The 63,785-nt window shown below is 47.1% G+C and overlaps 1 protein-coding gene across 1 annotated transcript; it reads left to right on the plus strand.

Annotated features, from left to right (window-relative positions):
* Positions 1 to 27,071: 27,071 nt before the first annotated feature.
* LOC109284402 (cytochrome P450 2K6-like) lies at positions 27,072 to 50,007 on the plus strand. The gene is made up of 9 exons (XM_059728764.1): positions 27,072 to 27,336; positions 28,663 to 28,825; positions 34,867 to 35,016; positions 38,403 to 38,563; positions 40,460 to 40,633; positions 43,900 to 44,041; positions 45,082 to 45,266; positions 46,212 to 46,353; positions 48,690 to 50,007. Exons 1-9 carry the CDS (start codon positions 27,151 to 27,153, stop codon positions 48,875 to 48,877), a joined length of 1,491 nt encoding a protein of 496 aa, XP_059584747.1. The 5' UTR covers positions 27,072 to 27,150; the 3' UTR covers positions 48,878 to 50,007.
* Positions 50,008 to 63,785: the final 13,778 nt, after the last annotated feature.

Below are 63,785 nucleotides of genomic sequence, written 5' to 3' on the forward strand. Positions count from 1 at the left end.
TGCTGAGCTGGGGGGCGGGGCAGGTCCCCCCCCATGAGCTTCCCAACAGACTGGAAAGTGTGCTAGAAGTACTCCATCCACTTCTGGGTTCACCACTGAGCACATAAAGCCCCTCCCCCCTCCACACTCCTGTGGGACACTCCATCCTCCACAGCATTGCAGTATTCATTGCAGTGCCAGTAGCTGCCTGGATCCCATGGTACTGGAGTTATGCTGCCTGCCTGGAGCCTGGATTCAAGACATCACAAAGAGGATTTCAGACCTGATTAGACCCTCTAACTACTATCCCATGGTCCTCATCCATGTAGGAATGAATGATGCAGCCTGGAGTAGTCCAGGCTGGGTCATGTATGACTACATGGCACTGGGAGCCAGGCTCAGAGGTTCAGAGGCACAGGTGATCTTCTTATCCATCCTACTGGTCAGTGGTCAAGGACAGCAGCACAGCAATTGTGTTAGAGAGGTCAACTCTCAGCTTTGGAGCTGGTGCCATCATGCGGGGTTTGGATTCCCTGACCACGACCTGCACTTTCAGGATAAGTCCTTGTTCAGATGAGATGGGCTACATCTCTCTCCAAGAGGTAAGAGTTTCTTCTCTTATAGGTTGGCTGATCTCCTACACCAGGCTTTAAAATAGATTAATCAAGGAATGGGGATTTTGATGACAGAAAGAAGCCAGGAACAATGAACCTCAAGCCAGGCACTGGAACAGTCCAGGTAAGTACCAAGGACACCACTAAGCATCAGAATGGGGAAGTAGCAAGGCCACCTATTGTGGGGCTTAGATGCCTCTATTCTAATGCTAGGAGCATGGGGAATAAGCAGGAGGAACTTGTACTCCTGCTTGCAAATAAAGAATTCAACGTGGTTGGGCTAACAGATACTTGCTGGGATCCTACCCATGACTGGGCAGTGGACATTGAGGGCTATAAGCTGTACAGACAGGACAAAGGGGGGAAGGGCGGGGGTGTTGCTTTCTCTGTTAAGAAGCAATATACATCTTCCGTAGTTAAACTGGGCGAGGAAGAAGGGCAAATTGAGGTACTATGGGTCAGGTTACCGGGGGGTTGGGGTGAAAGGGACTTGGTAGTGGGGGTCTACTACAGCCCTCCACACCAGGGGGATGAGTTAGACCTGGAATTCTTGAGATGGCTCTCAGAGGCAGTACCCTCAAAGGACGTAGTCATCATGGGTGACTTTAACTTCCCAGACATGTGTTGGGAGAAACCGGCAGTCAGATCTGCCCATTCACAAAAATTTCTGACCTCCTTACAAGACCTCACCTACTGCAGGAGGTACGCATTCCCACTAGGGAAATGACTTACTAGACTTGGTACTGGCCACAGGAGATGACTTGGTTGGGGATCTGCAGGTGCAAGGTAACCTAGGGGATAGTGACCATCTATTGATAGAGTTCACTATCTGGAGAAAGGTGGGGAAGATAACTAGTAAGGCAGAAGTGCTAGACTTCAGGAAGGCCAACTTCAACAAGCTCAGGATATAGTTCGGGAGGGACTGAGTGGTAAAGGCCTTGGAGACATGGGAGTCCAGGACGGGTGGGCATTTCTCAAGGGACTAATCCTGCAGGCACAGAAAAGGACCATCCCAGTACACATAAAAGGGGGCAAAAAAGCAAAGAAACTCTCTTGGTGGAGCAGGGAAATCCATGAGAGCCTGGAGGGAAAAAAAAGAGGCCTACAGGCTGTGGAAGCAGGGGGCTGCCACCAAGGAGGGGTATAGCTGCTTGGCTCAAGCTTGCAGGGAAACAATGAGGACAGCCAAAGCAGAAATGGAGCTTAGGCTGGCAGCAAAAGTTAAGGATAACAAAAAGTCATTCTTTTTAAGTACATAGGAAGTAAGAAGAAGGTGCAGGGTGATTTAGGGCCCCTTCAGGATGAACTAGGGCAACTAGTAACAGATAAGACGGCCAAAGCGGAGCTTCTAAATGATTTCTTTGCATGTGTGTTCCTGGACGCAAATACAAATATGCATCCCATTGGGACTTTAGGTAAGCCCAGTATAGATAGCAACCAACCAACTGTTTGTACTGACCTAGTAAAGAGGCACCTGGAGGGGTTGAATGTATTTAAGTCAACAGGCTCTGATGATCTTCATCCTAGGGTACTTAGGGAATTACCTGGAGTCATAGTGGAACCACTGACATAACTGTTTGAGCTCTTGTGGCGCTCAGGACAGGTCCCAGAGGATTAGAAAAGGGCCAGTGTGGTCCCTATCAGAGAGCCTCACCTCTATCCTTGGCAAGACCTTTGAGCAAATTGTTAAGGATCACATCTGTGGGGGACCAGCAAGTAAAATAATGCTAAGGGCAATCAGCATGGGTTCATAGCAGGCAGATCCTGCCTGACTAACCTGGTTTCATTTTACGACGAGGTCACAAAATGCTTGGATGAAGGAATAGAGGTAGATGTTATTTACTTAGATTTAAAAAAGGCCTATGACACAGTGTCACACCCAGTTCTTATAAATAAACTAAACAGTTGCAATGTAGATTATTACACAGTTCGGTGGGTAGAAAATTGCCTTATGGGATGCACCCAGAGAGTAGTGGTGGATAGGTCGGTTTCTACCTGGAGAAATATAGGCAGCAGAGTCCCCTAAGGCTCTGTCCCAGTACTATTCAATTTCTTCATTAGTGAATTGGAAGAGGAAATAAAAAGCAACCTGTCCAAGTTTGCAGATGACACCAAACTATGGGAGAGGCACACAAACTAGATGGCAAGGAGCGAATCCAGGCTGATTTGGACAGGCTGGGGAAATGGGCCAAACATAATAGGATACAGTTGAACAAGGATAAGTGTCATGTGTTGTACCTGGGGAGGAAGAATCATCAACACTCCTATAGCCTGGGAGGTACCACTCTTAGTAGCACAACTGTGGAGAGGGATCTCGCACTAGTAGTCGACTCCAAAATGAACATGAGTCAACAGTGTGATGAGCAGGGATCCTAGTTTTCTCTGATAAAAAATCACAAATTCTCTGATAACCCCCCCCCCCAAATCTGTTAATAAAATTAACCCCCCCCCCCCGCAGACTCCCCTAGCCCTGCTGGTGCTCCTCTCTGCCCACAAAGAACCCAACCCTGCTGGTTCCCCTCACTACCCCCACAATAGCCCCTCCTGCCCTACTTGTGCCTCTTGCCCCAACCCATAGTCCTTGCCCCCTGGCTACCAGGGCTATAGGGCCTGGGACTCAAGTCTGCAGCTCCCTGCCCCCAACAGCAGGCTGCTGCAGCCGAAGCAGCATGAAGCTGACTTCCCCACTGCTGCTGCCTGCTTGGGTGGGGCCAGGGACAGCTCTTGGCTCCCTCCAGCCCTGCTGCTGCCCTCCCCAGCCATAAGCCACAATCCCCACCCTTGCCAGAGGGGGCCCCAGCCCCCTGCAAAGCCCCACTTACCTCTGGCTCCAGAAGCAAAGAGTGAAGCTGAACTTAGTGGAGCCATGGCTGACAGAATCTCAGACCCAGCCCTTCCCCTTCCCCATCCAGGCAGGGCTGATGATTTCCCTGCCCTGTTTGCAAACAGCTTTTGCAGGCTTGAGCTCAACCAGCTTGCAGAGCTCTTTGCAAAATCAGAGATTGCACGGGTTTCTCTGCTAGAAAGAGAAATCCATGTTTTCTCTGATAAAAAGAGGAAATGTGTGGTTTTCTCTGTTTTCCCCTGGGAAACAGAAAACCAAGATCTCTGCTGATGAGGTAATAAGTAAAGCTAACCACACCCTTTCTTGCATAAGTATGTGCATCACGTACGGGTCTAGGGAAGTGATACTTCCCCTCTATGCAGCATTGGTCAGGCCACAGCTGGAGTACTGCATCCAGTTTTGGGCATGGCACTTCAGAAGGGATGTGGATGGCCTGGAGAGGGTTCCGAGGAGGGACAGTCATCTGGTTAAAGGCATACAGAATAACCCTATGTGGACCGATTGGAAGATCTGAACCTCTTCAGCCTCTGCAAGAGGAGACTGAGAGGTGATCTTGTGGCCACCCACAAACTCATCACGGGGGCCAGCAAGAAATAGGCGATACAATGTTTACCAGGGTGCCTCTTGGTGTAACTAGAAATAATGGCCGCAAACTGGAAGAGAGCAAATTCAGACGGGATGTCAGGAGAAAATTCTTTACAGTGAGGATTGCCAAAATATGGAACAAGCTTCCAAGGGAGGTGGTGCTGTCCCCTTCCTTGGAGGTATTTAAAAGGAGATTGGGTAGACACCTGGCTGGGGTGATTTGACCCCAGCACTCATTCCTGCCCAGGACAGGAGGTCACTGCAGTTCAGGGAGCAAGGGTGGGGGGTAGCAGAGGGGAGGCATAGAAGGGAAAGAAGCCAAAGTAATCCACTGCATAATACTCTGTTTCCATTACGTTTGTGTGTGCTCCTTATGAATCTCTTGGGTGTAATAAAGGAACATTTTCCCCTGTCTGTATGTCTGTCTCCTTTCTTGGGAAGGGGTGAAAATACCTTCCTCTGGGAGGGATGGGAGGGTGGAGGGGAAGAAAACCCATACATGCCCTGGCTAGCCTTAGTCCCTGAGTGGTAATGAGACTTCAGTGCAATGGTGGGTGGGGCTGAAGGGGTCACGGATGACCAGGAATAAACTGTTAACAAGTGCCTCTCAGCTTCTCCTGCACCTGGGAGAACAAAGAGAGGGAGCCTGGCCTGAGACGGTGTCAATTGCCCTCTGTGAAACGTGAAACCTTCCTTGTGCAATCCTAGTCAGCACAAAGGAAAAAAAAAACACCTTGAAGGTGCTGCATTCAGTAACGGGGAGGGGAAGAGTAGGGGGTGAATGTGCTGTTGTCACCCTGGCCAGGGAAAGGCTGGAGCAGGCAGTGGGGAGGCGGGGGGTGAGGATGTGGATCTGACTGTAAGCTGAGACTGTGAAATCATGACTGGTGGCAGCACATGGGAATGTGGCAGCTATGGGGGCTACCTGCAACCTCTGCATAGTGCCTTGACACATGGGTGACCTGTGGGTAGCCCTTGGGACTCTGTGCGCAATCTTCCTTGTCATACCTGTCAGTACATGCCTCTCTTTTTACCTTTTGCTGCTCTTCTGCAAAGAAATTTGCCAGGATATCTGCACTGAATGATACATTTTGCACTGAAATGAGGGCAGGGGGAGGAAACTATGCAGATTTCAGGTGCCCTGGTGCCATGGATCTGTCTGTGAGGTGACCTTCCTTGGACATTCCCAGCCAGCTCAAGGGAAAAAACAACACATCTCTGGTTCTGAGTGTTTTCAGACAAGGGCAGTGTGACAGCTGAAAATTATGTCTGTGTAATAAAGGTGCTTGCTGAAGGCTCTATGAAGATTATATCAAGTGTTTTTCTGTATTTGTTTAGATATTAAGCTATATGTTGTTGATTTTCCTAATTAAAGTCTAACATGTAGTGAGGCCTTGTATAAAGTAAGGCCTAGTAAATTTAGCAAAGCCTAGAAGTAGTAAGGCCCTGTGGCGTAGGTTAAAATTACCTTATCAAAGGAATGCAAGGCTTGTATTGCTAATTGGTCAGTCTAAGGACAGTTGAAGTAAAAGGAATCTGAGTGGTTGTACGTCATCAGAACCATTCAGAAGCTTTAACTTGGCTGAAATATCTAGAAACCATTCAGAAGGAAGATACAGCTCTGTGAAAAAGATTAGTTAGCTGTTGCCTGGGTCAGTGGACATGTGGACCTCGAGGAGCCCAAGGTCTGCATTCCAGGGTCCTTCCCGATACCCCTTTGGACAGTGCTGTTCAGGGACGCCTGACTTCGCTGAACCTTGTGGAAAGAGAAGCTTGCTGTGTATCAGCCATCAGAGGGGACTGCTGGTAAGTTGCCAACGCGAATTGCTTTTGTCTGTCATTGTTTGTCTTGTTACTACGCGTAGTCGTGTTTTTGTTAAGTCAATAAATCTTTTTTATCTTTCTACCCCCGACCATACTCTCAATCCCGAACCCTTCACAGGTGGCTGGGACAGGGCAGTAGCAGGGGCAGATCATGGGGTGAAGGTGCTGTTGTCACCCTGGCCAAAGCAAGGCAGGAGCAGGCAGTAGCAGCACGGGGGGTATTGCGAGGAAGTGGGCCTGACTGTGAGCTGAGACTGTGCAATCATGACTGGCCACCCTCCCTGGCTTGCCTGTCAGTACTTGGCCCATTTCTTACTTACACATGGTCTTGGCACTCTTTTATGAAACAATTGTCAGGATGCTGCCAACATGTCTATACCAATGGATTTTCTCGCATCAAAACAAGGTGGGGGAGGAGAAAGAACTTCTCCTGACTTGCTGTACAGCAGCCCTATAAATTGTGGGAGCAGTGGTTGGGGTAATGGTACTCTGCATTGATCCGACATGTCTGAGGCTGAGGAGGGAAGACAGCAGAGCAGAGACAGGAGAAGACAGCCAGGCAGGGCATGTAGGACTAGAGTAACATGGTCCTCTGAATATTTTGGATGTTTCCAAGCAGAGTTGCCCAGTGGGGGCACAAGAATGCAGCATTTGAGTGCAGGCTTAAATCCAATATGAGAGCTGCTTTCCAACGTGGATTTGCAAGAGGGCATCGCAACATCCTCCACAATCTGTATGTCTATCCATTGGTAACTGACATCCCAACATGTGAAATGACACCTGAGATTAGGAAGGGCTCAGCAGGCAGTGGGGGGAGGTAAATGCACATAAGTGACATGATACGTGGGGGGCAGCACTGTTTACTTAAACTGACCACTAACTAGACAGGTGGGGGGTGGGGATTTGATACTTGTGCAGGGAAATGAAGGGCAATGCAAAGCATGAAGGCTCTGATTCCCAGTGAATACTGTTTAGGCATTCAGGGCAGGCCCTTCTTGGTGGTTTTTCCAGAAACTTTCCTATGTACTGGCCTAATCCCCCACCACCGTCCCCACTGTGATTCCTTCCTTCCTGTTTTCAGCTCCGGTTGATACACTGCCACTGCTGCCACCATTGCTACTGAAAAAGAAAAGCAGACCACATACAAAGGTGGTCTGAGAAGAACTCCTGGACATGCCCTCACTTCCTGCGCAGTGTGGTTGAGGCACATCTGTGGTAACTTGCAATGCTACTAAAATTGCCTTCCATAAAAACCATGCATGGGGGACACATAGTAATGGCTGATAAATCTCTTGGTTAGCTCCTGATCGCTGTTACTGTTACTTGGTTGGTTGCATAGTGGGGGTGGGGGGCTGGGGTTTGGCAGTTCAAGGTCTTTGGGGGTGCCTTCCTCTTGCATCTGCTTTCTGCCCCACTGGCCATGGGGTGTCCTCCCCACTAGCAAGTAAAGGCAATAAATAAAGTACAATAAAATTATAAATAAATAAAATTATAAGTAAAAAAAGGATGGGAGCAGGCTAAGAGGGCCAAGGAGGGTCACACCCCCACCCCCCAGCTCCTACTTGGCCCAGCCCTTCAGGGAGACGTTTGAGCTGGCTGCAGGTGCACAAACCAGGTTAGGGGGGAGTTACCAACCTGTTCTTGCCCTCAGTGAAGGGGAGGGACCCCCCCCCTTGTCCCCCCATAAACAGTGAGGTGCCAGCGGACCCTTCTGTGCATGCGCGCAGTTTAAAAAGGGCCCAGCAATGGCAAAAGCCTCATTAGTGTCCCAGCTCTGGTACAGGACACACGGGTGTAAGCCCACTGCACCCCCGTGAGACTAGGGACCCCAGCAGAGAGCCCAGGACCACCGACAAGCCCTGGCCTGCCTGCAGGTAAGCAGGGGCCCATGAAGGGAGGGACCTAGTCAGCTGGGAGTTGGCTAAGAGACCAAGAAGGGTCACACACCCCCAGCTCCTACTTCACCCAGCCCTCCAGGCAGCCATTTGACCAGACCCTTGCAAACAGGCTGCTCAAACAGGGGCTAGCGTGGGAGTTTGCACAGGAGGGTGCACGTGAGGGCCCGAGGCCCTGCCTGTGAGCCCCCCAGAGTAGACAGTCCCAGCTGTAGCCAGTCCACCAGTGGCAAGACACAGATGGGCATGCGCCACACCCCAAGCCTGCCTGTCGCTTTTTCAGGCTCTGGGGCTCTGGAGCATAAGCACCTCTCCTTGTGAGGTCTGCTCTCTACTGGGGTCTCTGGTGCTCCAGCTGGAGGAGCTCCAGGCCACAGTCCAGAGACTCCATGCCATCAGGGACTTTGAGCAGGAGATTGACTCCTACTGCCAGGCCCTGGGAAGCAGAGAGTAGACCATGGTCTCCCTCCATGACAAGGGAGGACCCAGAGTTTGGACCAAGGTGGTCAAAGGCCCCAAGGCCTCTGCCTCGCTGGAGCTTTGCAACAGGTATGAACCTCTTGCAGTCCCAGCAGAGCATGCTGAGTTGCCAGCTCCTACAGGCAACACGGGCTCTACTGTACCTATTTTCCCCACTCTCCCCAAGACAAAATGCAAAGTGTTTGTTGTGGGAGACTCCATCCTGAGGGGGATTGAGGGGGTAATCTGCTGCCCCAACCCCTTAGCCCAGGAAGTCTGCTGCTTCCCGGGAGACCATATTTGGGACATTGCAGAGAAGATCCCTAAGCTCCTCCATCCCGCTGACCACTATCCAATGCTCCTCATCCATGTAGGCATTAATCACATGGCTCAGAGCGCTCCCAGCTGGGTCATGAGGCACTACAGGGATTTGGGAGCAGGGCTAAAGGATCTGGGGGCACAGGTGGTGTTTTGTTCGATCCTCCCAGTCTCAGGCTATGGGCTGAGAAGGGAGAGGAGGATCCAGGTAGTCAACCAAAGACTGCAGCGCTGGTGTCATTGGGAAAGCTTTGGCTTCCACGACCACAGCCCACTTTTTGCTGAACAAGGTAGTGAGCTGCTGGGAAGAAATGGCCTCCACCTCTCCTCACTGGGGAGGAGGCTCTTCTCAGCCAGACTGGCTGACCTGCTCCATTAAGCCCGCTGGGGGATGCAGGGACTACCGTCACTGTTGGCCCCTTGAGCAACCCTTGCAAAGCCAGCAGGCCAAGGCACTTAGGGAAGCCCACCCCAGCCCCAGCCCTGGAACAAAATGTAGCAAGGCAAGGGCCCCCAAGGGGACATTTGCGCGCCTATACTCTAAAGTCAGGAGCTTGGGGAATAAACAGGAGGAACTTGTCCTCCTGCTAAACGCAAATAACTATGATGTCATAGGGATAACGGAGACCTGGTGGGACTCCACCCATGACAGGGACACAGGTATAGATGGCTATACACTGTGTAGGAGGGATCAAGTAGACAAAAGGGGTGGGGGCGTACCCCTCTATGTCAAGGAAAGCTACGCATCCCTGCAAGCCAACATTGGCACCCACGGTGGATGACTTGAAACCCTTTGGGTTAAAATCCATGGAGACAATGGCACAGTGGATACTATGGTGGGAGTCTACTATAAACCCCCTGCCCAGGGTCAAGATCTTGACCAGAAGTTTTCCAGGGAATTGGCTGAGGCCATGCGCTCCCAGTGTATGGTTGTCTTGGGAGACTTTAACTACCCAGACATCTCGTGGGAGGAGTGCTCAGCCAAATCCAAGCGGGAGCAAAGCTTTCTCTCATGTGTGGATGACCTCTATCTGATGCAGGAAGTCTACGGGCTGATGAGAGGTAAAGCACTGTTTGACCTGGTACTAGCAACTGGGGATGACCTAATCAGTGACCTAAAGATTGAAGGGAAGCTGGGTGACAGTGGCCATGAGCTGGTCACCTTCACCATCCACTGTTAAGCTGGCAAGTCAGTCAGCAATACAGAAGACCTTGACTTCAGGAAAGCTGACTTTGACCAGCTCAGGAGACTTGTCAGTGAGGCCCTAAAGGGCCACAACCCAAAGGGGAGGGAAGTTCAGGAAGAGTGGTTGATCCTCAAGGGAGCGATCCTGGATGCACAAGCAAAGTCTATTCCATCTCAGAGGTAAGGCAGCAAAAGGGCACAGCAGCCCCCTTGGCTCTCCAGGGAACTAGCGGACCTCCTGCATCTTAAAAGGAAGACCTACAAAGGATGGAGGACTGGAACCACCACCAAGGAGGAATACTCTGCTCTGGTCCGGACCTGCAGAGAGAAAACCAGGAAAGCCAAGGCTGCAATGGAACTCCAGATAGCTATAAATATGAAGGAAATAAAAAGCCCTTTTTTAGATATGTGGGGAGCTTGAGCAAGAGCAAGGGCAACATTGGACCACTGCTAAACCAGATGGGAGAACTGACAACTGATGCCCAAGAAAATCAAACTTGCTAAATGGGTATTTTGTGTCAGTTTTTCACCAGTCCAATGGGACAACCCTGCCCACTGTTGCTCAGGGAGGCCCGGGTGAGGGAGATTCCTTATTATCTATCAAAGCTGAACTTGTGAAGGAACACCTTGACAGGCTGGATACCTTCAAGTCAGCCGGCCCAGATGTTTTACACCCAAGGGTACTCAAAGAGCTGGCAGGCATCATAGCTCAGCCCCTGGCACTGATCTTCGAGAACTCCTGGTGCTCTGGTGAAGTGCCCAGTGATTGGAAGAAGGCCAATGTGGTGCATATCTTCAAAAAATGGAGGAAAATGGATCCAGCAAACTACAGACCCATCAGCCTGCCCTCTATCCTGGGGAAGGTCTTGGAAAAGATTATCAGAAAGCCCATCCTATACAGACTAGCTGATGGCAATATCCTGAGGGATACCCAGCACGGGTTTGTTTTGGGTAGGTCTTGCTTGACCAATCTCATTTCCTTTTATGACCAGGTGACCTATCGCCTGGACAAGGGAGGGGAGATTGATGTCATGTATCTTGACTTTAAAAAAGCCTTCGATCTGGTTTCCCATGATCACCTCTTGGCAGAACTGGCTAACTGTGGACTCGACCTCACCATGATCCACTGGCTGGGTAATTGGCTCCGTGGCAGGACCCAGAGCGTGGTGGTTGATGAAAGTCAATCATCGTGGTGCCCTGTGACCACTGGGGTGCCTCAGGTCTCTGTCCTATGGCCATTATTGTTTAACATCTTCATCAATGATGTAGACAATGGTGTCAGAAGCAGGCTGGCCAAGTTCACCGACTCTTCAGCCTGGAAAAGCGCAGGCTCAGGGCTGATCTGGAGGCCAACTATAAGTTTATTAGGTGTGTTCATGAGGATCTGAGGGATCATCTGTTCACCAGAGTGCCCCAAGGGTTAACAAGATCGAATGTTCACAAACTCCTCTGCGACTGTTTCAGGCTGGACATAAGGAAGAACTTCTTTACTGTCCGAGCCCCCAAGCTTTGGAATATACTGCCACCAGAGGTGGTTCAAGCACCCACTTTGAATGCCTTCAAGACACTTTTGGGTGTTTATCTTGCTGGGATCCTATGATCCCTGCTGACTTCCTGCCCCTGGGGCAGGGGGCTGGACTCGATGATCCTCCGGGGTCCCTTCCAGCCCAAATGTCTATGAAATCTATCAAATCTATGATGTTAAATGATAAATAAGTAAAAAACAATAAATACATTGGTTGACTCCTACTTGTCCCCCACATGTAACAGTGTCCATTGGTTGCATGGCAGTGGCATGGGTGGGTGGGTGCTGGTCTCTTCTGCCTGCCTGCTTCTTCTGCTGTATGCCTCGTGGGCCAGGGGGCACCCTTCTGCTTTTCTTAGCTTTTTCACTACTCTCTGTCCCATGGCCACAGAAGTGAACAGCTCCTGCTTGCTTTTGAAAAGCAATCAGAAGTTGTTGGTTCACTCCTGACTGTATCTGTAGAAAGTAAAAGTGAATGTGTGTGTATGGTTATTTGAAAAACACTGCATTGTTCATAACATAAAAATAGAACAACGTACCATTCTGGGTTTCCACCCAAGCTAGAGGTCACCTCAGAATCCAGCCTTGTCTTCTAGCTGTTAATCAGAAGGTTATTGAGGGTTTTTTTTGTGCAGCTTTCATTTAAAACTCACAACATTGTTTTTGCCATTCACCGAGTAAAATTCGCTACTTCACAAGAGTGGTGAATTATGAATTTTTCCAAGTACTGTAGCTGCCTTTCAAACTGAACAAAATAGTCTTTTATAACCTGCCATTGCAAGCATGGTGGGTTATGTCTGCCTGTCTCTGCCTGCTTCTGCTGCCACTGCTGCCTCCCTTTGCTCTCTGCCCAAAGGGCCAGAGACCCCTTCCTGGTTAAAAACGGGGTCCACTTGGCCAGGGCCAGGTCGAGTGTAGCAGGCTTGCCTTTTGGAGCTTGGGTTGAGTCCCAGGCTTCAAATCTTGCTGTTTTGATTGATGGAGCTCATCCTCGAATTAGGATGCAGCAAGAGGAGTGAAGTCACACCCCTTTCCTGAGGGGAGGGGGAGAGGACCCCCACCCCCAGGACCTGATTGAAGACTGCAACAATCAGGTCAGGAAGACTTCAGGGGTGGAGTCCTGAAGCATATAAAAGGAGCTCCATGCCCAGCATGAGGAGAGCACATCCAGGTGCGAGAAGAAAGGAAAGCAGGGCTTAGAAGAGCTGAGGAGAGATGCTCAGCAGCCAAAGCAGTAGCCCAGAACTGCCCCTATAGACTTCCATAAGCAGGGAATGGTAGATGGCTCCAGCAGCTAGTCTTTCAGTGTGCAGCACCGCACACGGTGTCCAGACCATGGGAGCTGTGTGAGGCAGCTCAGGTCTGCAACCCCTGGCATGTGACCAGAGACACGGTGCACAGGACGGTGCACAGAGCAGGACCTTTGGAGCACTTGGGCAGCTCAGGTCCTCAACCCCTGGAACGAGGCTGGGAGCTCAGTGCAGGAGGCACTGCACGGAGGGTCCAGGAGCAAACTAAGCCTGGTGCTGCACGAGGCAGCCCAGGCCTCTGACCCATAGCAAAAGGTTGAGACCAGAGAGCCAGATGGTGATTGGGCTACTGAGCCAGCCAACAGGGCCAAGCCAGAGGCCCCAGAAGCCCTGCTTGGGAAAAGCCCAAGGGCATTGGGGTTTCCCCTCAGGACTGAGTTTATCTTTGGGGTTTCTCTATCTCAGATCAGATACTTACCTATGACTGACCTGTATCTGGAGCACTGGTATAAGGTTTTATGTCATTTACCCAGAGGGTATTGTTTATGTTACTGTTTTGATATCTTATAAATATATATATACATTGTATATATGTTTGTATCCATGTTCCTTTCCCTTTTGATAAGTTAATGTAAATAAATGTGTATATAGTCAAGTCCCCTGGCTGTCCTGGCCTGGTTCTGTAGGAACAGAGGGAAACTGAGTGGTCTGCAGTTCCCACCCCACAGCACACCTGCCAGCTAATAACCCCCTTCAATTGGAGAAGGAGAGTATATACTCAAGTTACCTGGGCTACACAAGGTTGGCCAGAAGGTCCTGCTGTTCATCCACCTGGATGCCTGGCAGCCCAGCTCCAGGGCTTAGTCAGGAAACACATCCCAGGAAACACCTCCCATCATTTGATGAAGTTGGAATATGACACATTACATGCAAAATGGGAACTTCCTGCTAAACCACAATGTTGTACTTACAGCTAAGAAAGGAAAGAAAGGAGAGTTACACACTTTGCTGCCAACCAGTTATAAAGGTTGTATAAAAAGTAAATCTCCCAAGAGACATGCAGTTGTGCCAATTCTCATGATTTCTGGTGTTGTTCATAAAGGCTGCGTGTAGACAAAATGTGAGCTGTGTGTGCCCAACACTTTAGAGTGGGCTAAATGCTTTTGCAACACTTCAATGTACTGGTGTTTGCTTACCTTGGCAGTGTATTGCACATTAATTCCAGCTGATGCAGGAAATTTGGCTATATAATGCACGTTAAATGACTTGGGGCACAACAAACTAAAACTCCTTCGAGGAGCTCCTACAACTGTGGAGCGAAGCACCGGGCTCCGTGCAGCTCCATGGCTCTGCAGGAAGCCCTGCAGGCAGCCTGACAGCAGCCCAGGAAAGCAGGCTCTGCCCAAGAAAAACAACAGGCCTGATCTTTCCCCTTGCCACCGAAGCCTGCCTGCCTGAGCAGCATGGGGGCCTGGTGCTTCCCTTCGCAGCTGCAGTGGCCCCCGGGACCACCCAAGCTGGGTGCCTGTTGGCACAGCCCCTATCCCCCACAGGGTCCCAGCCCCACTGCCCAGGGTTCCAGGCACCCTGGAGGCCCTCCTCCCCCCAAAGGTTCCCAGCTCCCACCTGGAGAGCCACAGCGCCTGTCCCCCACATGGCCCCAGCTCCCCCTGCCCAGGGCCCATAACTAACCTTTAACAGCAGCGGGGGGGAACAATGAGTCGAGCCCAACCTAGTTCTGCCAGCCCTGGGGCTGCTCTTGCCACCCAGCCAGGCTGGTCTTGTGGCAGCAGGACCTGATGCGGCATGCGGGGACCATGTGCCAGGCCCAGCCAGGTCCTGGGCACCCCCTGCAGCCCAGCCAGGTTGGGTCCATGGTGACTGGACCCAGTGCAGCATGCGGGGACCGTATGCCAGGCCCATCCAGGTCCTGGGGCACCTTTGCAGTCCAGCCAGGCTGGGCCCAGACCCCTGAGGCTCACTAGTCCAGCCTTGAAACGGAGCGGGTCACACGGCTCCGGGAGGCGCATACAGGAGCTGTGCCTCTTGTAGGCCTGTGACCCACTCCACTTCAAGGCCGGACTAGTGAGCCACATGGGGCTTGGTCAGGTCCTCACCCCCCTGCAGGCACAGGGGGCAGAGGCAGGAGCCGAACCTGGGGCCCAGGCCATACTGACAGAAGCCAGCACAGCATGCAGTTCCCACGTGCTGCGCCGCGTCCTGCCATGGCCAGGCCTTTCCTATCACTGCAGGACCTGGCCCAATGTGCAGGAACCATGCAGAGCTGAGCCAGGTCCTGCCGGCCTTGGGGCTGCTCATGTCGCCCAGCAGCCAGGCAGCACAAGCAGCCCCAGGGCCAGCAGGACCTGGCTCAGCTCCCCATGGTTCCTGTGCTCTGGGCTGGGTCCTGCAGCTATAGGAAGGGCCTGGCCATGGTAGGACACAGCATGGCATGCGGGAACTGCATGCCACGCCAGCTCCTGTCAGCATGGGCCAGGCCTCAGGGCCAGCTCCTGCCTCTGCCCCTTGTGCCTGCAGCGGGGTGAGGACCTGGCCCAGCCCCATGTGGCTTGCTAGTCCAGCCTTGCACTGGAGTGGGTCACAGGGCTCCAGGAGGCGTGGCTCCTGTGCGTATCTCCCGGAGCCATGTGACTCGCTCCAGTGGAAAGCCAGACTAGCGAGCTTCAGGGATCTGGGCCAAGTCCTCACCCCCCGCCCCCCCCCCCCGCACAGCCCCAGGGACATCCCCCACCACCACCCTCCAACCGCCCCCCACATCGCCCTGACACCTCTCACCCCCCTGACACCCATGAACCCCACCCCCCCAGCTTACCTTCAGCAGGAACACAAAAGAGATGCTCAGGCCAAAACCAAAGCATCTCTTTTGAAGGACTGGCTCTGGGCACGATCTTGAACCATGCCTTGCTCTGCTCTATTGCAGAATGGTTTTTTTAGACCCCTGGATATCCAGGAGTCTAATTTTCTCCCCACACTGCAAACTTGCAGTGTGGGGAACATTTTTTTTGTTCCCGCATGTGCCTGTTGCCCCACCTCAAAGGGGTTTGAGGCAGGGCAACAGGCACGGGCACACTCGTCTGGATGCACCTATGAATGGCCAGCACAGAAAAAAAAAAAGCGGGGGGCAGCTACAGTCTGTATGCACTGACAAGGTGTGCACCATTTAGAAGTATCTGAGAGAAAGGGAAATTAAAGTAGTCCATGGCAAAGGAAAGAAGTTTGCAGCATCCAGAAAGCCTGCTCATGCAAACAGTCATGCCACTGCAGCTCAAAAAAGATCAAAAAATGTGATGTGTACAAATGCCCATTTACATCACTGTAGATGTCCTGCTTTCTGTGCCTTTACCACTGATTTTCTTAAAGAAAGGGAGAAACTGTAGTAAATAATACACTGGATGATACAGAGACTGGTTCTGTAACATAAAAAGGAATATTGTTGTTGCTGCTGCTGTTTTATATTTCCATCTGTTTATCAGTTCCCTCTCATGTTTCACTATTCTTTAGTTCTTACAACCACAAAAATATTTGTTCTCACTTCTCAAATTCTGTTTCTGTTGCCAGGAAGGAATCTCCCCCCCCCCCCCCTTGTTTTGCTACAGTGTCAGAGGGGAGGGGAGTTTTGCCTTCCTCAGAAGCATTTGGTGTTAGCTACAGCCAAGGCTGGGGATTTTGACTGGGCTCCTGCTGGGACTTAAACCTGGAGGTTACTGGCTAGATGGTCTTATCCTCCACTCAGGGTCAAACCAATCACTATATTTGGGATCAGACAAAAACTTTACTCCTCAGTCAGATTAGTACAAAGTGGGGGGGGGGGGGGAGGTGAGGAGGGGGGGTTGCCTTTCTCTGTAGGAGAGCCATGGCCTTCTTCCTTGGATCTCTAGAGCATATTTTAATAATCCTTGCAGCAGCAGGATATTAGTCAATGTTGTGCCTCAGCTTTACCTGTGCCAGTGAGGATGTTATGCCTTCTGGATGCGTGTCAGGGTTGTCTGTGGAGTCTTACTAATAGGCAATAGATTTGTATACAATGGTTTGGATTGCAGTGATCTTGCGGGGGGGGGGGGGGGAAGGTTGAATTAGATGATTGCTAAAGGTCCCTTACTGTCTGACTTGTTAATTCTAATTCTATGCTAATAAGACAAATCTCTTCCAGTTCTACTTTGGGACTTCCTGCCTGGGGGCTGCTTCAGGCACTATACATCTCTTAATAGTGTCACAACCCAAGGGTGTGATTTTTGTTTGTGTGTACTTCGGCACTGCTGAATCATTTCCCGCCACTCGTAGCTTTCTTTGCAGGGTGCATTTCTTAGCTGCAGAAAGGAGATACACGCTGCAAGGAGTTCCCGCCATTTGTATTCAGATTCGTGCCCCACTTTTGGTCAGTTCTAAATTATTCCTACGTGGCAGCTAGCGATTGGCTTGCTAGCCGTATAAGAGGCTTGAGTGGTTTCCGCCCAAGTTGGAGGACTCCATGACCATCAGGAGGAGGAGAACTTCACGTCTCGTGAAGATCTCTAAGCGCTGCGGAGCCTATTGGACCCAGCGTGTATATCAAGAAGGCTATAGGGGTCTGATCAGCCTCTCGCCTCTCCCCGTCGCCGCCTGATCCCTCGATGTACCCTTCCCTGCACGCAAGTTCCACGGAGCCTAGCAAACTTCGTGTGAGTGAATCCAGAGCTCTACCCGGGGTTCGAGTTCTGCAGTTTTTTTTCTTCCCATCACCGAAACCCCATTGCGACGTACCCTTACATTCTGCAGGTTCGAGTTTTTTGTTTTGTTTTGTAACCGCAACTCAAGCAAGTTTTCCTGCCTGCACCGCAACCATCTTCGGTGTAAGTAAAATAATCTTAAATCAACCACTAAGCGTCCGTGCCTAATTCTAGCGTGCCGCCTGTCTTCCCCGACCCGGTGTGTCCGGGCTGCTGGCCACAGCCCGCCGCACAAAAAAGGGGACTCGGACTGCTCCCGGCCCGCACAAATCCCCTCATAGGCACAGATCACAATATTCCAAACCTCTCTTGTCTTCATAAGTATAGCAGCTGAGATCCATTGCTCTGATCCTGGAATAGAAAACCAGAAACTCCTTTATTCTAAACTTGAGTCTGATTCCTACTCTACCCCGGCCACGTCAATTGCCTTCCTTGCCCATGTTTCACGTATGTCAAAATGGGCATCCTCTTCAAGACAGTAAGGTTTCATAGTTGGTAGGGTTGGAAGAGACCTGAGCAGATCATCAAGTCCGACCCCCTGCCATGGGCAGGAATGAATGCTGGGATCAAATGACCCCAGCTAGGTGATTATCTAGCCTCCTTTTGAAGACCCCCAAGGTAGGAGGGAGCACCACTTCCCTTGGAAGTTGGTTCCAGATCCTAGCCGCCCTGACTGTGAAGTAGTGCTTCCTGATGTCTAGCCTGACCCTACTCTCAATCAACTTCTGGCCATTATTCCTAGTTACTCCGGGTAGTGCTCGAAGGAACAGGGCCTCTCCCATTCCCCACTGGTCCCCCCGGTAAGTTTATATACGGCCACCAGATTCCCTCTCAGCCTTCTCTTGTGGAGGCTGAACAGGTTCAGGTACCGTAGCCTCTCCTCGTAGGGCCTGCCCTGCTTCCCCCTGACCATGTGAGTGGCCCTTCTCTGGACCATCTCAAGGCTGTCCACATCTCTCCTGAAGTGCAGCGCCCAGAACTGGACACAGTACTCCAACTGCAGCCTGACCAGTGTCGCATAGAGGGGGAGGATCACCTCCTTGGACCTGCTCGTGATGCATCTATGGATGCATGACAAGGGGCTGTTAGCCTTACTAACCGCATCCTCACATTGGCAGCCCATGTTCATCTTGGAATCAATAATGACTCCAAGATCCTTTTCTGTCTCTGTGCTGATGAGAAGGGAGTTCCCCAGCCTGTAGGAATGCTTCTTTCTCCCTAGATACATTACCCTGCACTTGGTGCAGCAGTTTAACTAGCTACTGTTTTTAAGTGCCGAGAAGGTCTAAAGTAGAGGTTTCAGTAAAAAGTTGCATTTCACCAAGAATTTCAAGAATTCAGTACATGAATTCAGAATCAGAAGAATTCTGAATCAAACCTGTATTTTCAAAGTTCTGTACAAAGTACCACTTAAACCATCAATACCTGGGATGATCAAAATAAACAACAGATATTTCATCTTAGTTTTCAAACAAAGCCTTAAGCTCAGCATAAAAAAAGAAACATTTTCCCCCAAAATGTTGAAACAGGAGGTTTATTATTTTTTCCCTAATTGTCTTCTGAAACAATTATTAGCAAAATTAACAGAAGTATATGACTCATTGTGATTTTGACAGAACTGCCCACTCTAGAGTACTATGGGTTCATCAAAGTGTCTTTATCCATCTCTTAAATTACTGCATGTATGTGGCATTTTATAATAAACTTCCAATGTATTATTTGGCAGTGTCAGGAAGGGGGTGGTTTATCTGTGTGTTTTCAGAAGTTCTCCATTTAGCTTTGACTGTATTGAGCAAATGCTACTAAGGTCTAATATTGCCAGAGTCGTATTGTTTCTAGAGAAAGAAAGATATCTCTACCTTGTCAGTATCATTTTGACAAAAGAGTCAATACATTTCTTAGTAAAAACATGCAGTACTTCCCAGGGATCAGGGAATGATGATCTACTTATAATGTTCAAATATGGCTCCAATGCTGGTCAGGCTCTACATGGCAGGATCACCACTGCTGAAGCCCTAGGAGGCCCCCAGGGCCCTAGGTAACTGCTGGGTCTATCCCAGTGCTGGCTGCAGCCTCCCCTACATGATCCAGGGTAAACTGCCATGCAGCAGAACATATATGGCACAGACATTCCCCGGGGACAACTAGCAGTAGGACAAGGTTCACCGCCACTAGTTGTCTCTGGGAAACCAAATGTCCACACATGTCTGGATGCATCCATTGATTCGAAACCCATGTAGCCTCTGTTATCATTAAGTCTTCAGCTCCTACTTTGAAAGGAACATTCCTTGCTTTGACTAAAAGGAATATTTTTTGCTCTTGACTTATGATGATAAAAAACAGGTTTTAAAAGCTAGTATTCAAAGTACACTTTATTCATTGTGAACACTAGCCCTGCAGAAACTGTGAAGCAGAAATCAGAGTACACATTTTCAAAACTTCCCCAAACCTCTTACACTACAGTCTTGGGAACTGCATATTAAAAGGCTTTTGAAAAGGATGTGAATGTATCTCATTTTAATTAAAATATTTCCTCTTCTAATAAAAAACCTTCATCAATACTGAGCTCAGGAAGCTAAGCAGTAAACAGAGCAATGTCTCTGGGATAAGTAGCTCAGGTGTGGGACTGCCTGGAATAGGCTTGTCTCTGTGCTAGTGACTTGGGGTGGCTAATTGCTCCTAGAGTGTTTGCCTAGTGTCTGGAGCGTGTTTGTGGGTGGGGGTTCTCCCCTGTGGTATGTGATTGCTTTTTTCCCCCACCATTTTTCTTTCTCCTCATTTTCTCACCTGTCTCTCCTTTTGTTCTTCTCATTTCTTTTCCCTTCTGACTGAGTGACAGGGCTTGCTCTGGGTAGGAGTGGTTTAGGTAACTGAGAGGTGGACCTAGGATACACAGCCTTATAAAAAGGCAGCCCATAACAAACTTTGGGAGCAGTATCATGGAAAGAGAGAGACAGAGTTGGAGCAACGGGAGAGCTGGAAGAGATGGGGAGAGGACAGCAGGAAGCCGCATTTCTGGATCAGCTGCTCAATTCAGCTGGAACATTGCCGAAAGCGGAGCAAATGAAGGGGAGACCTGGATATTGGGTGGAGTGAGCACGTGATAGGGAGAGCCAATCAGGAGGAGGATTCGGCTGTCAGTGGCAGAGAGGTGGCATTGAGGGGTGTGCCAAAGAGAACAGGAGACAGCATCTGCCTGGAGGAGGCAGAATAAAGAAGAAGAAAAAAAAAAGAGGAGAGAGAGAGTTTTTCTAGAGCATGGTCCTGGAGGCTGTTCGGCATTGAGGAGCAGAGAAGCAAACATGAGGAATCAACCGAGAACTATGATGACAAGTACAATTTTCTTGAATCTTTGAAAATATAAAGAAATAAATACATAAAAATAAAAATAAGTTGAAAGATACAGCAAGTCCAGCTATCTTTGAAGTATTTAAAGGTGAAGTCAACCTGTTTTCTTTGAAATGTTCCTATGAAAAGAAAAGAAAAGAAAAGAAACCCTTATTCATATTTTATGTTGTTTAAGTTTACGTTTAATATTAAAATCATATGAGAGACATAATATTTACCTTTCCTGGAGAAGATATCAAGCTGTCACCAAATACATAAACAAAATTTGGTTTCCATTGATCCAGCCACCTAAGAAGATGCTGAGACTTAAAAATAAAAAAAGGATAAAAATTAGATAGATAACTAATAAAGAATCTTAGCTTACAGAACACCCTGTGAGTTTGGTTTTATTTTTAAGAAAAATAAATAAATAAAGATCCCCGTGTTGTGAGCAAAGATCAAAACCTCAATAAATTAGATTGATATTTTATTACTTGGTTGTATTTACATTACATCCTCCCGAAATAAATATTTTTTTTCAACAAGACGTGGCAGGCAGGATGCGGGGTCACCGCTGAAAGTACGAAACAAGGAGTAATCAGGTTAGTTGTTACCTACGTAATTCAATTGCAATTTACAGACTCCACAGGATTAGTGTGAACTCTCCACAGTGTTGAATTGGCTGGGAATTTGGCCTTGACGGTGGCCTAAAAAGTTTAGAATGGACCTATCAGAGGGCGCAATGGGAAACCCCGACCCTCTTCAGCAGACCTTACATCTGGTGGATCAACTTCTTCAGCAACAGCAACAACAAGCGGTAAGACAAATTGCATTAGAAGAAAAATGGTTACAGCAGCAAGCCTGGGCACAGTAAAATCAGGTGGAGCTCAAAATACCTAAGATGATGCCCCAAGATGATCCATAAGTCTTCTTGGAGAACTTTGAATGAGCTGCATTAGTCTCAGGATTGGATCGAAGTCGCTGGGTGGGACAATTAGGGGTGCTCCTAATTGGGAAATCTCAGGCAGAGTATCAGGTGATGAACACAGGACAAGTGGCTTAAGCCACAAGAGTTATCCAAAGACAGTACAAGCTGAAGACTCGATCAACTTAGGAGGGCTGGACCTTGAAAGCTTCGCTAGCAACCTTCACTTCTGGGAAGCACAATAAGGAGAAGAGGCGTTTCAAGCTATCATACAGACGAAACTAGCGAAGAGTGACCAACAGGTAATTTGCCCCAAACATTGTCAGATACTATCCCGATTTGAAATAAGACAAGATTTATTTTATAGGATTAAAGCCAGTTCACAGGAAGGGCAAGAGATACAACAATTACTAATTCCACAGTCTTACCAAGTACCATTGTCGAAATTAGATTATTTGGACAAGAGTTTTGAGAGGCTGGTACTGGAGGGGCCAAAGAGCAATGAGGAGGGGTGGCAGAATGTGACTACTCAAAGGAGGTGGTTCCTTAGAATTGAAGAGGAACAGATGGAAGTCAGCAAATGCTGTCAAGCACTCTGAGGTGGAACTGCTGAGGAAGAGGCAGAGGTGATGCAGAGGCAGCATCCTAGGGAGTAGGACAGGGTCTCAAGGACACGGGCTCCAGGACCACTGCACCAAGAAGGAAGACAAGAGTGAAGGTGGTTGATAACTCCCTTCTGTGGGGGACAGAGGCACTGATTTCTCATTCAGATTTGGGGGCCAGGGAGTTGTGCAACCTGCCTGAAGCCTGTATTTAGGACATCACAGAGAGTCTGCCAAAGCTCACCCATTCTTTGGGCCACTACTCCTTCCTGCTTGTCCATGAAGGCACCAGCGATACTGCCAAGAATGACACTGAGCAGATCAGAGGTGTCTATGAGGCTCTTGGCAGAAGGATTAAGGGGCTTGGAGCACAAGTGGTGTTTCCATTGATTCTTGGAAGGCAAAGGTCCAGGCAGAGACCTGGATCTTTGCATTCAGGTCTTATCCCTTTGATAACACTGCTAACATCAAAAAGACATGGACGAGCCGGAAAGTCCTGTAAGATCCTTTTTTTCCAGTGATCCCTCACAGTCAAGGATGATTATCTTCCATGATTGTCTTATCTATGGGTCTAAGTATGGCTGATGAAGCTGATCTGGGATTGACAGACTCTGCTGTAATTCAGGCACTTGCTTCCATGCAGGGTGGGTGGCTCCAGATTCTTGATTCAGTCCGTGACATGCTGTTTCTGCTGTTTCCACTTTTTCATCTCCTGTTGTTATTGTAAGGTTTCAAAGTACTGAGATCCTTGCAACGGATTCTTCCTCCATTTAGGCAGTCCTAGGTGACAATTTCCCATGAGTTGATGTCTATATTGCATTTTTTGAAGTTGGCCTTGAAGAAGTCCTTGAAGAGCTTTCTCTGCCCTCCTTCTGAAAGTGTACCTTGACTGAGCTGGGAAAATAAAACTTGCTTCAGAAATCTGGAGTTGGACATCTGGATGATGTGACTGGCCCCGCAAAGTTGATATTGGATGACCATTGACTTGATATTCATGTTTGCTTGTGAGAGGATGTGAATGTTGGTATATCTTTCTTCCCACTAGCCTGTGAGATTAATGCCATTTACATATAACAGACTACAGACAAGGAAGTTTCAATATGAAGGCTTACTGCTTGTCTCAGATGTCCTTATCTTCTCCCAGTGCCACAGAGATGATGCCAATGTAGAGGCAGTAGTACTACTCTCCAGCACTCTCTCTGCAGTTACTAAGGAAAAGTTTAGAGCTGTTTGCATTGCTTGTCCAAGTCAGCAAAGAAACCCCATACATTCTGGAGAAAACATTTGAGCCATCTTGATGCAAATACTTTGATCCATCATTATCACCACACTTCAGACTCTGGAACAAGCCTTCCCTACATGACAAATGGATGATATGAGTTACTAGCCATCTTATTATTCTAAAGGAACTATGGAGAAGTTTATGCACCTTGCTGAAAGGACACACTAAATAAGGCAACTGCAAGATATGTATATCTGGGGAAGAATGAAGTCTCAAGTTGTTTCATTTTCACCTTGCTGTTCACTGTAACCCCAAGGTCCTTTCCTGAAAAGCTGCTACTTAGGTACTTGGTCCTCGGCCAGTTGGTCCTCAGCTGGTCCTCCTCTGCACTTCTCCTTATTAAATCTCTTGCATTATCCAGTCAAGCACTAAAGGAGACAAAAGTCATGGTGAGAAAAGGGCTGCACAGTGGAAAAAAATGAAGCCCTTTCAAGCAAATATATTTATTACTTGTATCAGTCTCCTCTCTCCCCCCACTCTTCCCCCCTTACCCCTCCCCCCCTCCCCCCACCGTTTTCTTTACTGTAATTCTGGACAGCAGAGGCTGGAAGTACCACTGGAGCAGAAGTACCAGTGACAAGTGGTTTGATCCTGATTAAACCATGCAAATATTAAATACACTTAGACCAGCTTGGAGAACCCTACTGCATATATTAAATCAACAGGCATGCCAATTCTTCTTTAGCTCTTCTGGATTGGGTCCATGGGCCTCCTAAAAACTAAGGTGTGTTGGGCAATTTTACTCTGTAGCACAGTGCTGGTGTTGCAGTACCACAGTAGGTTCTCATGGCACCCCAGGTGAGCAGCATTGTCTCAGACCTTTTAAGCCTAAGATTATACACATAATGGGGGGAGGTTGAAAAAAAATCCCAAAAAACTCCCACCTCCGATGTCAGTACTCTGAATACAGGGCTAGAGACAAGGCTGGGCAATGATTGTTCTCCATCCTTCCTATTCAAGATGGGCCCCTATGCTAAAAGGAATGCAAGAGTTATGCAGCCAGGAGACCAAGCAATGGGAAACTACCCTCTGCAGCCCAGTGAAGACAGCACTCCCCTGAGAGAAAGAGAGCCCTGGGCTCTGATCCCTGCTTCCAGGGGCTCTTTAATGCAAATGTATAAGCAGTTGCAGGAACAGGGACCAGAAACCAGTAGTCTTTGTGGCATCATCACCCTCAAGCATGCTATAAACTAGAATGCCATAAAAAGAAGGGTAAACATAGGCTGAAAAATGTAAAAGGGCTCCAAAAAAAAGAGGAAAAACTTATGAAAGCAGTTAGGTATCCAGATTGTAGTCATAATGATCTAGAGGCAAAGGCAATCAGGACTCGTAGTAGAGATGATATCTTTTATTAGATTATCCTGTTGGTCTAATAAAACATATCATCTCTACTATGAGTCCTGATTGCCTTTTTATGCAAGCTGTTGGAATTATGACAAAATACAATAGGCTAAAGAATGTCAGGCTGTTTAATTGACCCAAGAGATACCGAAGAGGTGACTTGTTAAGCTATAATCTCCTAAACGAAAAGACACACTATCAAGTGGTCCTTTTATTGGCTAACACAGTCATACCGTGTGCGTCTATGTGTTCATTAATGTGCCACAGTTGCAGCGCATTAAGTTTAGTACTTGTATAACCAGGTACTGAATGAATGCACAGTAACTGAATCAACACACAGTCCAAACGCTTCTTCAAGGAGTCCACAGTAGGTGCTTGCACCACCTCTGGAGGGAGGCTATTCTAGCCCCTAAAGCCTGGAATAAAACTGACAAAGCGAGGGTTTGTTTTAATAACAGAACACACAACCTTTTGGTGGAACTGAAAAAAAAAAGAAGCATGTGTGTCCGGCATTTTTTTGTGTGAAATTCAAATTGTTTCCTGGCCCGCTCTAAGGTGCTGTGGGGGCTGCTGCTCTGTAGTATAATGGACTTATGCAATGTCTATAATTAAAATGTGCAAGTAAACTGCTTATAAGTCATCCTTTCACATAATCCTCGCTGTACCCACAGGCAATTTTCAGGGAAGCAGAGACAAAAAAGGGCGTGCACACATTTATATAAGTAATGAATTTGCATGAGATGTCTGTCACAAGAACTAGTGGAAAGCCTGTCCAGTGAGCCAGTGGAAAAGTCACTTGCCTGGATCTGAGGGGCTTCACTTCAGCTCTCTATCATTTCTCTATCACTGACTTCCTGCATGACCTTGGTCAAGCTGTTAGCTCCTTTCCAGTAAAAAAGAAATCATAGTCCTCCCCAAGCTCAAGCATATAGTAAATCATTAACATTGCTCTATTCAACCCAAATGCCAAAAGTCCCTAAAAGTGAATGTTCCAAAAGTTATAAGCACAAGTGAGAGGAAAGTGGCCCCGCAGTCTCCGGGCACCATCCCGGCCAAAGCCTCCTTCCTGGTTAAGAACAGGGTCCACTTGGCCAGGGCCAGGAGGAGGTTGACCAGGAGGTCCCGCTGTTCATCCACCTGGAGGCCTGGCAGCCCAGCTCCAGGGCTAAGTCAGGAAACACCTCCCATCATTTGATGAAGTCGGATGATGACACATTACATGCAACGTGTGAACTTCCTGCTAAGCCACAATGTTGTACTTTCAGCTAAGAAAGGAAAGAGAGTTACACACTTCACTGCCAACCAGTTATAAAGGTTGTATAAAAAGTAAATAAATCTCTCAAGAGACATGCAGTTGTGCCAATTCTCATGATTTTTGGCGTTGTTCTTAAAGGCCGTGCGTAGACAAAATGAGAGCTGTGTGTGCACAACACTTTCAAGTGGGCTAAATGCTTTTGCCATGCTTTAATGGTGTTGGTGTTTGCACGCCTTGGCAACACATTGCACAATAATTCCAGCCACTGCAGGAAATTCAGCCAGGTAATGCTCCTTATATGACTTGGGGCACCGCAAACTAAAACTCCTTCGAGGAGTTTTAGTTTGCTGCCCCTGCAACTGCAGAGCGAAGCACCGGGCTCCGTGCAGCTCTGTAGCTCTGCAGGAAGCCCTGCAGGCAGCCTGGCAGCAGCCCAGGAAAGCAGGCTCTGCCCAAGAAAAGCAGTGAGCCTGATCTTTCCCCCATCCAGCCCCACCAAAACCTGCCTGCCTCAGCTGCATTGAGGCCTGGTGCTTCCCTCCGCAGCTGCGGTGCCCCCTGGGACCACCTGAGCTGTGTGCCTGTTGGCAGGCGCCATCTGGGGGGGGCGCCACTGGTGCAGAAGGAAGCACCAGCCCCCACGCAGCCCAGGAACTGCTCTACCAACCAGCAGCTCACCCTCCCCTCCCTGCCAAAGAAGCAGGTAAGTCAGCAGGGTGTGTGCGTGACACGGGGGTTTAATCAGCAGTGGGGGTTTTAAAACCCACCGCTTCAATATAGGCCCCCCGTTTTGTCTACACACGCCCAAAGTCTCCATTTTGTGAATGTGAAAAACTTAGCCCTTCCTTTCATATGTATGTTATATGCGTGGAAGGAAGATCTAAGATTTTTACATTCCCAAAGCGTAGGCTACGAAGAACCCCACTAATCATGTGAGCTGGCAATGCCAGACAGATGATGCAATCATCCCCCCGCCCCCCCCCGCCCCCCCACTAAGCATGTATTGTAGTGAATGGTCATGCCAGAATATGGATTCGGAGATGCCCAGGGGAGGAGACTAAACTATTTTCTATTCCCAGGCGAGTTTAAATGCTTCATTGTACATAATATTTATGTAATCGTCTGTGGACTCCAAGCATTACACAGTAGTCTAACTTGTTCTCCTCACCCTCTCGTTTTAACCCTTCCAACCACCTGCTTGCTGAACAGAAATGGATTGGATTGATCCCGTGTCGATATTTCTGGTGTTTGCCCTGACTCTCATCTTTATTACAAAAATTGCAAGTTCCTGGAGTAGCCGCATCAGAGAGGATTTTCCCCCAGGACCAAGGCCTTTACCTATCATTGGAAACCTGCACATCTTCAACCTGAAGAGACCCTACCAGACTCTCCTCAAGGTAAATCTTTCTCTTCTCACCTATATCATTACATATCATTACACCACCTTGTTCCAAAAGACAAAAGGATTTTCTATAGCTTGTGTGAATGCCTTGTTTTTGTGAATACCTTGTGGGATTGAGGGACCATTGGCATTTTTCCTGCATTTCAAGCTCATGTTGCCTCTCTCCTTCCTCGTCCGCTTGCTCGGGCTGACACTGCTTTTCTTGCAGCTGGTGCACTCCGTTGCTTCCTTCTTGCTAGCTGTGCACAAGCAGCAGTTGAGCCCCCTCAGCCTGGAAGTGCTCCCCCTTAGCCTGCAGACTTTTTTCCACTTCATCTGTAAAATAGGGGAAATTCAGAGTAAATGAAGAACAGTTGCTACACCTGGCATCTTGTATACTGCTTCCCACTGGGAAATCGTCCTCAAGATTTCCCCCAACAGATGGTATCTCTGCCAAGGATCTGAGAACCTCTAATGGTCAAGGACCCGCACTTAGTTTGTGGTGCTTGATATACAGGAGGGCACTGGCTGTGCTCTGCTAGCGCCTGAGAATTTAGCTCTCTTAGTTGCACACGCTGGTTTTTTTACAACTGCTCATACCTCATCTTTCCCATGCTAACTTGTCATGGTTCCTTTTCCAAAAGGCCTGCAATATATTTTTTTTCTCTGATTTTTAAGTTTGCAATGCTTCCTTTCATCATTCATGACATTTACAGGAAATCTATTACTGTCCCTCAATCCCACATACTCTGCTAATAAAGATGATACAGCTCCTGAGCTACCTGCACCTCTGATCACTTTGTGACCTTCTTGAGGGCACCCTTTAACTCACAGGCCACTTTCTCTGCATACACATCCCATATATCTAGCAGAAATCTGAATGTGATACCTCATCCTTCTCATATCTACTAATAGGTAAAATCAAAGCCTGATTTTAAATCAGATCTTCATTTCAATTCCATTTTTAAGTCCACGTTTGCATTAACAAATCACTCCGCCCACAGTGGATTCCGAATGCAATTAACAGACAGATCTTTATCCATGCAGCTAACATGTCCAGATATCATAATGCCTCCCTTCTGTACCTAAAGGGGAAAACCTTCAGGTGACGCTATTTAAAGGTATGTCCTTCATAATGTCCATAACAATGAATTCATTTCCTACAGATCAGTCAAAAGTGGGCAGAGCAATAATGGATTGGCATGTCTTTCTCTATTTGTCTAAATTATTCTTTCCATAATGTCATTTTTTTCAAGCAAACGTCTCTGCTGTAGCTTTGTTGACTTCAGTAGATGAATTTGGCCCACTCCTTGAAATACTTTTATTTTTTTCCCCATTTAAGCTGTCAGAAACCTACGGCCCAGTCTTCAGTGTTCAAATGGGATTCACAAAGATGGTGGTGCTCTCAGGCTACGAGACAGTGAAGGAAGCTCTGGTGAACCAGGCAGATGCATTTGCAGAGAGGCCTAAAGTCCCACTTTTTGAAGAATTATCCAAAGGAAATGGTGACTTACATTTTATTGTTACTCTTAAACTAACTTTATTCAAGCAAGTAGAAATGTTTCTCCATATAAGAAACAGATGATTGAGGTGGTAATGTGCCTGTTTGCACCCTTATCCTTTTAAATCAGTTTAAAAAAAGGGATTTCCATGTAATCAGCACATGTACTTGGAGACAAAATTGGTGTGAGCGAGAGCAGAAATAACCATACTGAGCGTCATGGAGAAATAGGACTTCCTAATACCTCCCTATATTTCTTATATATAAGTATATGGAAAACTAAGGACTAACTCATATTTAACTCACTACATGTATAATTTGGATCTAATGTAAGGTCCTAATATAGATGGCCAGGGTCAGAGAGGTATCCTACTCAACCTGTACCGGTGGTCAGTTCTCCTATACTTTCAATGGAAAGCTGGTACGCTGTATCCCGCTGAATCCTACTTCACTCTGCAGGTGTTCACAGATCTCCCATTCATTCCAGTGAGCAGCACTTAGATGCCTCCAGATGTGAAGCCTCAGTTATGCAGTAGGTGGGTGGCTTTTCCTTCACTAAAATGGAAAGTTTTAACCTGTGAGAAGCTACATCCGACATTCAACTTCTCTCTGTTTGTATAAGGCATGTGTGTCTTAGTACAGCTTTGTTGGACCTGGGCAGATTAATGGCTTTGTAAGAAGCATGAGACAGTCCCTCCTGCATGAGCTGTCTAATGGTTAGAGCATTTGTGCAGTACATGAAGGACCTGAGCTCTTCTCTGAGGTGTGCCTGAGGGAACCTTCTTGTTGAATTCTTCTATGCAAATTGGATGTGTAGCAAGAGGTGTCACAGGAGAAGTGTGACTTCAGGAGAAGTCTGCCATTGCCAGAGGGAAAAACTCTTGGGGCCAGAAGGCAAGTATGCCATTTCAGCCTGTGGTCCATGAGAGCTGGCACTCCTGGGGAAAGGAGGGAACCCTGGCCTCTGGTCCCTCTTTCCTCTGCTCATGTGTTTTAATGCCAAATGTATCACAGGCATAGACGTATGTCTGGGATCATGAGGTGCTTGTACACATAATCCTCATTAAACTAAATAGGTTTATTACATTTAAAATTATTTATTTTAAAACCTTGCATCAATGTTTCCATGTAATAGCCTTTACAACTATGTAAGCCCAGTGTGCAATTCCCAGTAAATTCCAGCAGGGGGAGCCACTTACCAATCGACCTCGCTGCTGTCTTAGCGACTCGATTACGTCAAGGGGCAGTGCCGTCAAACCAGTAATCCCTGGACCACCGGGGGGGGCAGTGCTGTCAGCTTGCTCCAGGAGACCCTCCTGGTGTGCTGGACACCCGCTTGACCCTCACCCATGCCTACAGCCATTGTGCCAGCCCCAACCCCAGCTCCAGCCACACACCCCTACTGCACCCTCAGACTGCACTTCCCTCTTCCCTGAACCATGCGCCCTCACACTGCACCCTCAGACCACGCATCCCCCATCCCTGCACCATGCAGCCCCCTCCCTCCTGCCACATGCTTCGCCCTATACCCGCACCGCACAACTTCCCCCACCTGCACCTTGCAGCTCTCCTGCCCCTGCCCAGCACGCCCAACTCACATCCATCACTGTGGGTGCTCCAGGTGGGCCATAGTTGGCAGGGATCCCCTCACCACATCACCTCCCACACCCCCACTCCGTTCCACCTATGAACAAAACACAGCACATCTTCCTTTTGAATTTTTATTTTAACTTATTTTGATTCATCACAATTACAAATTTTCAAGGAAAAAGGCAGTATATACAAACTATGAAACTTTCAAAAAGCATTATAAAAACCTTAAAAGAATTGTCTGAAAAGCAGAAGTAGAAAATGTATGAAAATATAGGACTTTACATTGTAAGAACTTAAATAATGTATAAATATAAATGTGCCTTTTTTTCTTATTAAATATTTAAATTAGCAATAAAATAATCAAGGAAAATAAACAATAAAAAAAAATTACACTTCATTTAAATAAGTACCCAAACCATTTCCAATTTATACTATATGTACACTATTTATACTATGTGTATTTATTTATAGTATTGGACTTTCATATGTACATCTAACTCTATTCTATTTACATCTCTATTAGCACCCCTAATATACTGTATCTCTACTCATTTATATTCCTATCTCTAAATATTCTTGTCTCTATCCTATCTCTACATATCTATTTAACTCTCTTATAGATTCATAACTGGTTTTCATTTATTTCTTATTTGCTTCTCTTTCTTGCGTTTTTCTTATTCATTCTCTTCTTCTGTCTCTGATCCTCTATGTCTTCTGCAGGGGAAGAGAGAAGAAAAAAACAGGTTTTGGCCCATACTCCCAAAACCACCTTCTTCACCTCCCCGCTACAGGCTACAAAGCCAGTGGGATATTTCAGACATTACCTATATATTGCTCAGGATGCAACTTATCCCAGAGGGGAACGTCTGGCTGGCAGTGTCCACTCGCACAGCTCTTTCTCGGGTTTCTGGAATGCAATTATAAGAAATAGGAAAGTTACCCCAAACTGCTTAAGTTCTAAGAACAGGTGCTACACCCCGCAGTTGAAAAGTTACCTTTTGCTACCACTGCCACTGCTGCTGTGCCCTGCACCCACCTCCATGGTGCTAGTTGTGGGGGGCGGAGAGGGGAGTGGGGTGGAGGGAGGACATAAAAGGTAAGTGGCAGTGATGTGTTCACCACCACTGCCATTGGGTAGTACACCACTGTGCGGCGGGTAATGACTTGGCCTGCCATTTTCTTCTCCCTCTATATAAGGACTACATTTCCCAGCAGCTCCCCGCTGTCAGTTTCTATGGAGACCCCAGAATAGCTGTGCTATAATATTATGGCCCCCGGGGATTTCCATGGATACCGGGTCAGATGTGTGGGGCTGTGCATACAGATATGTGCAATTTGGGGGTGGCTAGAGCCCCCTCTTAGCTAGCAGCAGCCCCGCTGTCAGGGTGCATGGCAGGCACGAGGCATGTCGCAGAGCTGTACCACAGCCTCCCTGCCATCTTGCAGCACCGATAACATGGCCCGTAACTGGGGCCGAGCCACGTTCTGCAGATTTCCATGTCCCGGGTCACCACAATAATCTCTCAAACATGGCACATCTTTACTTTAAATAATTTTTCTTTAAGGACATGTCATGATTTCATAGATAAATAATATATACCAGGGCTGTGCAAAATTTCACCTGGTGTTTGGTTTTGAAGCTGTTTCAATGCGTTTCAAGCTCAAAACAGTGAAATCTAAATGAAACAAAAGCCTTTGAAACAGCTTTGAAATGAAACAAGGGCACCTGAAACATGTGGAAAGTTTTGAAACATTTCAAGTTTTGAAGCCAGGCTTCCTTGGCTTCAGCACCGGTCCCAGCCAGCAGCAGCAGCCTCCTGTCATCCAGCAGGCAGATCGGCGGCTCATCTGCACACCCAGGAGGGCTGCAGGCACTGCCTACACACCCCATGCCTGCACCAGCTGCCTGCATGGCACCCTGCGGCATGCCACATCTCTCACTTCCCCTCTGCCTCTGCCTTTCTCTCCACCTCACCTTGCCTGTGTCTCTGTCAATAAGGCTTTGGGCGGCACATGCACAGTTGGTCCAGAGCATTACAGACAGACAGACAGACACACAACTGGAAGCGTCATGGCGTTTATGATATTAGAATACTAGCAAATTGCCCATCAAGAATGACGGGGGGGGGGGGAGCAGGCGAGGACAGAGCTGTGCCCCTCCTCTCCCCTTGTATATGGGTCCACCTCCTCTCTGGGTCCAGCCCTGCTCTCCCCAACATAAGCAGAGGGAGAAAAACAATTGGGGTGGGCTGAGCATGAGCGCACGTGCCCCTGTGCCCCTCTGCAGGAGGGAAAGTCCACAGGAGGAGGGGAAAGGACTGGGGAGGGGCAAAGTGGGGCTGGGACTGGGTAGGGATTGGGAGAGAGAGGAGCAGAGCCAGGCCCAGGCTCGGGGCCAGGGCCCACTATGCCTGTGCAGCCACCCCTTCCCCCATGCCCAGGGTCAATGCCTGGTGCTGGTGGCCCCCATAAAACCACCGCCCCTCAGCCCCACACCGGCACCAGCTCCAGCTCTGCACCACCCAGGAGGGCCCAGAGCCATGGGCCAAAGTGGGTTCAGCCTTGGCTAAATTGCCAGGCTGGAGGGGACAGAGCCCCCAGGATCCCCTGCACCCACCCTGCCTCAGGTCATCCCCAAGAAGAGCCCGGTGCAGCCTGGCAGCTCCTCTAGATGAGCAGCACTCGGGAGCCAAGTGGGGGCAGAGGGCTCCCTGATCTGTGCACGGAGCAAGGGCAGGCTGCAGCTGCAAGCTGGGATCTGCCTGCTCCCTGCCCATGTGCCTCAGTGCCACCTTTGAAAGTGGGGTGGCTCCATGTGCACCCTACTGCTGGGCAGACCAAGCAACAAGGCACATGGCGCCGTGCCATTTTCAAAGGCCATCCTCCGCTCCTGCCAGCTCACCAACCATGGGTCTGACTGTGAGTCCTGCTCTCTCAAGCAAGGAAGGCAGTATCAGTTCAATAGAACTGGCCTTTGGTGAGTCCTCCAAAAAGGAGAAACCAGGGACATCCTCCAAAACAGGTATGTTAAGCCATGGGGAACTGACAGCTGACATCTAAGCTGACACCTGAGATAAGGCTGGGCTGTGACTTGAGGGAGGCAGGTTGGGGAACTGCAGTTAACTGACATGAGACGTGGAGAGGTTAGGGTTCACTCAAGTGACAACTAACTGATGGATGGGGAGAGGTGGACCGGTGTGCACAAAAGTGAAGAGCAACGCAGAGTACAGAGGTAACTTGTTTGCACCCGGTCAGGGCCTGCAGTCCAACAACTTGGACAAGCAGGCAGCCAGGAAGGAAGGCAGTCACACCCTTCTTGGATGGTTTGCGGCGGGGAGGTGTGGATGTGGGTGTGACTGTGGGGTGAGACTATGCAGTTGTGACTGGTGTGGGTGCCAGCACAATGGAGCGTAGCAGCTACGAGCTACCTGCACTCAATGCTATGAGAAAGTGGCCACCATTCGCCATTTGCTCTGGAGGACTGAAGGGCAAATGAAAGCAGTCCATAGCACCCCTTCTAGGCACCCAAGAGGTTCTTTCTTCCTGGACTGAACCAGGGGCAGATGATGTGGTAGCTTTCCCATTCTTATTAAGGGCTGCCAGCTGCCATGGCTCCGATTGTGGGGTGGGTGGGTGAACTTGAGTAATCGCAAATGGTGCGGCAGCCATCACAAGAAAAAAAAAAAGCAGCATTCATTCAGGGCAGGGGCAGGGACAGCTTATGGGGTGATGGTGCTAGTGTCACCCTCACCAGGACATGGCCACGGGAGGAAGTGAGGGGAGTGGGGCAGGTGCATACAGGTACATAGATGAACATAGGTACAATGAACAGAGATGTTGGGCTGGGTGGACCACAGCATCTGGTGTGCAACACCTGGCATCCAAAGAAACACATTACACCCAGTTATCGAAACAGGGCAACTAACTTCATACACTACTATCTGCAATTCAAAGCAACCTCTGCTGGACAAAGGAGTGAACTACAAAAAAGTTGTAGTGCCATTTGGGGGACAAAGGGGCTCTTTACACATCTTTGAGTGCGTTTCTATTTGCATATAATGAATCCACGGACACAACATTTTAATTCGTGGTGACCCAAACTAAAATACATCCAGATGAGTTTTACTTTAAAACACAAGAAAGACTTTTTAAATGTCAGGAAAACCTACACCTGCAAACAGTAACACTGTTGAAATGTAAGGAAGGGCAAATTTCATTACGTGTACAAGAGCCCATGGAGTCCTAAGTCATAGCATTATTCCAGATTGCACTGTGCCAAGTCCTGTCTTTCATGGCATTGCCTCTCTCAATTTTTTGTTAGAGGGTTTATGGCTGTTTTTCTACGCAGGCACTAATCTAACCAAACGTTATGAAAGGAAGAGTGAAGTTTTCAACATTTCTAAGTATTGGTTTAAATTATTCTTCTAACCAAAAGCCTTTGCTTTACTTTAGGAATTATTTTTTCACATGGTAAAAACTGGAAAGTGATGCGAAGATTTACTCTCTCAACCTTGCGAGACTTTGGAATGGGCAAGGCAGCCATTGAGGACCGGATAGTTGAAGAGTGTGGATATCTGATAGAGAATATTGACTCTCAGAAAGGTAGGTAGCTGCTTAACTTCACACAAACTCTATGATTTTGCTTCATGCCCCTTAAGATGCATAAAAGTACCATTGTTTCATCAAATATTTTCCATTTAGGATCTGATGCTGTAAAATTTGGCTAACGCTTTTTTCAATTGTTTGCTAGAGAAATTAAAGGTATTTTATGCAGCAGTGAGAGCAGTAGCTCTGGTGGTTTCTCTCTTCTCCTCTTCCATGTCCTTCTAATGTCAACCTTGGAACTTCAAAAGCCCGTGAACACAGACCCTCTCCATCCCTAGTCTTTGGGACCAAGAACGTTTGGGCACAAGGCAACATGAGCTTGCATGTGGATCCATGAATCTTGAGTCACACTATGATGATGTTAATGGAAACTGCTTGCCCCTCCAGGGCAGGTCCTCCATCAATGATAATATTTTCTCAGTTCACAGCTATCAGGGATTGAAGTGGAAAGTAGCATTAGGGACAGATAAACTAGGACGAATAAAACTAACACCTTGATTCCTTATTTCAAGACAGGTCCCTCTAAATGAATTGAATGTAAGGTCTCTGACTAGTGAATATAATATGTATCTACAGTTTTCTTCAGGATAATTCACTATAAGTTATTACCTCTTGGTTGAAGATGGTTTCATGATGGTTGGAAACAGCTCTTAATGCCCAACTCCTGGATTCTGTATATGATCTCCAGGATTCAAGGAGAGAAAAGCTGATTGATTCCTGTGTGTTTGCCTCTAAATGAGGCAGACATGAAGGATCAACAACAAAAACAAAAGAATAAGAAGGATATAACTGAGCAAAAACCAGTTTTTCAGGTCTAGATTTCAATTGATTTGTAACCAAGCAACTGCTGAGCTCATCAAGGAAGGGGAAGAATGATGCTGAGCAGAAAGGAGCAGAAGGGACTGGAAGTTGTTATAGGTCAAGCTGGGCTCTGAGCAACTGTGTATTGTAGCCCAGAACTAGAGGAGAGGAAGAGTGAACCAGAGAAATGATGTCCAGGAAAATTAAACCTAGGATCTGGAAAGGACGCAGTCTAAATTTGAAAGAGAGAGCTCAAGAGTGGTGAGAAAACTGAGGCAGCAAATGGCATACAGGATTTTTTATTATCATTATATCACTTCTGCTTTCTGAAACAGCAATAGGTTTAGAATTGCTTCTGCATATACTCTCATGCTTGTTCCAACAGTCATTATAGTTTCATAGTTTCATACATGGGCTCCACATGCTGCATATGAATAAACTCTGGAGCTGATTACATTCAAATGGTGTGTGCAGGAGCAAAAAATTCTGGAGCAATAAGCCCCGGAGTTTATTCATGTCCCCTAATTGCACGTGAAATGCACCCTGTCTATACCAAAAAGTTTGATAGCTTTTTGCTTCAGGAGAGCAGTGCCAAAAAACTAGAACATACTGCATGCATCTACATGTTTGCTTTAATCCCCAGCAGCCTATTTTACTGAGCTTTGAAATGGCCTGTAAAAAAAGTGTGCTACTTTCTCCTTCAGGGTTGTAGGTTTTAGCCGTGTTGGTCTAAGGACATAGGCATGGAAGAGCACACACCAACTGCTGAAACTTCCTTAGCCTGACGAAGGGTTTTTGAACCCGAAAGCTTGCTTAATAACTATTCTCCAACTATTTGGGTTGGTCTAATAAAAGATATCAAATTCACCCAAGGAACCTTGTCTGCCTACTTTCTACTGTACATTAGTGCAGCCTAATGCTCATTAACTTAGTACCTCACCTTGGAGGTATTAAATTTAATACACATTAGGGAAAGTGTTTTACCTTGCCACTGCGAACTAGTAACTGGTGGCTGATCTGTAATCTTGTACGCCCTTTGGCCTTGATCTCATGTGAGGATGCTCTCTGCCCTGCTTTCAGAGTAGGTAGCTTGGGAGAGGTGAATAGAGCATTACCAGTTCTGAGGACCTGAACGTTTGTCTTTCAGTCTTGTATTGTAGACCAGTCCCTGACTTGTTACTAAAATACTTCATAGTTTCATAGCTGTTAGGGGCTGGAAGGGACCTTATAGATCATCAGGTTCAGCCCCCTTGCACTTGAGCAGGAAAGACCGCTGAGATTAGATGACCCCAGTAAGATGGACATCAAGACACTTTTTGAAGAACACCAGGATGGGTGAATGTACCACTTCTTGGGGGAGCCTGTTCCAAACCCTCGGCACTCAATTTGTGAATAAGTTTTTCCTTATGTCTAGCCTGAAGCAATCTTCAGTCACTTTGTGCCCATTATTTCTTTTCCTCCCCTGGGGGACCTTGGTGAACAGATGCTCCCCCAGGCCCTGATGTACGCCCCTGATATACTTGTAGGCTGTTACCAAGTCCCTTCTAAGTCTCCTCTTTTCCAGGCTGAACAGTTCCAAGTCTTTTAGCCTCTCCTCATATGACCTGGTCTCAAGGCCTCTAATTATGCATGTGACTCTCCTTTGGACTCTGTTAAGCTTCTCCACATCCTTCATGAAGTGTGGTGCCCAGAACTGGACGCAGAACATCGCCTGTGGTCTCACCAAGGCCAAGTAGAGCGGGAGAATGATGTCCATAGCCCTGCTTGTGATGCCTCGGTAGATGCATGCCATTGTTTGGTATATAAGACAATGCCAAGAACCTGCACAGACATAGTGAGACCAAGGACATGTGGATCCAAACATGCCAGGCTCATGAATAGCCATCAAGGAAAAGCTCCATGAGATCTGTAACAGTGGGTAAGGCTGTGTCAGAGAGCAGGAACTCAGTATGCCTGGACTAAGGTCTTTGTTGTGCCACCAAGCTCTGGTGTGACCTCAGACAAGTCACTTCCTCTCTCTTGGCCTCAGTTTTCCCTCTGTAGATGAGAATGATAATATTTGCTCTATTCTACTCATTTCTGTGACAGCTTAGATTGTTTATGCACATGCTCTGGGAGTCTGGGGCAGAGGCGCTTTAATTAGAGCAGCTCCAAAAAACACTCTAATTAAAGCTCCCAAAGCATCTCATGTATTAGCATCCCCATGCTGAAAAATGGTGGCAGGGGCACTTTACCTAAAGTGCATTGAATGAATTAGTTAAAGAGCCCCCACTGCCATTTTTCAGAGCTGGAGTCTGCCGGAGCTCAGTAATTCCCATGCTCCAGCAGACTCAATGAATCAAATATGCTCCAACACATGATAATTACAGCACATCCGAGTAGCTTTGCTGAGCATGTCTAAGCACCCTTAGATTGCAAATTCTTTGAGCCAAAGAGTATCTCTCATTTGTATGTACAGTAACTAGCAGAATGATGGCCTGAGTTTGGACTGCGGTCACTATGTGCTATGGTTAAATAATAAATGTGACTTTTATTAATTATCCTTTTCTACAATCTCTTCTTTGTTTTGAATTTCTTTTTAGGAAAACCCTTTGATCCCACAATAATAATGAATGCAGCGGTCGCTAATATAATCGTATCCATATTACTTGGAAAGCGGTTTGGCTATGAAGATCCCCAGTTTGTTAGACTCCTAAAAATGATTAATGAAACTGTCAGGGTTGGTGGATGGCCCTCCGTTGCGGTAATTTTGAGTTACTTAATCTCACTGTTCAAATACAGGCATGTTGTTGTATGACTTGTGCAGAATATTAAATCTTTCCTACTAATCAGAAGCAGCCTGCTGAAAAGGAGGAGAACATGTAGGTCCACCTGGGTATTTCCTCTCATATATATAGCTGAGAACTTCTCGCTTTACAAAACTGAGTGAAGGATAATAATACACACATGTTTTACTTATACATCCCAACATATACACAGGAGAAAACATATTGTTTAAAAAAAAATAGTGTCCTAGTTTCTATGATGAAGCTGGGTACGTTAGCTTGTGTGCAGCTCCCTCTTCCCACAGCTGCTGTAGGTCCTGAGCTGGATCATTGAGAACCAGGTCCATCATCACTCCATGGCCGCCATGTAGTCCAGAGTGATAATTAGCCATCAAAGACCCTCTTTCATGCATGGCTTTATTTATTTAGAGCAACTGACTTCCAGGGAAAATGTATCTTTGAAACAAAACCCCATACAACATGCAGGCCTACTTCTTCACTCAGGCTCACCAGTTCCTTGACCCGAGGTCCCTAGTTCCTCCCAATTTATCCATGGATCCTGTCTGTAGCACCCAGCCTTATTAGGCAGCTACGCTGCACTGATATATTAACCTCTTGACTAACACCCTACCACTTCTTGCAGGGCATTATCTTTCATGCTGCTTTCATCGGCACTTCATTATCCTTTCATGCTGCTGAAACATATCCCAGACAAACAAGGCGTATGAATGGAGGCAGAGTTCTTGAAGCTGCAGCTTGGTGCACTGTTCCTCTAAACCATACCTGGATGCTCTTACTCAGGGAGCTCCTCCATCTCTCCCCTCTCTTTTTTTTTCCATGTCACTTAGTGGACTCAAGCATTATGGCATATTGGCATATGGCATTTTGGCATTATTGGCATATGGAGATATTCTACTACCCTCATATAAGTTTTATGGTCTCTCACATGTCAACATACTTAGGTCCTTCCCTTGCATCTCCAACACAGTTTACAGTGCTAGAGCATACCAGCCCCACTTCTCTCCCAGTGAGCTTAAAGAAGATTTCTCTTAGATGTTCCCAGTTCAGTGTAGTGAAAAATGAAATCAGGTAAGGTTTGGTTTTTTTCAAACTTGACCTTTCCAGACATTTTGACTAGCTCTGTTAGGTAACATAGAGGAATGGGCCTCTCTACACTGCCTCTGTGCCAACTCTGGGAGTTACAGAGAAGCAAAGCACGCCCACCTACTCGCTCCTGTCCAGGATGCACTGAATCCTGGAATGAGGCAACACGGTGCCTGGGAACAGCTCTGAGAATACGCCCCAAACTCCCTGTCCCTGCATGATTACTGGTGAGCATTCAGGGTCACTTTTAGGACAAATACATTGCCCCATTTCTGGGACTCCTTTCACAAGAAGCAAGAGTGAGCAGGTGAAGGGAGCTTCTCAGCCACATGCCTGAGGTCTGCACAGAAGCAGTGTTGACACATCACAGGATACTCAGCTGAGCAGTTCCACTTCTATCTATGCTTACACTACGAGGCCGAATCTCACATGAATCTAAACTATTCCAGCCATGCTAAATACACGTTAGCTTGGAGAGATGGTGGCATGTAGTATAAACAGGTTGAAGAGTAGCTTTGCAATTATTGCTTCCCTCCTGTATGCTCCTAGATAAGGCAGGATCAGCTTATAAGTGAGGGCTTATGAGCTGTTCAGACCCGCAAGTGCACGAAAAGAGCTCCCTATTGCCTCAGTTAGCTAGTTTGCAAATTAAGCATGCAAGCATTCACTCAGTTTTGTCAAGTACTTTCCAACCTTTGCTTTATTAGTATACATACATGAAGTATTCTCAATGCTTATTTTTCCTTTTTGTATCTTCTCTTATTTTTTAGGTCTATAATATGTTCCCAGCCCTTGGATTTCTCCTGAAGGGTCACAAAATGCTTCTTCGAAATAGAGACGAAATGCATGCTTTTGTACAGGTTACTTTCATAGAACACCTCAAAAACCTAGACAAAAACGACCAGAGAAGTCTGATTGATGCTTTCCTCATAAAACAGCAGGAGGTAAGTGAGCATCTGAATTTTTTTCAGACTTGCATGTTTCCTTCCTGTATATTGGAGTTAAAAGCATAGCTGCATGGTAATCTAACTTGAGTGAAGTACCTGCCTGACAACCTAGCTGAGTTACCTAAATAGCTTGCGGCTGTTAGCCTTTTTGCAACCAAGGAGTTCCCAAAAAATGCTGTCAGTTGTGCAGAGGGTGAAGATAGGTAGTGTTGATTCAACCCTGTTTATTCACAAGTCCAACACAGAATACTGTTCCCCTGAGTACAACAGGAATTATATAGGAAGAGACGGTCTCTTTGCCTGCAGCTCCAACCTCCTCTCTGCCATCTTAAAGTGCTCTCTCTGAACAGTTCCTCTAAAACAAGTTCCTAGTGCTTGTCCAGACAGCGTCTCATGTCCCTGTTCCCTCTTTCAGAGATTCAGAAGCCTTCACAAAGCAATAGTCAATGGAACACTTCTGTCCAAGGTCATTTGTACACATCACATGTTTTTATCTTTCTTGGGCTGCAGCAGCATGACTCTTTGCACTAGTGAGTTTTCCAGATACTTTAGACATCTTTCTGGTGCGTTAAACTAAAAATCCTCAGATGTAGTTTAGTTTGGCTCACCACTAATTAAAGTGTCACCTCCGTGGATTTGTTGGATGAAAACACAAAGGCACTCAAACATGTGTAATGAGTCTCTTTGCCCACTGGTTGGTGCTGCAACTTTTTTTGTAGTCCACCCCTTCAAATTGCTGCCACTTTTTAATTGTTTCTGGGTTGTTGGGGTTTTTTTGTGGGGGTGGGGGAGTTATGCTGCCCATTTTTTCTTGTGCCATGTGCTGGCTCCCGGCTACCCCAGCTGTGGGACAGGGCATGAGGAGTGGAGCCCCAGACTGTGGGGCAGTGTGGAACAACCCCACTCTTCTGTGGTGCCAGCCTGGGACTGGACTTAATTCATTCAAAAGCCTAATATGTGCAAACACTGATGTAACACCCCAAAATAAACAAGTTTAAATTTAATAAACTATTTAATTTAATGAGGATTAAACCCTGTGACATGTACAGGCACCCCATGTGTCTTGCAAGTGCCTTTGTCTCAGGAGATGACAGGTGACAGTGAGTGGCATACAAGCTGCTGGTGTCTAAGTTTCATGTTTCTGCAAAGGATTGTGACTGTTTTATGAAACTATCATAAATGAAGGACTAACTCAAGACCCACCGCATAACTCTGTATGGATTGACTCCTTCCCCTTCTGATTTTGGAGGCATAGGGACCCACATGTGCAGTTCCCCCTGAAGTAGACTGATATCTCTCTTGTTGCTAAGGAATTAGAAACAGGATAATTTCAAGTTCCTGAGAGGTGTTTCTCTTTTAATGTATTTGACAAATGCTCTTTCACTTTTTGGATTAATCCATAATAATTTGGAATTCTAACTACTTTGACTGGCTGTGATCAGTCAGATTAGACAGAGTGTTTTCCTGTTGTTGCTGCTGCTGTTACACCAGAAACCCTGGGCTTGGACGGGGATGCAAAGATGATTTTGATTCCAATGAACTTAAAGTCTAAATATAAAATAAGGGACAATGAGGGTTTCCATGATAGACAGGAGTCGTTGAACACCAGTGGCTTGATGTTGTCATGCTCATTGTAGATATCACAGCAAAGGAGAGCTCCAAGGATGTATCTGAAGGACAGCAATGATTTGGTTGTGTGGATGTTTAGGGGGAGGAAGCCTGAAGGGGCTGATATGAAAATTGAACAAGTGGGTGATGGAGGCTGGACAACACTGAGCAAGTGGGTGCACCTGTGCTCCTAACTACACCCTGCTGGAAAGGACAGAGCAGACACTTCCTCCATCCATCTTGCCTTCCGGATCGGAGTTGGCAGGAAGTCTTGAGGACATGGAGATCCTCACAAAAATACAGCTCATTATAATAAGAGTGATAGTAGCCTTTTTTCCTCCAAGTGCCTAATGGGTATAACAGCTGCAGAAGATACAGGAGTCCTGGGGTTAGATACTTCAGTTGCCTGAGGGGACATGAGTCACCATCCCCATTTTCTTAAGTGTTTGTTGTCACCCTCTAAGGTACAGCATATTCTGGGGTTGGGCTCACTCACTGTTTCCTTTTGAAAATGATCCACGTTGTAAAAAATAGTTCAATGTTCATTGGGCCTTAGAGACAGAGAAGGACACTGTTCTTTAGTGATTGGGATGCACGCCTAGGTTGAGAGAGATTACGAATCAGTTCCTTACTGCAGTGAATATTTAAGCATTTTATAGAACTTCAGCAGGAAGAATTAGGAACAGTCCACACCAGAGTACACAATATCTTGGTAGTTAAATTCCTCTTCTGTAAGGTAGGAGAGGTAGATTGGTGAGATGTGCTGAGAGGAGGGACTTGAGCCTGTCCCTCACCCTCCAGGTCAATAGTCTGGCCAATAGATTATGATGGAGGAGTCTGTGGTGGTAGCACCTTCTATCAACCATCTTTTGCCAGAAATGTCTTGCTTAACAAGCCTTCAGGATAGTCACCACATGAACCCCAAATGACGGAGGGTACTTTCCTACAGCCTGGATTTGTGCCTCAAAAACTCTGTGAGAAAAATAGCTTAGGTCACATCCATCTCCCTTGCATGTCCTCCCCTCTAGCTTTCAGTGTACTCCCTTTATGGGTCCCAGTCTTCAGTGCCTGCCCCTTCTAGGCACGAAGCAGCTGGTCAACTAAATCAGGGTGGACAAGTCCATTAAATGTCAGGCACCAAAAAGTCTGTGGCCAACACATTGTATATCACTGTGACCAAATCCTTTCTAGATCTCACCTTAGCTTCTTATAGCTGTAGATCTCAGGACTGTTATGGTTATAGAGGGAAAATATCTGTATCTACAAATTCAGTCCTGCCAAGAGGCTGAGCATGTCAACCCTGATGCAATAATAGACTTAAACACAAGCATACCTTGAAGCTCAAAGGACATCCCATTGATGCCAAATTGTTTTTAGAATATCTCCTGCCATCAGTGAGTTTGATTATGAGTTTAAATCAAACCACATGCATACGTAAATGACCAAACTGGGGCCACGATGCTCAAGGCCTGGCAGACTGAGTTTGGGTAGAGAAATCAGTGTGTTTCTCAGGGCATCTGATCACAACCTTTTTAGTTTTTGCTTGAAATTAAATAATACAGACCTTATTTAGTACCTATTTCTTTGTTTGCTAAGATACAAACTTCCAATAGAGACTCTGTAGTTTTAATCTATATTTCCTTCCCACTTCTTAGGAGAAAAATGACAATGATGGTTATTTCCACAATGAGAATTTGAAAAGCCTTGTAGGCAATTTGTTTGCTGCTGGCATGGAGACCACTTCCACTACACTACGCTGGGGCTTTCTCCTAATGATGAAGTACCCCAAAATTCAGAGTAAGTGCTCATGTAACAATTGCCATTATGGCCAACACACCACACCTGGAACTGTGGAACTCCAAAGTTAATTGATCAGCTGCTACAGGTAAAATAGGCTCTGAAGTAGAGTGGAATACCCAATTACCTGTGGGGGCACATTTCTCGCAAGAAAACCACTCTCCCTGCAATCTCACAGTTCTAATACTCAAAGGGAATTTACAAAATACCTTTCACAGGTGAGCATATGAACTTCACTTCATCAACCTACTGATACAAAAAATTGTAGACTAAATATAGACATTGGATTTATGACACAATGTAACCTGCCTGACACCTGACTCCCCAGGTAAAATCCTCCACTTTTACCAGCTATTCTCATTCCCTTCCCTACCACCCTCCTGTCTCTCATCCTTTGATTACAGCTACAGCCATTCTCCCCTCCCTCCCCATACCCCACCATGGGTCTCTCACCTACTGACCAATTTACATTTTAACTGATTGGCTGTCATGCATAGGTACTGGCCTCTGGCTGTTTTACCACTGCATCAAGGAAGAGCACAGACCATCTGCAAATGTTTCCTCAGCCTGACAAATGGTGTTTGTGCCTGAAAGCTTGCAAAGAAGAATTTATCCAATTATTTCAGTTGGTCTAATAAAAGAGATTGGATTTACCCAAAGAACCTTGTCTGCCTATGTCCTTAGGCTACAACACGGCTACAACCTATACCCTTGGATAAAACTGCATAGTCTAGAGTACTATGGCTCCAGCAAAGTCTTCCATCTAGCACCTGTTAAACTATGCTATGATTTGGCAATTTAATGAAGGGAGTCAGCTACCCATGTATTTTCAGAAACTCTGTACTTTTCTTTCAGCATGCTGAATACATGAAAATATCTGATGTTATTTGTACCCCATTAAGTATAGAGAGAGAGAAAGATTTTTAGACTTGCATCTATTTAACCTTTGAGCTTATACATTTCGTGCTAAACACATACAACATTTCTTTGGGATTTGGAAATGCTGGTTTCCTTCTTAAAATGTTAAAATTCTTCTGCAGAAAAAGTCCAAGATGAGATAGCAAGAGTTCTAGGATCAAATCCACCGCGAACTGAACATCGAACTAAGATGCCCTACACGGATGCCGTTGTCCATGAAATCCAGAGGTTTGCCAACATCCTGCCATTGAATCTACCTCATGAAACTACTGTAGATGTCACTCTCAAAGGCTACTTCATTCCAAAGGTAAGATGCTTGTAGTGTTGCTCTCCTTCCCTCTTCTTCTGTGACATCCACGCTTTAGGACCCCTGGCTTGGTTGCTGCTGTCAAATCAGACAATCAGAAATCAGCTGACAGTATTCATCAAGTATTCCTGATATACCATTTATTGCCTATTACCATAGCAATGATCAAGTGGATGCAGATGGTGTGGTACTTCACCACACAAAACACAATGCATATTTTACCACATTACAAAAAACTAGAAGCTTTACTAATAAGCTAGAGGCCTAGGGATATATTCTTCAGGTTAAGATCAGAGCAAAAACAAAAATATATATTTCTTGGAATGTGCATTAATTTGTTATAGCATATATTGTGAATAAAAAACAACAAATGAGGCAAGAATAATCAAAATCCCAAGCTTCATTAGTCCTGCAATCATTAGAATTAAATGTACACTTCTCTTTCAGATTCATAAAAAATATTTACCATGCATGAGCATCTTGACAGTGCATCCAATGCTTCACCAAAATTATTTCCATACCCAAGTTAATGTTTTTACTTTTAGCTACAGTTAAAAGCAGTCTGAAGGACTGTACAATATGAGTTTCAACAACAGGAGAACCTAAAATGCAGCAGAATTGCAGAGGGAAGGTTAGCCTGATTAGTTGAACATCAAGACCATTAAGAAGAAGGGAGGGTCATTAACACCTGTGGAATGAAATTGAGAAGGAATCAGGTAGATGATAATGAGCCATGAAATCAACTGACTCCCTCAGAGCTCCCTGACTAGAAATGCTGCTGCACTGCCAGGCAGTTGGTTTTATACTTTTGGTGGACCAGGAATGATAGAGAGGTTGGGGGTGCAACAGGAGCATTGAACGTGCCCCTCCCCTACCCAGCCTGCATCTGCCTCAGATCAAGTGACCAGATGCCTTCACAGGAAGCTCCATGGATCTGTTTTTCAGAATACCTACATCATCCCCTTGCTGGCCTCCGTGCTGCGAGACCAGTCAGAGTGGGAGAAGCCAGATGTTTTCTATCCTGAGCATTTTCTTGACTCTGAAGGAAAATTTGTAAAGAAGGAGGCCTTCATGCCTTTCTCAGCAGGTAACCTGTTTTCTACTTACTTCTGCGATGAAGAGAGAGCTAAAATTCAGCAGATTATAGCATAAAGTAATGGTTCTTTGCATTTTAAACTTCCTGTCCACTCCCTGTATCGTACATGGACCAGGTTTCCCAGTTTGGCTTAACTATCCTCCCTCTCCCCACCCCCTACCCACTGCTGTAAGGGCTGTGATGGCACAGTGTTTAAGCTGTCTTGCTACAACTCCAGATGTGTGAGAAAGTAGTTTATGCTGGATTTTTCCATAGTCGGCCCCCTCTAACCAAATCAGCTGGAAGCGGGAACTTGGTTATTTGGGTTGGGGAGTCAGGTGGAGAAATGTGATGCTAGGCACATTCTCCCTCGTGCTGGGCTATGAGAACCAGGATCTTTAGCCCTGCTAGCACAATGGGCTAGTAAGCCTCCACAAATCTCTGATCCTAATGAAATTTGATAGCCTACAATAAGAAGCATGCACCATGCACTGCATAACCTTGTGTCTGGTAAAACTTATGCACCCTCTGCTAAGTTTGGACACACTTCTTGTAGAGCTCTTAAGCAGAGCTCACCCACTTGACTTGCAGCCAGGCAAGCTTTGCAGCTGTCACATGAAGATTCAGAGATGACCAATCTGGACCTGCCCCAAGTGTTTTAGACGTTCAGAATCCATATTACTCCTTTCAGTTCCATAGAGCTGTCTACTCTGATTGCTGGACAGAGACAGTGCAAAATGTTGAATGCTCTAACACTAAACCAGGGGTGCTCAACGCTGAGCCCACAGTCCTGATCCAGCCCCCAGCAATGTCATCCAGCCTGTAGGAGCCCCCAAGGTTTACTAATATCTACAAAATTTGCAAAAGTAGGCTCATAGTGTGGAAAGAGACACACATTTTTTTTAGATCTCCATAGAACATGTGTTGATGTTTTTAAGCTTAAAAATTATAATTCTCCTAAAGAAATTTTGCACATACAGGTTTGAATGTTTATTTTAAAAGATTCAGTTTAAAAAGAGACACTCTTTGACCCATCTGATCATCCATAAAACAACCCAGCCAAATAAAAGCTGAAAATAACAGAAGAAACAACAACAACCTGAACATTATACATGAAAACAACCAAAGGAAAAAAAAGTTGTGTCTGAGGGCCCTTTCAACATTCAGGTAATGGAGTGATAGGAACTGAAGCATGATACACAATCATGCCTCCTGCCATGCCACACATGTATGTGTCCATCCTATCATACCTTATTGCCGGTACAGGGGGAGCCCATGCACAGCTGGGGCTGCACCTGTAAGGACTCTCCTTCCCAGCAGTGCCTCCACAGCATTAGTGGGACTCTCAGTCCCAGTGCTGTGGGTGCCTCCAGGACAGAGAGTCTTGCATCTGTGGGCATCCTGGTCCCAATGGCCATGAGGGCACCACCAGGAGTAGAGTTCCCTCAGCTGCAGGACTCCCAGCTTTGGCTGTTTCACAGTACACATGTGTCTGGGAGCCTGGTCAGCTAACGGGGCTCCTGGCCACAGGGGCAGAATCTTTTGCAAGTGCAAATTAAAGCTGGATAGCTATAACATAAATACACATTTTCAAGGTCTAACTTTATACCTGACTGGACCTTTTAATGGTATGATAGGTACCTTGCATGAGTCGCTGATCTCAGTTAATTGTGCAATTAATCAGTTAATTGTACAATACCTGTAACATGTAGAGAGGGCCTGCGAAACAAAAGAGTCTAAGACAAAAAACATTTCTAAATTTCTGGACAGCATAAATATTATTAAAACAAACAGATTCAAAGTAAAATGATGCCAAAATTGTATCTTTCGCTTCACTTCCATTGCTCTCCAGGGCAAATTTCTTCTTCTTTCAGTGTTTCATTTACTAACTGCTGCATTTTTAGGAAGAAGTCCTGCTCTCAGCTCCATCCCTTAAAGGGAGATAGGTCTATCCAATCATAGCACTCCATTGGCTTACTGTGGTTAAGGCATCCAGTTTCTGTGACCAATAGCCCATAAGAGTGATGTGAACTACACCTCAGGAAGCCACCTTTAGTTTTCCTAGCCTGAATGACCTAGTACTTGTATACCACTGGATCAACTGGGAACAGCCTCTGCCATCAGTCTTTACCAAACTGGAACGCATGTCTATGGAGCTGTAGCAAAACACCTCAACCACCCCCCTGCCCTATTCATCTCTTGAAATCTGACATAACTAGTTGTTTATGTTCTTAATACCGGTATTTGTTGAGAAGAAAAGCTGACCTTTCCCATTTGTCCCTTCTTACTGTTAAAGAGTCTAAAACCTGCTTTTGAAATGCTTATGCTTGTTGTGCATTTCCTTGCAGGTCGGAGGATGTGTGTGGGTGAGAATCTTGCCAAAATGGAGCTCTTCCTCTTCTTCACGAGCCTCCTGCAGAGGTTCACGTTTCACCCTGCCCCTGGGGTTTCCAGCTCAGACCTGGACCTCACCCCTGCAGTTGGGTTTGCTACACCGCCAATGCCCCATCAGATCTGTGCAGTGCCCCGGGCTTAGGGCTTCTGCTCTGACAGCCATGTCTTACCTGTGTGGTTTCATTTCCCTCCATTCCCCACCACCCTACCTCCCACCACACACATCCATACAACTCATTGCTTTCTTCTCTGCTTTCCACTTTGTATGGAGGGTTGTCGCTTGGGTTTTTTTCGGGGGTGGGAGGGGGAGGTTTACCACCACATTAGTGGCCTGGAATAAAGTCATACAGAATTTCTCAAATAGAATTTACAATTAAGTTAGTTAACTTGAGTTCATTGCCACAAGCAGCAGCTGCCTATACCTCTTGTGCCAAGCATGCCTTGAGTTGGCCACTTCTGGTCCACCACTTTTAGAGCTAATCACTATATGTAAAATGCTTATCTGAAAACCCAAACATTTCATGGTTTTCTTTTGCTTCCAATTGATTTAAAGAACTATTGCATGGCACAGCAGCATAACATGCTTTTCAGGTATTTTGAGGCTAGAAAACACTTTTTGGTAAGCCCTCCTGTATATCACACAGCTTTAACTGTCTTTTCTTGTACACATCCCAGTAATTTGTCTTTGGCTAAAGCATATCTTCCAGAAAGACAAAGGGACTGATACATGGCAATGCTGAGCATCACAGCACATCTCTTCAGGTGCCTTACCCTCCTAGCAAAATCTGCATCTCAGATATATAGGCCCAAATACAACCTCCCTTTATGAGGATAAGTAGTACGTCCATGACCACTGCTAGACATATATGTGGCATTTGGGGTTACTTAACCCATTTTAGATCTTACTCCCCATGTTCCCAATAACTTAGGGGATAGGACATTTTTTAAAGTGTAGGACACCCATGTTTTAAGCCCTCTCAATCCATGGGGGGTTTGAGTTTATATCTCCAAGATCCCACAAAGTCCCTATCCAACAATCCAAAAGCTCTGCAAGAATAACTCTTTTTCTGGCTTTTAAATCATGATTATGCAGAGTCTATTCCAAACTATACTTAGATCACATGTTACAGCCACTTCTTGGAAATTTGAGCTTGTCCTGGACAACTTCTGTGCAGACCAGATTTGGAATGATAAATGTTTTATACCCTTTGACCCTGGATTATCAACAGTTGTGACCATCGGAGACAACCATTGAGAAGCTTTTGAATTGGCTTATTTTGTGTTTTTATGTTTATATGTTTATTATAAAAAAACCCGGAATAGTTAGAGAAATATATCTTAGGAAGGTTTCAGGTTGAAAAACCCCTTGTCGGGCTGAGGAGGTACCTGCCGTTGGTGTGTCTCCTGGTCCTGGATGGAAGGAATAGTAAAGAAGCCAGAGGCTGGCCTGGCATGCAATGCAGGCAAGAAAGCCAGTCAGTGAAAATGGAAATGAAGGCATCAGGGGGTGAGGGACAGTCTGGGGTGGGAGGGGTGGGGGGGGAAGGGGATGTGACTGGCATGGAAGAGACTGGCTGGTGCTGGTGCTGGTACCGGCACTGGTGCTGGGAGTGGCATGGGAAAGTGGATCCCCCTCTTACACATCCCCTCTGTGCAATCTGACAATGGGTGGTTGGACCCAGATTACGCGATCAGGCTGGGGACAAAAGGGTTTCGGGGCCTTATTCCTCTCTCTTCTGTCTCTCCTTCCGTTGACAGAAAAACACCAAGGAGGCGGTGAGATAAGTAAATGCTTTACTCACAGTTTAGGCAGAAAAAAACTTGACAGCTGTTTCAAGATTAAACTCGCTGATAACTCGAGAGCTCTTAAACACGTTCGGATGGTATACCCAGTCGTGATGGGGGTGTCCGAGGGGAAGGGATTTCGTGGACGCAGGATCCTGGAAAGGGTGATCAGGCCTCTCCAAACTGATGCGTGGATCCCCTTTGTGCTTGTGTTCTGCCCCTTTTATAAGCTACAGAGCCAATCAAAATGTGTCCCGTGTGTCTGCTGACTTACAGGAGGCTGTGACTGCTGGCTGTGCGGTCACACCCCCCATGTAACCCCTGATTTGCTGAAGGTATTTGAGCGCAAGTTGCTCATGACTCCCTTGCCATGAGCACGACTTGCTCTTACGTTTGGCGTTTGGTTATTTTTCTTTCTTTTCTTTATCACACCCACATCTCCGCATTTCAGCCTCCCTGACTTTGTTGACCAACACCTGCGTCCAGTGATCGACGGTTTTGGTGCTGCCAATGCATATATGCTTCCCTTTACCCTCAGGTCACACATGCCCACCATCAAGTGGTGGACCGCAAGGGATCCACCCGTCTCCTGATGCCCTCCTTCAGCCACCTCACCATTGCCTGCACATCTGGTGACAGCGGCCTGCCCCAGCCAGGAACATTGATCCCCTGGGACTTCTCCATTTGGTTCTCCAGTTCCCTCATGAGGGGGATCACCTGCCGAGGAGGGCATTGCCAGTGCTAAGGGTCTCGGTGGCCTTTAGGAAGAGCTTGAGGACCACCAAGATCTGGGAGATGGTACCCCACTCAGCCCTGTTCAGGGGACTGCTGATCCCAATCTCCCCAAGCAAAGCCACCTCATGGATGGCCTTCTGTTGCTCCACCAACCTTTTGAGCATCAGGTATGTGGAGTTCCACCAAGACTCCACATCCTGCATGATTCTGTGCTACAGGATGCTCTGCTCTGCCTGTTTCTCCTGCAGCATCTTGCCCCCCTTGATGCTGTGGTGGAAGTAGCCCGCCACCTTCCTGCATTTCAAAATCACTTGGCTTGTAGAAGTAGTGGCAGCACCATCACCGGCAGCCCTGTCCCCCTCCAAGGCATCCCTCTCTATGAGGTACAGCCTGTGTGCCACACAGCAGATGCCAACAAAGTTGGCATCATGGACAGCCTTCACCATATTGGCCCCATTGTCGGTGACCATGAACCCACAGGTGAGCTCGGCCTGCCCAATGAGCCACCCCTGCACCATGCGGTTCATGGCCCCCATGATCTCCCTTGCCGTGTGGGACTCATCCAGCACCTCAGCTTGCAGTAGAGCCCACTGATGACCTGACTGATCGCACTAGTGCCCTGTGAGGGACAGGGAGGTGTGATTGCCACCTCGGCTGCTCCAGATGTCAGAAGTGAAATGCAAGGCTACCTGCGGCCCTGCCTTGCAAGGCTCCTCCCTCATATTCCCTGCATGCCTCATACAGGGAGGGCACCACAGCCCTGCTGAAGGTGGTGTTTGCAGGCACTTTGTAAGATGGGGCCAGAAGGGCTATTAGCTACCTGAATCCTGGCTGCTCAACTAGGGAGAAGGGCTGGCTATCCAGAGCAAGCATCTCTCCAATGCTGTGGGTGATCTCACTCGCCTTGGAATCCCACCCCCCTTTCTGTCCACCTTTCCCCCACTGCTCCAGGGTGGCCTGCCTCTGCTTTGGGGGAGAAGGGGCCTCTGGAGTGAGCGGGGGACTTCCCTTTCGGCACACTTGCATTGCTGCCAGGCTTAGCAGGAAGAAGGGCAAGGGGGTGGTGCCTCCTCAGATGCAGCAGCATGGCCATGGTGGAGAAGTGTCTCACATTCTTGCCACAGCTCATGTGCCATTGGCAGTGCTGGCAGATGGCAAACCTGGGATCATCTGCCACCTCAAAATGCTCCCACACTATGCTACTCGTGCGCTGGGTTGAGGGTGAGGATCCTGCCTTATCCCACTCCTCAGCAGGCTAAGACACAACAGCAGGAGGAGCTGCCTCAGCTGAGCCACTTGCCTCCACAACCTCAACCTCCTCTGAGGTGCTGCTTTCCAGAGGAGGCCTGGTTCTAGGGGAAAAGTGAGGGGTGTGGAGCACAAACTCTGATTCCCCCTCAGTCCCCAGAATTGCTTGAGCCAGTGCACTCAGCATCCCTGGTTCCAGCTCCTCCTCTGGCAGTGGGAGACTCACACTGAAAGATGACATTGGGGTGGAGGAGACAGTAATTTCACTTCTGATGCCTATTTCTGGACTGAGGGGAGGTGGTGCAGGTGCAGGGACATCAGGTGCAGACACTGCTCCCTCTTCCTGGCTTCCACTGGCAGCACCGATGTCATGACTGCTTGGGAAGAGAAGGCCTCTGTGTTTGGGGGGGTTGAGGGGGCTTGCAGCTCTAGCTCTCCCCCTACCCCCTTTCCCTCCCCTGCCAGAAACCCCGGCACCTGCCTTTCCAGCACACTTCATGTTAATCTTTCCTGTGCTGCAAAAAGTGTGTGCGCCACTTCTTTTGTGTTGTGTGTTTTATTCCCTCTGTGTTGCATGTGTGCACTGGACTCTGCTTTGATTATGAATATATGGTGTCCTTTTCTGTGATGTGCTATTAATGTGAATGTGTGACTACTACTGTACTTCTTGTTCTCTGTGCTGTAATGTGTACCTAAAAAATATATCTCCTTCTAAGACCCTGAGTTCTGTGTTAGTCTCAATCTGAATCTCTGTCTGACTTCTGTGTTGTCTTTAGTCTGTATGTAAACTAACTATAATAATATTAATAACTAATAATTATATATAATCTGATTCTGAATCTCTTCTTCTTCTATGAATATCTGACTTCTTCTATGTGTGTGTGAGTGTGTGTGTGCAATGTGTGCTTCCCTGCACAGTGATGGATCATACTGCCAGGGAAAACACTGAGCTTTCTTTTTAAAAAGTATTTCAAAAAAAAAAAAAAAGAGAGAAGAAATATAAATTGAAAGAAATGAATTGGATATGTATTAAGTAGAGAGATTCTAAAGTAAGCTAAGCTATATCCTATCCAATCCTTTCTAAGGACAAAAAAGAGCAGGCGACTGATTGACTAGGAAGCAAGCCAGGCAGTCCAGTACCTTTCTGACGCTGTTGTTCACTCAGAACCAGCTCACAAAAGGCACAGCAAGCCTGCAGATAGAGGTTTTTATGCTATTTCTATGTCCCTCCCCCCAGATACTGTGATTGGAAGGGGAGTCAGAGATAAGTCACAGTCACTGGCCAGCTAGAGATGTCAGTCCTTCCCCTCTTACTCCCCCCTCTTCCCCCTCCCTTTTCTAAGTTTCTGTTTCCCCATAAGACTGCCTTCTGAATCTCTGAATATCCAAATCTTTTCCAAGTAGATTTGGAGGTTTCGAATCAATTTCGAAAGGTCAAACCTTCTAGGATTTGATTCGGATTCAGAGATTCGGCCTCTGAATCAGGTCGAATCTTCTCCAAATCGAATCGCAAACCAAAGCTTCACACAGCCCTGCAAAGGACTGTCGAAAGAAGTGACAGCGAGATCTGTGCAGATGGCAGGGCTAGGTTCTCAAGTGGAGGTTGCTCTAAGATCCTGTGGTTCTGTTGGTCAAATAAGACATTACTGACCCACATACAGGTCCATCTTACCCAGCATTCTGCATCTCACAGGTCCCTGCCCCATGTTACACTTAAGATGTGATTAACCAGCGGATGGGGAGCCCAGCTGAGCCAGACAGTGGGAAAAGAGGGATAAAGACCCTCGCAGCATGACTCCACAGCATGACCCCCACTGGTTCTGGCAGGGGCAGTGGGGGAGGGGTCTCCACTCTACCCCTATTCCCCATCCCAACAGCTGGCAAGAGGTGGGGTTGCATTTCCCAGCCCAAGCTGGGACAGTCAGCAGGAGAAGGGAGAAAGCCCCCTACAGTTCACAACTCTGCCCAGCAGTTCTGACTGGGGGAAGCTGGGATAGAGACCTCCACTTTCTCCCCCATCCCACCCTCCACCTCCGTTGGCAGCTGTGTGTGTGGGTGGTAGGGAAGCAGGACTAGGGAGAGATTCTCTGCTGGCTCTCCCCCTCCCTACGGCTAACATCAGGGGGTGGGGGCATGTGCCCAGCAGTCAATCAGGTGTGGTCAGCTGTTTGGCTGGGTTCAGGTGCCTTCAGCTGTGTCCCATGGCAGAAGGCATGTTGGAGTACCCCCAGCCTGCCAGGGCAGGAATCTCTGTGCCCCCATGAACCAATGGGAGAAGCTGTTTTCTGTACCTTCCAGACCTGCTCTTTGCAGCTTTAAAGAAACTCGCAAAAGTTTGATCGATTCCACCTTGGGTTTTTTGATTGTCTGTACTTAGCCTTAGTGTTATTTTTAGCTTTCAGTGGCGATTTTAGTAGTACAGTGCAAAACTGAAGAGTTGGGAACTCACTAGCGTGCACGCTGTAAAGGGAAAAGGCAGGCAAGGTTCTTTGGGTAGATGTGATAGCTTTTATTAGACTGAGTAAATGGTTGGAAAAAATGTTCTTTGCAAGCTTTCAGGCACAAATCCCCTGCTCCAGGCAAAGGGAAAACATATTCCATTAAAACACACCCCTCCTGAACTTATACATGCCCAATTGTGCGTCATATTTGGTCCTTACCTGTTGCCATCATCAAGTTTCTGTAAGCACCTCTCCTTCTGTGGGTACTTCCCAATTTGCCCTATAATAAATAGTGTTGAATACACCTGCCTACTTCTTCTCTCAGCCCCAAATACAACAGCCTCTGAAGGACTGCACTAGCCCTTTTTGCCACAGCAGCGTGGGGAGAGTTCAGGTTGAACAGTAACCTTTTAGTCCCTTACTGAATCCCTGCTTGCCAAGAGGGTCCAAGCCTATGAGGTACCTGGAAATAGTGGCACAGAGCATTAAGGGCTCCCCCAGGGATGCTCCTTTGCACTGACAACTGACCTGAGGTGTCCAGAGTCCCTGAATTTTAAGTAGAGAGAATCAGATGGGTATGAAAGGAACTCACTGCACTCAGCATGCCGAGCAAGATGATGCCTAAACCAACCAAGAGGAGACACCAAAAGAAGCAGGAGGAACCTAGAATACCACCTCCCCCAAAACAAGACATCCGCCAACAGCCCTAAATTAGGTACTACGTGAGTCTGGGATTCACAGCCTCGAATCCCACCTCGACTTAATCATTTAACTTCTCGCTTCAGATTTGTAGTGACTGCAGTGCTTGCAGTGAGTGTAAAACTTGACACATATTAGCTTTCGTCTCTATATAACAACTGCATACAGTACATATTTAGTCCACCTGGCTATCCATCTGTTTCTCCATCTCTCCTCCAGACAACATGCTCTGCTATCTTTAGTACCACTCCAAAACTCCTGCCATATTACATTATATATATATATATATATATATATATATATCACTCAGAAAGACAGTCTGAGTGATGTGGCAGAAACATTCAAGTGTTGCAGAAACAGTCAAGCATTTTCTCCGAGACCAGAAAGTAGTGGTTCTGGGAGGAAAAAAAAAAAAAAATCAACCAAATCAAACCAGGGAGAAGTCTGCCCAGGAGAGTTTCCCAAAAAGGAGAAAATCATCATTTGTATACTTTCCCTCAGTTTTTCTCCTCCCGGGGACCAGGAGGAGTGACACTGGGTGGAAAAGGCTCCCGTGCCTTCCCCAGGGTAGCACAGAAAAGCACCCACCTGCTTCTTGTCACAACCCAAAGTTGTGAGTTTTTGTTTGTATGTGCTTCGGCAACACTAAATTATGTTTCCGCCAAAATTACAGCTTCCTTGCATGGCGGAGTTCTCTGCTGCGGGAGAGAACTCCGGTGCAACGGGGAATTTCCCGCCAGATTTGTAGCCTTCTTTGCATTTCTTTTGCATCTCAGAGATGCACGGTGCAAAGGAGTTCCCGCCATTTGTATGGGAGTTCGTGCCACATTAGTGGACAACTCTAATATATGCATACGTGGCGGCTAGCGATTAGCTTGCTAGCCATATAAAAGGCTTGGGTGGTTTCCGCCCAAGTCGGAGAGAGAGGAAAACTGGAGAGAGAGAACTCGCCAGGAGGAGAAGACTTCGCGCTGTGTGAAGATCTCCAAGCGATGTGGACCCTTGCGGACCCAACGCGCCTCTCTTAAGCAGGCAACAGAGGTTTAAACAGCTTCTGGCCTCTCCCCGTCGCTGAGCGCAATCCTAGACGTATCCCTTTCCTATATACCCAATTTTCGAACCCACGGAGCTTTAACAACTCCGGGGCCTGGGAACCGAACAGAGCCCATGGAGCTTCGACAACTCCGTGAGGAAAGAATTGCCGAACCCACGGAGCCTAGACAACTCCGGGGCCAAAGAACCGAATTTGTCGTAGTCCTCCAACGAGGATTCAAGTGGAGCTGTGCCTGGAAAGCTGACCAGCCTACACCACTATCATCTTTTGGTGTAAGTAAACAATCTTTTAATCAACCACTACACGTCCGTAATCAATTCTAGCTCGCCGCAGTCTTCTCCGGCCCAGCGTGCCCGGGCTGCTGGCCACAGCCCACGTGCGCAAAGACGGGCCCCGGCTCGCCCCTGGTTGGCCCGCACAGTCCTTACACCGGTCCCAGGTGCATAGAGTGGGTGGGGGCTTTGCCATAGGACTCAGTCCCAGTTGGTTGGGAAGCCAGTGGAGGGAGAAGCACTTCCCCTCACCTGCTTCTCATATGAGTGGAAATAGAAAAGTGACCTTAAATCAGCAAGAACCCTATTATCCAGTCATTTCCTGTTCTGGCTCCAGGGTTTATATGGGAAGGGGACAGTCAGTTGATCCCAGCCAGCCATCCCTGTGACAGGGAGTAGGAGGAGGATTTGGCCCCACTGGAGGTTTCAGGCAGCCTTGAGCAGTTTCAGCAATTAACTGCAGGCTAGCTAATCAAGAGGAGCAGCTGTGCTGCTTGATCACAGCCCCAGGTTCAAGACCTTATAGGAGACCTCAGAGTGAGAAGCCGGCAGAGGCATTTGTCCTGCTGCTCTAGTCCCCTTAGAAATGGGGGGCACTTACACTCATGGGGGGAACCTGCTCCAATGCACTGGAAATCCAGTGCTTCGAAGCAGAAATGATTAATCGAGTCAGCTGGAGCATGTAAATGGATGTGCTCTGGCAGCTTCCCACGTCATGTGCATCAGCGGCACAGTGCATCTCCACGCTGAGAAAACAGCAGTGGTGCGCTTTGAAATAAAACACATTCAATGTGTCACCATTTCCTTAGTGTGGGAAAGCATTGCGCTGTGATGCACAAGTGCTTTTAATGAGTGCAGTACACTAACTAAAGTGCCCGGTGCCGTGTTGAAAGCAAGTGTAAAAATCCCCACGCGCACTGGTGCAATCCTTGCCTTCCCCAGACCAAGATCACCTGGTCTTAGAAAGGTGCCAACAGCCGGGCTGAGGGTGTGTTTTCAGACTATTCCTTCTCCAGAATCATTTTTAGCAGTGGAAAATTTTGTACATGGCCTAATTCAACAACTCCTTGCAGGTGATCAAGCTGCTGATTCATAGACAATCATTACCAGGGATCCTGGCTTTCTCTGTATAAAAATCACAAATTCTCTGATTTTAAAACCCAAGCCCCCTAAAAATTATCTGATTAAAAACCCTGAAATCTGTGTTTTTCCATGATTAAAATGAAACACCACTGCATAGATAGATAGATAGATAGATAGATAGATAGATAGATAGATAGATAGATAGATATCAGTTGGACATGTTTTATTGATATATTTACAATTTTAAAGCAATTTGGAAGCCTACCAGTGCCTCAATCACTATAATAAATTAAATTCTAAATAACTATAATTTTTGCCATTTGATTTTGGGGTTTTTACGATGGAAAATCAGCGCTCCCCCAGCCCCCTTCACTCACCAAGACGCGGGTCCAGCTGTGGCTGTCCCCTCTAAACAGCTCTGATATGATGATGCCCTGCCCACAGCATTGCCCCTCATTCTGCACACACAGCCGCTAGCCCTCCTGGTGCCTCTCACTCCCCATCCAGAGCCCCCAACCCCTGCTGGCGCCCCTCATTTCCCACCCACAGCCCCTGTGGCACTGCTGGTGCCCCTCACTCCCAAGTCACAGTCCCTGGCCCTGCCTGTACCCCTTATTTCCCACTCACAGCCCCCCAGCCCCCCTCAGCCCTGCCAGCTGCCAGGGCTATGGGTTGGCAGGTCAGCCAGAGTATGTGTCACATGGAGTTTGCAGGGAAGACTTGAATAGTCATGTTCCACCTCCAAGAGGAGTGCTCTGAACACCAGGCTAGGGACAAAACTGGGGAAAGACACTGCTCAAGGTGGGGCACTGCACAAAGAGACAAAAGAGTCCTTAGGCCAGAAGGCAAGCAAGCAAAAGGCAACTTCCCTCTGCAGCCCAGTAAAAAGGACATAGCAATCACCGGGTTCAGTCAACACGTGAACAAGAAAAACTAAACAATCAACTCTATCCGTGGAGCAGTAGACAAGCCTCTGCAGGTCTTAAATCTCTCTTACTAATCAGCTAGCTAACTGCTGCTTGAGGCAACATCTCCCAGTTCCCAGCTCCCTCAATCTCCTTTTAGGGAACTTCTTTAAATTATAACTTTTTATCACTGCATCTTCCCTCTTAACATTAGCTGCAAAAAATCAATTCACCCAAAAAGCAATCAATGCCCATTTGCAGAGGAGAGATTACTTGCATAAGTAATCTGGATTGACTCTTTACCACTCATTTTCCTATTCCTCCTTTTTTCAAGCTTGTTTAATAAGATTCTGTGAGTCTTTCAGGCTGTTTCACTTTCCTCCCCAACCAACAAAGTATCTGACCTTCTAAGGAGTGTGAGGGACCTGCTTGTTGCGATCTGGTTCTGTTTCTACATTCAATGCTCATACAGGAGATCTCAGAACAACAGCAGAGACACCCTATGCCTGAAGAAGGGTACTTGTGTCCAAAAGTTGCAAAGAACTTTGTTCCAACTACTAAGTCGGTCTAATAAAAGATATCCCATCTACCCAAATATCCTTGCCTGCCTATGTACTTAGACCAACACGGCTACAACCAAAAACCCTTGATATGCCAATAACACTTTCAGAAAATCACCCCCACTGTCATATGGTTTCTTCAAAAGGGGGTTTTATGGTTCCACAAGGCCATTGGACTAGGGTCAATTAGAGCTGAATGTACTATGCTGAAAGTCCCAATCTTCAGCAAATTGCCCCACAAAAATGAGGCCTGTTGTCACTAAACACGTCCCTGGAATCTCCTGCTTTACAAATCTGGTCTTGAGGCTGGCTGTCACCAACTTCCCAGATCTACTGGACAAAGTACATACTTCCAGACTCAGGGAATAATAGTTTGTAAGTATTGTTATTACTATATTTACCCAAATACAAAATGACCCTGAATGACCCCAATAATTAGATTCCACACATGGAAAACTTCATAGATTCATAGATGCTAGGGTCAGAAGGGACCTCAATAGATCATTGAGTCCAACCCCCTGCATAGGCAGGAAAGTGTGCTGGGCTCAGATGACTCCAGCCAGATGCCTATCTAACCTCCTCTTGAAGACCCCCAGAGTAGGGGAGAGCACCACCTCCCTTGGGAGCCCGTTCCAGACCTTGGCCACTCGAACTCTGAAGAAGTTCCTCCTAATGTCCAATCTAAATCTGCTCTCTGCTAGCTTGTGGCCATTATTTCTTGTAACCCCAGGGGCGCCTTGGTGAATAAAACCTCACCAATTCCCTTCTGTGCCCCCGTGATGAACTTATAGGCAGCCACAAGGTCGCCTCTCAACCTTCTCTTGCGGAGGCTGAAGAGGTCCAGGTGCCCCAGTCTCTCCTCGTAGGGCTTGGCCTGCAAGCCCTTAACCATACGAGTGGCCCTTCTCTGGACCCTCTCCAGGTTATCCACATCCCTCTTAAAGTGTGACGCTCAAAACTGGACGCAGTACTCCAACTGCGGTCTGACCAGCGCCTGATAGAGAGGAAGTATCACCTCCTTGGTTGTGTTTGTCATGCATCTGCTGATACATGATAAAGTGCCGTTAGCTTTGCTGATGACTTCGTTACGCTGACAACTCATGTTCATCTGGAGTCCACTAGGACTCCAAGATCCCTTTCCGCTTCCATGCTGCTGAGCAGGTCATGTCCTAGGCAGTAGATGTGCTGGACATTTTTCCTCCCTAGGTGCAGCACTTTGCATTTCTCCTTGTTGAATTGCATTCTGTTGTTTTCTGCCCATTTGTCCAACCTGTCCAGGTTTGTCTGTAGTTGTTCCCTGCCCTCTGGCATGTCCACTTCTCCCCACAGTTTTGTATCATCCACAAACTTGGACAGAGTACACTTCACTCCCTCGTCCAAGTTGCTGATGAAGACATTGAAGAGTATCAGTCCAAGGACCGAGTCCTGCGGGACCCCACTGCCCTTCCAGATCGATACCGACCTGTCCACCACCACTCTTTGGGTATGACCCTTTAGCCAATTTGCCACCCACCGGACTATGTAATCATCCAAGTCACAGCCTCTTAATTTGTTCACCAGTATGGGGTGGGATACTGTATCAAAGGCCTTCCTGAAGTCTAAATAAATTATATCTACCCCTACTCCTGCGTCCAGGTGTTTTGTAATCTGGTCATAAAAAGAGACTAGATTAGTCAGGCATGATCTACCTGCTACAAACCCATGCTGGTTTCCCTTCAGCATAATTTTTCCTGCTGGGCTCTCTTATACATTTATAAAATAATTTTTCATGTATGGAATCTAATTATTGGAGGATCATCTTAAATCTCCTCCCCCCACCCCCACACACATATACTACTGCAGGTGGTAGAGGGAGAGGTGTTGTGGGGGGCAGTAATGGGGCAGGCAGTTGGGGACATAAAGTGGGGGTGACAATGGTGGGGGTACATGAAAGTCCAGGTAGGGGTGAAGTAATGGGACAGGCAGTGGAGGGGTATGGGGGGCAAGTTGTGGGGGCAGATATCGTGGAGGTAGTGGGGCAGGCAGTGAGAGACGCAGGCAGCTTGCCTCCTGCTGCCTGTCCACCCCATACTTCTCCCCCCTTGTGCTACCCCCCACCTGCAGCCTCAGGCTGCCCCGATTCCCCTTTCCCCTGCTCCCCCATTCTCCCTGCTCCGTACCCACTGTTGCCCACCACAACCTCAGGTCCCCACCTCACTTCCTCCCATCTCCCCCACCCCCAAATCTCACCCCCATGCCTCCCTCACCCCATCCCACCTCCCCAATGCTACCTTGGGCATTAATAGAAAACGTCTGGAGTACTGTGTTCAGTTTTGGGCCCCCCACTACAGAAAGGATGTAGACAGATTGAAGAGAGTCCAGCAGAGGGCAACAAAAATGGTGGTGGAAGCTCCATCCTTGGAGGTTTTCCAAACTCAGCTAGACAAAAGTTTGGCTGGGATGATTCAGTTGGAGCTGGTCCTGCTTTGAGCAAGTGTTGGACTAGTTGTGACCTCCTGAGGTCCCTTCCTACCCTCATTTTCTATGATTCTAAAACTGCTACATTTGTTTAAAGTTTCAGCTATGTCAGCAGGCCAAGCCACTACAACCTCATCCATTTCCATGCAGGACTTGAAAAAGCTGGTATTGATTTATTTATAAGGAGTTCAAAGATTTAATAGTACTGTATTTACTCGAGTAGAAGACGAGGTTTTCCCCTCCAATTAAAATGAGGGAAAAAGCCCCTCACTTTAAAATTGAGCCCAAGATAGCATTGGGGAGGTGGGGGGTGGGGTGGGGTGGGGTGGGGTGGGGGCAGGCATAGGGGTGAGATTTGGGGGTGGGGGAGGTGGGAGGAAGTGGAGTGGGGACCTGAGGCTATGGTGGGCAAAAGTGGGCATGGAGTGGGGAGAATGGAGGAGCAGGGGAAAGGGAATTGGGGCAGCCTGAGGCTCCAGGTGTGGGGGTAGCACAATGGGGGATAAGTAGGGGTGGACAGACAGCAGGGGGCAAGCTGCCTGCTTCTCTCACTGCCTGCCCCACTACCTCCACAATACCTGTCCCCACAACTTTTCCCCCTATGCCCCTCCACTGCCTGTCCCATTACTTCACCCCTGCCTGGACTTCCATGTGCCCCCACTGTGTTTGCAATGTCATGGTTGATCCTGGGCTCGCACATCACTTCACATGCTCCCTTTTTATGTTTCTCAATTCCAAAATGGTCCTCATGGATCTTCTGCAGCATTTCCTTTCTACCTTTAAAAACTATCCTTTCAGCGACTGAAAGTTCACGTCTGCTGTTCTAGTAAACTGCTTACATGTACATTGAACTTTACTTTTGTATTCTGGCCAATATTTATCTATCATTTCTTTCAAGGATCCCAATGAATTGTCCTTTTCCATTTCTGTGGGTTGTTTTGTTTTTTTTTTTATTTGCTGCAGTGTCCTTTATGCTATCAGGAGCAACTTGACAGTTAATTCTACACAAGCTTTCATGTCTGTCTCAAAGGTCTCTTGTAGTTTCATAGCCAGCTGTATAGCTCCAGAGAGTGCAACCACAGCAAACATAAATGTACTTTGTGTGTAGGTCACAATTAGGCCATACTTTTACACCCTGAGTGTCACTCTTTGAATCCTGAAAGCACAGTCATTTAATAACTGGTTCAACAATGCTATGAGGGGTTTGTACTCTATTTCCATATATGCTGCCTAGAAATCTCTCGAAGGCAAACACTTTTCCACTCTCCAGTATTCAAGGATCCTGATGATTTTGCCTCAACATGCCCCCCTGCTCTGTTTGGACCAGGTACACCCATGGATTCACTTGGCCCTCGATAGTACCATGCTGATCCTATGTATCTGAGATGTAATTCCTCAGACTCAATATTCCCAGCAACTCCTTCTCAGTTTTTAATTCAGTGCCCATTAAAAAGCCACCAGATTTATTGCCAGAGCACAATAATCTGTCACCAGTATGTCTGGATTTCTTTTCAGAGGCATTTGGGCCACATGTTGATTTAAATGGGCTGTGAGGTGCAAAGGTGAAAATCATGCACATCGAATTATCCAACTGTGAGAACTGTAGCATTTGCTATAGGGAGGCTCTTGACCCACTTACTCTTTATTAGATGAAGAAAAAAAACACTTATTGGTCTGAAATCAAATCACACTGATGTCATTACTTTCAAAGGGCTTTAGCTCAGATTCTGAAGGTGTATACTCACAAGAAATTAATTCCCCAGCTCATTATCTACCAACTCTTTACTCAGACCATTTTCAAAAATATTGTC

Source organism: Alligator mississippiensis, chromosome 1 (assembly GCF_030867095.1).
Source record: "Alligator mississippiensis isolate rAllMis1 chromosome 1, rAllMis1, whole genome shotgun sequence".
Lineage (NCBI taxonomy): Eukaryota > Metazoa > Chordata > Crocodylia > Alligatoridae > Alligator > Alligator mississippiensis.

Excerpts from the sequence above, each read along its gene's own strand:
- LOC109284402 (XM_059728764.1), top strand. The coding sequence starts at position 27,151 with ATGGATTGGATTGATCCCGTGTCGATATTTCTGGTGTTTGCCCTGACT. Across the intron at positions 27,337-28,662 it reads CCTACCAGACTCTCCTCAAG|CTGTCAGAAACCTACGGCCC; the intron begins GTAAATCTTTCT and ends TCCCCATTTAAG. Across the intron at positions 35,017-38,402 it reads GAATATTGACTCTCAGAAAG|GAAAACCCTTTGATCCCACA; the intron begins GTAGGTAGCTGC and ends ATTTCTTTTTAG.